Consider the following 60,948-nt stretch of genomic DNA (forward strand, 5'->3'; position numbering starts at 1 on the left):
TGAAGCTCTAAAATATATCGATACTTGCGTATTAACCCAACTATGCTAAATTTGGTGGTACTTCATATCACAATAGAGTATTATACATTTACAAGGTAGAAGATATATTGTATCAGGGGCGGATCTAGAGGGGGACCATGGGGGCCATGGCCCCTCCCAAAGTCTTGTGGTTGTAAGAATTTTTTTAAGGAAAAAAAAGGAAAAAAATATTATGAGAAGATAACAAAATTTAACACATATATTTTACTGAAAAAGAAGTATAGGCCTTAATTCGGAGATATCCCTATCCTCAAAACAAAATTTTTATTTCCAAAATTTTTCTCCATCTTTTACATCATTTCTTGATTCCAACTACAGACACTTGGACGATCTCTAAATGCTGCGGTTCTAAGAGTATACCTATTGTTCACAAGACCAAAGAGAGCCTAACTTTTCGTTTTTATGGCTTTGATTTCGAAACTAGGAGGAGAACCCCCTTTTCCCATGCCTTTTCACAAATGCCTTGAAACTTGAAATGTAGCAAAAAATTGCATTTTAAGTCGTTTATTTGGAAAAAATGTCAACGGAAACTAGCTTATCCAGCCCTTATCACTTAACTTGCTTAAAAGCAACTTAAATGAATTTTTTCGGGGACTTCAATTACAAACGAGTTTTGATAGGACCCCCTCCCTCCCTAGAGTATATGGTGATGAGCTTTAAAAGGAGGTTTTTTGAAGGAGCTCACTCATCTTCCATCCCGTTCTAAAATATGTATAAATATAGTTAAAAATCGAATTTTTAGAGCCTCAGAGGCAAAATATTTTCAGGAAGGAAGGATTCTAAGCACCTTCACACTTTCTTAAATTTAATCAAATATTACCTAAAGGAGCATTTTTAGGCTGGACAGCTGAAGAGCTAGAAGAGCACCCCTCCTCTTCTAACTTCTCAATGTATAATGACGGAATATTTTGGTTTCTAAGCTTTATTTTCAAAAAGTATTTTGGGGCCAGCGCCCGAAACCTGACTTTTCTCCGTACATCATCAAAAATAGACAAAATGCGTTTTTAGTTTCCTAATTTTCAAAAATTACTCGGAAATTTAAATCTTGAAACATTTTCGAGGGAGATTCCTAAATCCACCCCCTAACCTAATGTCTCGATACCCCGAAAATTGAGTTTTTAAAACTTCATTTTAATGAAATTTCTGGGGAGTTATCATGGCCCGATTTCTCAATAGGCAGAGTAGGCAGCTGCCTAGGGCGGCAAGCTTTTCAGGGACGGCAAATTCGCTATTATAATACACATTTTTTGAATTAAATTGTTATTCTTGATAGTAAAATATTAGCATTCTTTCATTTTCCACAGAGGCAATTTTTACTTGTAATTTAATAATGATTACTTTCACACATCTTTTATGAAAGTCAAATGTTTTTCAATCACGGTATTTGCCGAATCGTCAGCAAAATTTGCCGAATAAAATTTTTTTTGGGAGAACACTGTGATGATTTCATCGGGGCGCCTCAGAATGTGAAACGCCATCATTTCTTCATAAGTTAGACAGTTTGAATCTGGGGAATACTTTTTTACGTTTCTTTGAGTCAAGGATATTTTGCTTCTTTTAGGGGGGGGGGGGGGTTGGCATATTTCAAATTTGCCTAGGGGCGGCATGGAGCTAAATTCGGTCCTGGGGAGTTTGTTCAAAAATTTCGGATGGCCCCTCCCAAAACAATCGGCTGGATCCGCCACTATGATAGTTAAGATGTGATTAAACTTTTGCCCGTTGCATTAAATCGTAAATATCAAAGTTATCTATGATATAACTTTTAATAGTAAATACAGACTAAACTTGAAGTGGTTTTAGGATTTGTAAAGAGATCAAGTTTTTAAGGGGAATTTTATCAACAAATAAGAAGAGATTTTTTGCTTGTCTTAGCATTTGCACAAATATCAATGACATCATTGTACTCTAGCTTATAAGTGAAGTCATTATTTGTTTTTAACTATCATGATAAATTAAGGGGATTTTGGGCACCTCTGAAATCTAAGAGGAGGGGCCTTGCCCCTCATGCCCCTGTGGTAATCAGGCTCTGATAACTATACAAAAACAGTTGAAGCTTCTCCCAAAGAACAGTGAATGATCCTCTTTCAGACTCCGGCTGTTAAAAGGGTTTTGGAACTGGTTATTGAGTCGGTAGGTTATTTATTTTGTGGTGAGATTAATGTGAAAAACTTTATGCTCGCGATCGATGCAAAAATTGAGTCACAAGTCCAATTTCAAACGTCAAACCTTTATCAAAATACAAATACAAAAGCGACGATCAGCAACAGAGGCTCTGGGCCCAGCTAGACTGGTCCTAGTCAATTTACAATCCCCAGTGAAGATCAATGGCCCTCTTAAAACTATCTACTCCCTTGCTCATTACCACCTCTTCCGGTGGTTCCACTACCCTGCTATAATAATAATTTTTCCTAATATCCATCATGTTAGCCTGAGATTTAAATAGCTTAAAACAATGACCCCTTGTCCTGTTTTCTGTGCTTAACTTCAGCCCCGTAACATCTTTCGTTGAAACGTTGAAACTTGTTTGAAAAAAAATATCGTGAATGTAATTTTTTTCACAAATGTATAAGTTCTATAAATAACTAGTGAATAAATAAACAAGAGAGAGAGAGAGTAAGAAATAATCACGGTATTCTAAAAAAATCGGTTTTCCTTTCGGCTTTTAATTATTCCGTTAGATGGCGCCATACTTATCATCATAAGTACAAAATCAAGAACATAGCAACGGAAGCACATGGTTTAGTGGGTGCGGGTGGTAGGTTATTAATCCCCACTGTTGCTGAGGCTTGCAATAAATTCTCCTGACTGCGTTTTCGGCTTCATATGACCGCTTCGAGAGGTGTTTCCAATTCCGGTGGGAGATAGTCCATGAAGTTACTGAACAAAAGTGACGAATCATGGGCCCAAGGAATCAACTATGGAATTGTCCTTTTAGGCCCTGCCGCCGGAAAAGTAAGTCATTGTGTAAACACCTGCCATTTGCCCGCAGCCACTATTAAATCCCTTTGTACAGTTACTTTTTTTTAGCCATTGTCTGTTGTATTCCTTGTTTTAGTCTTGGCTTAGTTCAATTCTTTAAGTCCCAATGTTGGATAATTCATCTCTGGCTTTCGTGCCTTTGTTAAATAGGTCGGAATATTTATTTCAAAAAATTTTCAGTGTGACATTTTATTACTTGGAACATTTGTTGTGTTCCTTTTAAAAGTGGTATTAAACTTTGTGTTTCGTAATTGTGCTGGAAACCGTTTGTTGTTTCGCGCAAAACTATTAGTCCTTTTGACCTCTTTAAGTAACACTTTTGTTTACATCCTTAAAAAGAACTCGTATCTCGAAGTTTATTATTTGTTCGAAGTATTAGTTATAAGTTTTAAGCAAGAAATGAATCTTACCACTACAAATGAAATTTTCATGTGTATAATGCTTTATTTATCCAGTTAATATTGTGCTCAGAAATTGATTCATAGCATTCGTTTAAAAAAAAAAAATCGTGTTACTTGTGCATGTCAAATTTCTGGTCTGTCATTTTATTCATTCTGATTCTGTTATAACTTAGAACTTATACATTTTGACTGGGGAGGGGAGGGGGTCATTTTATACATACATATATATAGTCCACTATCAATAACTGGAAAGTCCCAAGGGAATAAAAAGCTTGGAGTAATCGGTAGTTTGAGTTATGGGAAATTCCTTTCCCAGGCTTCTCAAGAATAATTTATATTCAGGGCCTGATTAACGCACGGTCCGGCGGGTCCGCGGACCTGGGCACCACAAATTTAGGGGCACTAAAATAGCCTAAATTAACTTACTTACTTAGTTTTTCTTCTGTTCCAGTGAACGTTCCTTTTCAGCGTTGAAAAGAATTAAAAATCGTTTGAGAAGCTGCGTTTCTCAGGATAATTTAAAGGCGTTTTCCTTATTGACCATTAAAAATTCAGTGACATCAAAATTAGATTTCGATGATGTGATCGACACATTTGCCTCTGTTAAAGACAGAAAAAAGTCTCTTTAAAGCTTGATGTCCGAATTAGTTAGATTTTTTTTTCGCTATTTTTGCCTTTTTTAAATTGTTTTTTAACCCATTTTCACCTTAAGGTAAGGCAATTTTAACTATGTGACTATCAAGTATCCAAATCCCATATCCAATTCAAATCCCAGTTTTCAAATCCCAGTTTTCTGTAGTAATGTGTAGGTTTCTAGTATAAAACATTGACTTTAAAATTGGGCTGATTTTCTCATGGGGGGGGGGAGGAGGGGGGGCACCATCTTCTTTCCAGGACCTGGGCATCAGTTTGTCTTGATCGGGCCCTGTTTATATTTTCTTTTGTTCAGAAACTGTGCATAATAAATGTAGCATCTAAGTTAGGATAAAATTATTAGTGCTACATAAAAATACCTTAACAGAGAATAAATTTCATTAAGGAACTTCTAGAAAGGAAATAATTTTTGACCGCTTGCATCTTTTTTGTCTCAACTTAAAACGGCATTGAGTTCGTCAACACAATTGAACTGATTGATGTTTTCGGAATTTTCCCGGTACTGATGTAAAATATTTGCTATATCCGATGCTTGCCGATTAGTTGAACAAGGTAAGGGTTCTGAATCAGTCTCTGAACAAGCAGACTATCCACGAACAGCTTGCACAATCGCTTAGTAGAACAAGGATTCATACGTAGTTATTCTCCTTCAATATTTAAGTGATCTTTAATTTCTGCCCAGTCCACATCAACAACGATTTCAAAATAATTCTATATCAATTACTTAAAATTTGTTAGCATTGTTGTTCATGAAAGCAAAGCTCTCAAAGCAGTTTGTGTGGGGGTGGGGGCAATTAAAAACCACTCTCTTGTTATGCTTATGCTTGTCCCTCCTTAATAGGAATCCTCATTCGCTAGGGGGGCATTCCAAGCTATTTTTGACATTTATGTACAGTCCGTAACGTGACCTTTTTTGCCATAACTTTTTGATTTGCAAATTATTTTAACTTGAGCTGGTGTGTTGGTAGGAAAAGATCAAAATAAAATAATATGCTAATCAAACAGTAAATTAAAAAGGGAACAAATCTGATATACCCCCCTCTTGGCGACTTTTTCCTGTTGGCGCCAAAAAAGCGTCGCCAAGAAAATTATGTATGACGTCATATGTCATACATCGTTCTTAGCGATGCTTTTTTAGCGCCAACAGGAAAAATTCAAATTATGTCATTAATTATTTAATGAAATTAATGCATTAATTTTTTTCCGTTGTTTCTCCGGGATACGAGCCCTCGGTCTCATAGTACTTTCGTAATGAGACCCCTGCCTCGGTCTCATTACGAAAGTACTATGAGACCTCTGGCTCGCCAGTTATCCCTCCGACTGTTAATTTACATCACAGTCGGATATAAGTCACAGATCTCCTCCGTTCAGTATACAATAAAGTCACAGATTTTATGTGAAATTAACACCATTTTTGTGCTACAAAAATGCCAACCAGACCAAAATACAAACTACCAGAAACACACTAAAAACACAATAATTCAAAATATGTTCACTTACCTAACCTCTTTATTTTCAATTAGTTTAAATATAAAAAATCTATTTAGGACTCCGGTACGTCCAAACGTTGGACGACCTGACGAAAAAGAAAAAGAAGATTCATTCAAAAATTTCAATTGATTCATTTGGACAACATCACAAACCGAACTCATAATTAAAATAGAAAATTCAACTAAATTAACATTAAAAAACAACAAGAAAAAGAATACTCTAAAATAAAGTTTGAATTGAAACTTTATTTTAGAGTATTCAACTTAAAATCTCCCTAAGAGCGAAACATATGAGCACCTACCTCCTACCACACATACACGTGCAAAAAGAGACTTCGAGAAACTACTTTCCAGCGTTCAAGTTGCAAAACCAGGGTTGCCAAGTTATCGCCTTATTGGCGATTTTCGTATCGAGCGAAAAATTAAAATCTCGCCAAGAGGGGGGCATATCAGAGGAGAGCCTTAAAAAGTTATGGCAAAACAGGTCATGTTACCGACTCTACATAAATGTCAAAAATACCTTGGAATGCCCCTAGGGCCGCTACTTCGCGAGGCTACGCTCATTACAAAGGGGCTCCGAAAATGTGTTTGGCCTAGGACCCCTTGTATATCTTAAACAGGCCCTAGTTAAACAGAACCCCTTTTCAATGCAAAAGACGTTATGGGGGGGGGGGATCTTCCAACAAAAGGCCTATGCAGTTTTTATGCTAATTTGTTCCTTTATGAACGTTTTCTATTTTACAACTGTCAATGTTAGACAATCTAAATTATCTTGCTATTTAGAAGTTAGATATATTTGTTGGATTTGACTCTAGATGTGATTTTTTTTTTTTTTTTCAGTTAAAATATACCCTCTTGGATAAACAAGACATTGAGCTAATTCAAGAATATCAGTTTGAGGTAAGACATTAAACTTTGTATTTGAAAGAATTAATAATGTTCTTGTTGGTAGGGATATGTAAGAACATTTTTTTGTACAATTTAAAATTTCAGTTGTAAAGTAATTTCAATAAATTGATCTTGATATTTTTTACAAATGGTATGGAAATATAATTTTAAGAATTTTAGTTATTTGTCAGATGTTCTTTCATCCATAAGCTTGTGCTGCATTGTGGAAGAGATTCCTTAAAATCTTAAATTGTGTGCATGTAATATTTTGCAATTTTTACTCTTTAAACAATGATGAATTGCTTTATATCCGCGCATCGAGTGATGTTGGTTGGTTTTTTCAGATTACCATGATAATGGTTATTTTTAATATTGGTTAAAAGAGCAAAATATTCGTCGCCATAGTTAGAAATTGTCTACAAATAGATTTTATCCATATTTTTTTCAGAGCTTAACTGGATGCAGGCTTTAGGCTTTACTTTTAAAAAAGGTTTTTTGTGTGTAAAATTACGTTTTTTCAAGAAAAAACACCTGTATCTTTATCCGCATCCTGATCACCATTTATTTTTTTATGGATATGCCTCGTATTATCTACTCTAGGAAATAACTAGTCATAATGTGGCGGGTGCAGATTTCTTGGCCTTTTCCATTCCGTTTGTAAGAACAAGAAATCCAGTAAGTATAGGGTCCTTTTGCAATTCAAATTATGTTCTTTGCATTGCTGCAAGAAACATAATTTGAATTCAGGACCTTAAAATTCAAATGAATACGGGATGTTATTATTTTTATCAGTTTATTTTCAGTTCCAAAATAGTTTTCCTTTAGAAATCCCAAAAGATGAAATTTGCTTTTTGACACTAGATATTATTACTAATTTTCTTAATATTAAATGCAAATTTAGTGGGGATTCATCTCAGGCTGAAATATAGAACAGTTTGAAGCTCTGCGCTTGATTTTGAAGTAAATATTTTTGTTTTGAAAATGGTTACTTCTAATGGCAGAGTTACGGTAGGATGGTTGTGGCAAGTTCCCAAGTATTCCTGAATGCACTAGCCATTCAAAAAATGAAAATTCTGCCTTATGAATGGATTTGTCTACAAAAAAACTTTATATAAGCTTCAATAAAAATTTAAAGCACTTTGGAATAAATTAAAAGTACAGGGTGGCGACAGATCAGGGAAAAGTCAGGGAACTTTATTAATCAGGGAAATATCAGGGAGTTTTGAAAAAATAACAAAAAATCAGGGAAAATTGATTTTATGAAGAAAAAAAATTTTTTTTATTAAGTACTCCTATTCCCTACGCATTTTCCGCCAATTATCTGTTCAGAAAAAAGTAAAATTAATGAGGTGCGATTATACACTGTCGCATATTTGTGCATCTTTTTTCCTCAACGGCAAAGTATTGAATCTTGCTTATTAACCACAGGATGAACTTCCTAAGATTGCTTCTGTGTCTGTTAGGTTGTTTATTTTACCTTAGCTTGAAATTTCCTTTTACGCTTTCAATGCCACGTAAAATAAACAACCATACAGGCAAAGAGGAAGCCATCATTAATGTCTTAGCTCCGTTGCCTTTATTCCATTGTCTCGAAGTAATTAAGTTCTGTAATCACAATTTCAAGAAGAAATCTTTGGTTTTTGAATTAATACTATAAAAACTTAAAAATTATTACTTCTTTGGGTTTTTAATTTAATTGCTAAAATTGAGCTTTCAATAAAAAAAACTTGCCGTTGTTTTTTGCCGTTGTACTATTTGTTGTCACCGCAGATTACAAAGGTTTTCTTTTTTTCAGACTTAAGTATTTTTTAAATTTTATAACCAAGTTGTATTCTTTTATATATTTTGATATTAACTAATTGCTTTTTCCCCCTCTTGCATTCAAAGTTGTTTGTTACAAAAGCAATCTAAGATTTTTTTTTCGTTACATACTGAAATCATTTGAAATAGAGTTAACTTGTGAACTTGAGTAAATATCTTTATTTTTTTATTGTTAAAATGCTGTATTCATTCATTAAACCTATGTTCATGATTAGAGAAAAGCTCCCTACGAATGGATATCAAATGATTTCATATGTTTTGCATAAATATGTCAATTAGTTATATAAGAATAACTACATTACTTCTATTCTTTCACTATTACTTGTTATTCTTGCAACAATTATTATACTGTTTGAAAACTTAATTCTAAATAATTTCAATTACTTTTTAGTCCTATCATAAATACATATGTTTTTAAGAGTAATTTTAATAGTTTCTTAAAATTCTTATGTTAAGTGGTTTCTGGAAGTAAAGTATTTTTTTTTTTAATTTTCTATAATCTTTCCATGTATAAAAATTTAATGTACTGTTTTGTAGGTTTTTCTTTCCTTCCAAAAAATATTGTTACAAATTCTGTAAATAGTAATTATTGTAGGAACGTAACCTGTAAATAGTTTCCCGTAATGAATATACAACCCCTTTTTCATATGGCTAAAATATACGACCCCTATTCCCTCTTTGTTCATTGATAAAATTTGATAACGGTCAACGCATTTCGAGAAGCGTGTGGAATATTTGAGAAAATTCTTTTCGGTGTATTTAAGCCGTTAGCGATGGATAAACAGTTAGTTTCGATGGATATTTCGAACTGATAGCATTTTGCTCTGTTTATAGCGAGGCATTTCGCTGTGTTGTTTTCGTATTTGGAAGTAAATACGTGTGTAAACGTAGAGTTTACGGTGTTGTGTGATAATTGCTTAATTGCTGATGAATAATTTAGCAGTTGTTGAAGATCTTTCCTGTACATAGTGTAAATAAATTTCCTGTGTTTTTATCAAGAACTGTGTCTTCATTTCAAGAAAGTGGAAGTCGCACCGAATTCGTTACAATTTGGCGCCCAACGTGGGGCTACTTCAGGACTTTCTTGCAGTAAGTGTGACTTTGGACATTTTTTCATAAAGACTTTTTAAATTTGGACTTTATTTTTATGGTGATTACTCGCGCAATGGATGAACAATTAAAACAACTTCTTGATGCTAATCAAGAACAATTAAAAAATGATATGGCGGCTAATCAAGAACAATTAAAAAATGATATGGCGGCTAATCAAGAACAATTAAAAAGTGATCTGACTGCAAGTATGTTGGCAAATCAAGACCAGTTAAAAAGCGATTTAACGGTGCTGAAAAAGGACTTAGCGTCTAACCAAGAGGAAATTAAAAACGACCTTATTTCGGTAAAGACTGTGATGGAAAATAAATTTAATGACATAGAGCATCGAGTTGATGCTATTGAAGAAAAATTTGATACCGTTGAAAGCCGATTCAATGCTGTAGAAAATAAATTAGAAGAAGAAGATAGAAAATTTCATCAACTTAAAGAAAACATCTTTAAAGACCTGGAAAGGAGATTGGCGACCGCGGAAAGCAGCTCTGTACAGTTTGGCGCTCCCACATCGGTTGCTCGACCGTCCATTAAACTTGCCACATATGATGGGAAAACTTCGTGGCAGGTTTACAAAACTCAATTCATGATAGTGGCGGAAGCGAACGGATGGGACTCTGCTACCAAGGCCTGCCACCTTGCAGCATCCCTGAGAGGTGACGCAGCGGACATTCTTCAGACCCTTCCGGACAGCCAGCGCCTGGATTTCGCCGCCCTTACATCTGCGTTGGAGCTTCGCTTCGGTGAGAAGTGCCAGAAAGATTTCAGCCGACTCCAGTTGAAGTCCCGTTTCCAGAAAACCGGGGAAACCCTGCAAGAGCTAGCGGCGGACGTCGAGAGACTGTCTCATCTTGCTTTTTGCGACTGTCCTGCGGATGTTCGAGACAACCTGGCACTCAACTACTACATCGACGGGGTTCGAGATCCGGAAATCCAGAAAGCTCTACGGATGGCGGATGTCAAAGACCTGAGTTCTGCTGTTGTGTATGCGATGAAGTTGGAGGCCGCCCGGCAAGCAACCCGCAAGGATCGCCATTCAATCCGCGGCGTGAAAACTGATGAGCCTGATCCGGTTTCGTCACGCGTTGCTGAACTGGAAAAGCAAATAAAAGAAATTGCAGGAATCCTCAAAAGGACTTCGGCTCCCAAGTACCAAAATGGACAATCACTTAAGTGCTGGAAATGTGGCGGCGAGGGTCACTTACGAAGAAACTGTGAAGCTCGCCAAGAAACCAGAGGGAAGAGCACCTCTCCCTCCCAGGTCCAGGAAAACTAAGCCATGGCAATCTCGCGGGGCGGAGGTCGCCAAATTGGAATGAGCCCCATCTTAAAGTTTTCCAGATTTCATCGACGAGTGGCGGCAGTAATGGACTGTTTGTTTACGCATACGTAAACGGGTTTCCCTGCGAACTGATTATTGACACTGGAGCCAATGTTACTATCATTAGAACAGATGTGGCTCGTCAATTTGGACTCAACATTCTATGGACGCCGCCCTGCGTTACCCTCCAAACTGTGACAGGTGACAAGATCGAGATTGAAGGTAAAGTAAACTTAGAAATTGTGTTTGGAAATGCCACTTACCATCATACGGCATTCGTTGCTGCTATCACAGACCCCTTCATTCTCGGATTGGACTTTTTAAAGAAGTATGACTTCAACCTCGACTTCAAGACAAATGAGCTGCACTCGATGAGAGAAGACATAGCCGTTTTCCCCGCAGAAAGTGATGTAAAATCCGCTCATCAAATAATAGCCCAAACAGATTTATCGATTCCCTCAAGGTCAGAATCATTAATACCTGGCTCCATTGAAGAAAGCAATAGTTTTCGATTTGGACTCATTGAATCCCCCAACCTAAACAATAATCTAAAAGGAGTAATGTTAGCATCTACGCTTGTGGACCTTTCTAAAGATGTAATTCCTGTAAGAGTCGCCAACGTGAGTGAAAGGCCAAGGAATATCCGGAAAGGTGAAGTGTTAGCAACTTGTACTCCAGTAAACTGCATCATTAGAAGAATCAATTCCCCCGAGACTGTGTCTTCTGAGTCCTTGACATCGAAGTTACTTGGGAGTGCGCCATTATCGAAAGATCAAAGAACTGCTGCGGAACAATTGGTGGAGGACTTCAAGCATCTGTTTTCATCTACATCGGAGGATGTGGGCAGGACGAATTTAACGCAGCATAGGATCTACACTGGAGAACACCTCCCTATTAAACAGCATCCAAGACGACTACCGTTCGCCAAGAAGGAAGAGGTTGAGACCCTCCTGAAGGAGATGAAGGAGAACGATGTAATCGAACCGTCATCCAGTCCTTGGGCCTCTCCCATCGTCTTGGTCCGAAAGAAAGATGGCTCCACCAGATTTTGTGTCGATTACCGACGGCTGAATGAAATCACCAAGAAAGACAGCTACCCTCTTCCACGGATAGACGACACCTTGGACACTCTTTCCGGACACAAGTGGTTTTCGACCCTGGACTTGAAGAGCGGCTACTGGCAGGTTGAGATACACCCTGATGACCGAGAGAAGACAGCGTTTACAACTGGACAAGGCTTATGGCAGTTTAAAGTGATGCCCTTCGGCCTCTGCAATGCACCAGCTACGTTCGAGCGTCTTATGGAGACAGTGTTAAGAGGACTTTCCTACGAATCCTGTCTGGTCTATTTAGACGATATCATCATCGTGGGACGCAGTTTCGAAGAACATCTGGCAAATCTTAGGAAGGTGCTGCAAAAGCTTAAGGAAGCCAATCTGAAGTTAAGCCCGTCCAAATGTAATTTGTTCCGCTGGGAAGTGAACTACCTTGGTCACATCATCTCTTCTGAGGGTGTACAAACCGATCCAGAAAAGGTGTCTGCTGTCAAGAATTGGAGTCGTCCCGAAAACATCCATCAGTTGCGAAGTTTCCTGGGGCTCTGCACGTACTACAGGAAGTTTGTGAAGGGTTTTTCCAACATTGCACGCCCTTTGCATAAGCTGACGGAGAGCAAGCAAACGTTTGAATGGTCCAAAGAATGCGAAGATGCATTTCTACGACTGAAGGAGGCTTTAACATCAACGCCTATCCTCGCCTATCCTCAGCCTGAAAAATCCTTCATCCTAGACACTGATGCGAGCAACGAGGGCATCGGAGCTGTTTTATCCCAAGAAATTGACGGAAATGAACATGTCATCGCTTACTGGAGCAAATGCTTATCAAAGTCGGAGCGAAATTACTGCGTCACCAGAAAGGAGTTACTGGCTATAGTGAAAGCTGTAGAACACTTCCATCATTACCTCTACGGCCGAAAATTTCTGCTTCGGACAGATCATGCCTCATTAACTTGGCTTTTGAACTTCAAAAATCCGGAAGGCCAGATAGCCAGATGGATACAGCGGCTCCAGGAATATGACATGGAGATCAAGCATCGAAAAGGGTTATCTCACGGTAATGCTGACGCTTTATCAAGGAGACCCTGTCCTGAGAACTGCCACTATTGTTCCCGAATCGAGAAACAGTATGGAACGACTAGCCCTACCGCCTATCAGGTGACAGTGACTCCAACATCATCAGAACCTGATCTATGGAGTGATGACCAAGTTCGAAAAGATCAACTTGCAGACCCCGACATAAAACCAATTTTAGAGTTCATGGAAAGTGACAGTCGACGCCCTAGCTGGCAGGACGTTTCCATCTTCAGTCCTGCAACAAAAAGATACTGGGCTTTATGGAACTCACTCCATTTACGGAACGGCGTGCTACACCGGAAATGGGAATCTGACGACGGCAAGACATCTAGGTGGCAGTTACTACTTCCTCGATCCAGGATTTCAGATGTTCTGAAAGAAATACATAGTAGTGCGACTGGAGGACATTTTGGTGTGTTGAAAACCCTCAATAAAGTTCGGGAGCGCTTCTTCTGGAGCAAGGCGAAGGATGACGTGGAGAAGTGGTGCCATTCTTGTGACGCCTGTGCTGCTCGTAAAGGACCAAAGAAGAGAAGCAGAGGGAAGCTACATCTGTACAACGTTGGAGCTCCTTTCGAACGAATTGGGATCGACATCCTGGGTCCTCTACCAAGAACTGCTGATGGGAACAAATACATTCTTGTTTCCATCGACTACTTCACCAAATGGCCGGAAGCATATCCCATTCCAGATCAAGAGGCTACCACCGTAGCAGAGACTCTAGTTCAACATTGGATCTCGAGATATGGAACACCTTTGCAGATTCATTCCGATCAAGGGAGGAATTTCATCTCTGCTGTGTTTAAGGACCTATGTCAAATTTTCGGAATTGAGAAAACTAGGACAACACCACTACACCCACAATCGGACGGCATGGTGGAGAGATTTAACCGCACAATCCTGAACAATCTCTCGCTTATGGTATCCAGAAATCAACAGGATTGGGACAAGAAGCTGCCTTTGTTCCTGCTGGCCTACCGCAGTGCTGTCCACGAGACTACCGGATATGCCCCATCTCAGATGCTCTTCGGACGAGAGCTTCGGCTACCTTGTGATCTCGTCTTCGGTCGTCCTCCGGATGCGCCTCCATCGCCTGAGGAGTACATCCAGGATCTCCAGGCCCGATTGGAAGACGTTCATAACTTCGCACGAGAGCGAATCAACATCGCGGCGGAGAAGACGAAGACCCGATACGACACAAGGTCTACTGGACATGAATTCAACGAAGGCGACAAGGTTTGGTTATGGAATCCCATCCGACGGAAAGGTCTTTCACCCAAATTGCAGTCGCATTGGGATGGACCCTACAAAGTCGTTAACCGACTAAATGACGTCGTAGTGAGGATCCAAAAATCACCTAATGCAAAACCTAGGGTTGTACATTATGATCGGTTAGCCCCATACTATGGCCATAGTTCATGAGTATTACGTAAACAACCATGGTTGATAACATAAAAGTTGTAGATAATTTTTGCTTTTAATGTTTAGTAATATTTCTTGTTATTATTGTGTTTTCTGTATCTGTTAGTTGTTAATTAATGTGTATATTTGTAAACTTGTGATAGAAGTTTGGCACCCTTTCTGGGGATTGTACTGCCCGGGACGTGCAGTCCTTAGGAAGGGGGCAATGTTACAAATTCTGTAAATAGTAATTATTGTAGGAACGTAACCTGTAAATAGTTTCCCGTAATGAATATACAACCCCTTTTTCATATGGCTAAAATATACGACCCCTATTCCCTCTTTGTTCATTGATAAAATTTGATAACGGTCAACGCATTTCGAGAAGCGTGTGGAATATTTGAGAAAATTCTTTTCGGTGTATTTAAGCCGTTAGCGATGGATAAACAGTTAGTTTCGATGGATATTTCGAACTGATAGCATTTTGCTCTGTTTATAGCGAGGCATTTCGCTGTGTTGTTTTCGTATTTGGAAGTAAATACGTGTGTAAACGTAGAGTTTACGGTGTTGTGTGATAATTGCTTAATTGCTGATGAATAATTTAGCAGTTGTTGAAGATCTTTCCTGTACATAGTGTAAATAAATTTCCTGTGTTTTTATCAAGAACTGTGTCTTCATTTCAAGAAAGTGGAAGTCGCACCGAATTCGTTACAATATTGTCTTTTTTTTTTTAAACCATTTTATTAAAAAGGTAGCATCTTTTTAAAATATATCTTTAGTTCAAAACTTTACACAACTTAAAACGTTTAAAATACTGCATTTAATACAAACATACAATGGATTTTAAGTAGAGCAAAGAAAGAAAACCATTGTCATTGGTAACGTACATCAGGGAAATTTGGTGAACTTAATCAGGGAAAAGTCAGGGAACTTTTTTTTCACAGTTCCTGTCGCCACCCTGAAGTAGTTGAATAACAACAAAATGTACAATAATTCACACCAACTCTTTTTCCCTAATCTTGCTAAGTAACCTCATTACCATACCCACTCTCCTCCCTCTTCTTCATGTCTGTCATTTTCTCTAAGACTTGATAGCAGTGGCCGCACACAAGGGGAGGGTCCGGACCCCTCCCTTTGCCATTGAGAATTTTTGATTGACTATAATCCTAAGTATGTAAAGATTTAATAGAGATTTAAAATAACAATAATTTCAGATTTAATAAATGAAAAAGTAAACTTTATCTACTCTCTTTCTTCTGCTAAATTGAATTGTATACGAACGTAAATTGTTCCATACACTTGATGCCCAATGATGATTTGGCTTCACTGTTTTTCTTTCTAATTATGAGAAAAGTAAATGCATTCATTCTTGTGCTTTTTGATATTTGAATTAAGTATTTGATATTAATAAATTTATTTTGTTAACCAATGCTAGAACTAATTATTCAATATTTTTTTAAGTGTGTTTTGTTCCCAACAATTGATAAAACTAAATGAATGTTTGGATGTGTGTTGGAGTACGATATTAGAATGGTGGACCTTCAACCATGGAAAAATTCCTGTGTGCGCCACTGCTTGATAGCAATAGGGCCATTCTACGAAAACAGTAATTTTGTCCCGCACGTCACGCTTCATATATTTCATAAAAAATAATTTAAAAGGATGACGAACAAAATTTTGTTGTTTAAGAAATCAACAAACGCATGTGTGACTTCTTAAATAAAAACTTTCTTCAAAAATTATTTCTCTTTTATGAAATATAGGAACCGTCACATGTGGGACAAAATGATCATTTTCAATGGAATGAGCATATACATATTTTTTTTCAATGCTTTAAATTAATTTTTAAAATAGTGAGATATGTTTCCTTTACGTTGGAACCATAGCTTTCGTAATCTACAATTTGTTTCGTCATTGCTGTATTAATAGAGCAAAAATATCAGCTTATTCATAAGCAAACTGCCAGAGGTTGACTTTGGTTGTCCCGCACGTGACGCATGTAAATAAATTTTATTTTAAATAACAAAATTGTTTAATAAAGATATAATTGTGTCAGGAGTATCTTTGCATCAAATGTAAAGATTAAAAAAATTGCTTACTCCTGTTTAACTAAAATATTAAGAGATATGATGAAATGTTAGTGAAATTTAAGCGTATTTTTGTCTCGCACGTGACGTTGGAATGGCCCTATACTCTTTTTTGAGGGTTTCTGTGAAATTCGCCAACGACCAGTTACAGACAAGTTGATCTGAATTAGACAGGAAAGGGAAATTTTGATGCTCCTATTTTATTCATTTCAATGTGACTGTTTACTACCAAACGGCACGAACTTGAGGGTCACAGATTTGGATGAAATCCTGGATTTAGGTCAGTTTCCACTAGTTATGAACCCATGTAATGCGGTTTGACTGCATAGGCCTTGGTTCGACTGAAAAGGGGGTCCAAAGTTGCTATTTGAGTCCAGAAAAGCAATGGTTTTCCTTTGAAATTAAACCTTTTTTTACGCTTCTCTTGCATTCGCATTGCAGAAAGAGCCAATTAAATGCATTCACAACATAGAATAAGTCTCTCCCCCCCCCCCTTTGTTGTATTGACAAGAGACTCCAAATGTCTTGAGGGGGTAGATATTGTCCCAAAGTTTCAAATTCCAATGGAAACGCCATTACAATTCTGGAAGCTTGCAAATCAGTGTGGTTCAAACAGCAAAAACTTGAGAGTCGCGAATCTGGATAAACTTCTGGATATAGGTCAATTCATACTAGATATCACCCCAGGTAAAATAGTTTGAGCGCATAGGCTTTAGTTCGGCTGCAATTAGGTTCTAAATTTACTTGTTTGGCCCCGGAACTGCAACAGCGTTTTCTTTGGAATTTGAAACTTTCGCACAATATTTGCTCTCCTTACATCTGTCGCGACTCTTGTTAGTACAACATAGGGATGGTGGAATTTGCTCTATACTGTGAATGCATTCAGTTGGGTGATACTGCAATGAAATATCAAGAAAAGAGTTAAAAAAAGGTAAATTTCTAAGGAAAACCATTGCTTTTCTGGAGCCAAACTAGAAACTTCGAACCCCCATTACGGCCGAACTAGAGCCTATGCAGTCAAACCGCTTTACATGGTCTCATATCTAGTGAGAATTGACTTATATCCAGAATTTCGTCCAGATCCGTGAACCTCAAGTTCGTACCGTTTGGTAGTTAGTTTAGAGGTTAATACACATCTGCAAAAACGGACATCCCGGAAACTAGTAAATGCGTTCATTTCCGCCTGCACACCGAATGTTTGACTTCCTATCTCATTGGTGGTCAAACAGTATTCTGTTCTGTTGTAGTTATGGGTTTTTTTTTCTTTTTGAACAATCACGATCAGGGTTGGCAAAAACACGGGTTTTTAAAAAAAAGCCCATGGACCCAGGGTTTTTTGGGTTTTTTTAAATAAAACCCAACTAAAGCTGGGTTTTTTAAAAGAAATGTGGGTTTTTTTTGTCTTTTTTTAGGGGAAAGGTATGGTACTTGTAGCATATTGTAGCATAAGTATATGGACAAAGCACAAAAATTGTCTTGATAAAAAAAGCTGGAAAATACAGCGTTTTCTGAAGAAAGGTATAAAAGACGACGAAACCCAAGAATGGTGAAGTTTCAGATTTTTTAGTTCCCATGATTACTAACAGTTTAGGTAAAGTTACTTCTTGAGTGATAAAACCTATTGTTTATTTGTTCGTTTTTAATTTCGACATCTTTTTTTTTTTTTTTGTATTTTACTTTATTGTATTTCATTTTGTTATGCAAACCTACTGTAGAACCTCAAGTAGTTTAAATCCCTTTTTACTGAATTCCAGCTTAATCAAGACATTTCTTTGAATTTTATGTTGCCTGTTTTTCTATTTCTGTGTACGGAGTAAGAAATATTAAACTTTTTCATAAGATAATGAAAATACTGTACATGCTATTCGGTTTTCTGTCCGACCATTTGTAAAACCTGTTAATTTCTAAAAAATATACCTTGTTTATTCGAGTTTTGTGACATGTTGGTTTGCAGAAAATAATTCACGTAAGAGCCTTTTAGCTAAAGTAGTATCCTTTGTACAATCTGCAAATATTGAGAAAATCTGACGTGACAGGACTTAGTCAAGATAATTTGAGTTCCTTATTGACCAGTTGAAGGAATAAAGTTAAATATATTTATTTAAAATCTTTGAAGCATTTTTTAATGCCCTTAAGAGTTAAGAAATACTATTAAAGTTCAAAATTCATTTTTTATGTCCATTGCCTATTGTGAAGAAGAAATAAAAAAGTTTAAATTGTAAAAGTATTTAAATTATTTTTTAAAAAAAAGTTCTCAGAAAGTTCTTAAAAACCCAAAAGTGGGCTAAATAATGGGTTTTTTAAATGGGTTTTTTCAAAAAAACCCATTGGGTCCAACCCAATTAGGACCAATCCGGCCAACCCTGATCACGATTGCTTATTGTTCTCATTTGACTGTCTTTGGTGTCCGTGCCTTTTCAGCCCCCATCGTCACCTGCAGGTGTGACTCCGTCCTCCGGTAGCCGCTCCTAGTCGGTGATGTCCTACACACATACACAATCATACACATACGCACTCACACACATATACAGACACGCCTACGTGCATACACAGTCTACGCACACACAAAAGCCTACACATATACAACTAATACACACGTCTCCGTTCAAGAGAAGAGGTAAGACTTGAAGCAGGGGCAAATCCAGGATTTTTTTCTCACTACCTATTTTTGTGAAAGTACTGTATCAATAATCTATTTTTGTGAAAGTTTTTTTTTTATTAGCATTGTGTTTGGGATCTTTCAAAGGCACATTCTACTTTTTGTTAAGAAAATTAGAGCAATTTAAATGGTAGTTAGAAAGGTTCAAATGTCATTTACTATTATTTCTAACTTTTTTTTCTTTGGGGGGGGAGGGGGGGCTAAGAGGTAGGGAAATTACCATTGTACATCAGCTCAATAGGCTTTGTACTGTGTACAATTCAGGAAATTATCATCCCCCAAAACTGATGCTACGTTGCGTAAATGCAATTTAGCGAAAAACAGCTAAAAATGAGTTTATTACTATGAAAAAGTTGTTACCTAAGCGATTCCTCATATAAATTATCTTTGCATTTCGTTTTATAAGTAAACTGTGTTTTAAACAGAAAAACAAGTTTTCTATTTTAGAATACAGATTTTTGTAAAATTTTCGATTTTTTAATATTGTTTCTAGAACGTGCCGATTTTCAAAGTTAGTTTTGTGAAGCTGCTGATTTTATAACTTGATTTTTGTGAAAGTACCGATTTTAAAATAAGATTTTTGTGAAGGTACCGAAAAACGGTAGTAAAATCAGCCTGTATTGGGCCCTGCTTGAAGGGACAGGAGCCGTGTCTAGAAACAAGTGAGTAGGGTAGTAACCAATGGGTAGGGTCCTGTCGCAACTCGTGATTGTGAGAAACATAGATTGAATTCAAAATTTCAGAATTCAAATTAATTTTTCTTTTTTCTTTTTTTTTTTGCTACTTTATAGCTCCAGAATTTTTAATTACATTTTCTGATTTAAAACTAAATGTTTCAAAACTGATTCAAAAAAAAAATAACAATATGAATTTTTGTGTATCTGTGCTGTAAAAGTTTGTTTTAACCAAGGCAATTTTGTGTCTTTGCTTGGCTTATCAACATATTACATTAATCGCAAAAAAAAAAAAAAAAAAAAAAAAAAAAACACATCTTTACTCACATTCAGAAATTTATCAGTGATTTTAGGCTGGTATGACTGCCTTCTTTAATTTTAGGTTTTGTCAAGCAGTAAATTATTTCCAAATCAACCAGAGAAATCTATACTTTATAGAGTTTGAAACTAATTATTCTTCTCCAAGGTTTCTGTTTTTATTTTAGTTTACTTTATCAATTCAATTAAATTAATTAAAATTAAGCTCTAAAATGAAGGTAACCAAATCTTATTCAATATCAAATTAACCAGAAAGCTCATGGAAAGTCTTTGTTTCTTACCTGTCCTTTTTCTCAGAAAATATTTTAAAATTAAAAAAAAAAAAGAAAATCCAAGCAATTTTGTTTTTTTTTTTAAAAATTGTCCACAGGCCAATTTTAAAGTTGGCTCATGGGCCGTATGCTGTGCATTCCTGACTTTCATGTTGTGCTTTACTGCAGCCATATATCAATATGTTTTTATTTTCTATCCTCTTATCAATTCAATTTTAGATATTTCAAAATTTTCATTTTGTAGATTTATTTGATTGGACGTGTCCCTAAAACTAACCATTCACATAATCACTCAAAAATAAATGCTTTACCTGTGTACTTAAAGGTGCATAAAAAAAAATGTGTAGGAAACATGCATGTAAATGTGATTCAAGTGAATAATTTTGATATGTCTATTTTTAGACATATTGATATGTATCATTAAATTTTCTAAAAAAATTTGTTAACTCTGTACAAATCCTATTCAGTTAAGTCTGATATTCCTCTGTCACTCATAGGAAAATAAGTATTTTCGAAATTAAATAATTTTTTCTGTTATAATTCTGTGTTAATATTTATAATTTCTTTATAGGCATTTGTTGAAATCGATAAAAATGGTGAAGGAGCTTGTGTGTATGCCTTTGTCTATGATGCCAACAAAGGAAGGAAATCAGGAAGATGCCTACACAATGTGTTGTGGTTAGTATTTATGGTTTCAAAGCCTTAAATGTTTTGTTTCATTCAATGTGTGCACAAAAAAACTAGAAATTATGTTAAATTCTATTACTAGCCTTTTCAACATGTATTCTCTGTGGGGGAAAACAAAAGCTGGTTTACTGAATGTTTTATCTACTCATTATTTGATATTATGTTCAGTGTTTCTAAGTAAAAAGATTATAGAAAACCTTGGATTATTTGATTATTTCCAATTTAAAAAAAAATTCAGTTGAAATATTTTCAGTTTGTTCACAGCTATTTTTTTAAATTTTTTTTAATGTTTTTACATTTTCTCTTTAGTGTGATTGGACTTGATGAGTTTTTTCAGAAAATAAATAAAATAAATTTAAAAAACAAAAAACCTTGTATTTTTTAATTTTAAGAACTAGTAAATAAAATGAATTAAATACTTTTACAATTTGAACTTATTTATTTGTTCTGCACATCAGACAGTTAACATCAAAAGTTGTATGTATTTTGAATTTTAATAGCCTATACAGATGCATTGTTCTTTACTTTAGTTCAATTGAGGCAGTGAGAAGCAAAGGGATGTAAGTGGACTTTTTCAAGTTTTGAATTGATTAACCAAAAAATAAATTAAGAACAAATACTCATGTAATAATATGATATATTTTCTGCCAACGACGGGCGAGAAAAAAGACATTCACATTCCATCAAAGCATTTCCCCTATTTTATCTAATTCAGGGTGGCGACAGATCAGGGAGATCAGGGAAAAGTCGGGAAACTTTATTAATCAGGGAAAAGTCAGGGAAATATCAGGGAATTTTGAAAAAATGACAAATCAGGGAAATTTGATTTTATGAAGAAATTTTTTTTTTTGCTTTACAAAATTAAGTACTCTAATTCCCTACGCATTTTCCGTCAATTATCTGTTCAAAAGAAAAAGTAAAATGAGATGCGATTATACACTGCCGCATATTTGTGCATCTTTTTCCCTCAACGTCAAAGTATTGAATCTTACTTATTAACCACAGGATGAACTTCCTAAGATTGCTTCTGTGTCTGTTAGGTTGTTTATTTTACTTAGCTTGAAATTTCCTTTTACGCTTTCACTGCTACATAAAATAAACAATCATACAGGCAAAGAGGAAACCTTCATTAATACCTTAGCTCCCTGGCCTTTATTCCATTGTCTGGAAGTAATTAGCGTACTGTAATCACGATTTCAAGAAGAAATCTTTGGTTTTTGAATTAATACTATAAAAGCTTAAAAGTTATTACTTCTTCGCATTTTTAATTTAATTGCTAAAATTGAACTTTCAATTAAAAAAAACTTTGTTTTTTTGCCGTTATACTATTTGTTGTCGCCGCAGATTATAAGGGTTTTCTTTTCTTCAGACTTAAGTGATTCTTTAATTTTATAACTAAGTTGTATTCTTCTTTTATATATTTTGAAATTAACTAATTGTTTTTTTTTCTTTTTTTTTTCTTGCATTTCAAAGTTGTTTGTTACAAGAGTAATCTAATATTTTTTTTTCGTTACATACTGAAATCATTTGAAATGGAATTAACTTGTGTACTTAAGTAAATATCTTTATTTTTTATTGTTAAAATGCTGTATTCATTCATTAAAACCTATGTTCTTGATTAGAGAAAAGATGAATGGATGTTAAATGGTTTCATCTGTTTTTCATCAATATGTCGATTAGTTATATAAGAATGACTACATTACTTCTATTCTTTCACTATTACTCGTAATTCTTGCAATAATTATTATACTGTTTGAAAACTTAGTTCAAAATAATTTCAATTACTTTTTAGTTCTATCTTAAATACACATATGTTTTTAAGAGTAATTTTAATAGTTTCTTAAAATTCTTATGCTAAATGGTTTCTGGAAGTAAAGTTTTTTTTCTTAATTTTCTATAATCTTTCCATCTAGAAAAAATTAATATATTGTTTTGTAGGTTTTTTTTCCTCCAAAAAAATTGACTTGATATGTTTTTTTTAACCATTTTATTAAAAAAGTAGCATCTTTTTAAAATATATCTTTAGTTTAGCAACTTTACACAGCTTAAAACTTTTAAAATACTGCATTTTATACAAACATACAATGGATTTCAAGTAGAGTAAAGAAAGAAAACCATTATCATTGGTAGCGTAAATCAGGGAAATTTGGTGAACTTAATCAGGGAAAAGTCAGGGAACTTTTTTCAGAGTTCCTGTCGCCACCCTGTAATTGCTTTTGTTGTTTCTAATGCAAAAGGCAATAAATTGCAGTATCAGTAATTAAGTTAAACAACACAAGGAAATGTAAGTATTACAGATAAGACAAAACATGACAAATAAAAATTGAAAAAAGTTAGGAAAATATTCTCAAAAGACCTTCAGCAAGCAATTCAATACTACATTATTTTTCATAAAATAATGTAATCGAAATGGGTGCAAAAACGAAGATTTTATAACTCAAGTTTAAGTTACCTTTTTATAACTTTCATGGGTATACCTGTAATATTTAATGAATGTACTATTTTGTTGTTTACTTTGCTTATTTCAAAGACGTTTTACCAATAACATTAATCACTTCAATATAGCTATTGATTTATTATTATTACATTTTGAGAAAAGTGTGTTTAATTTGAAAAACTTTTCCCCACGTAATCAAATACACTGCTTTATCGAATTATATGTCTCGGAACTGACGATATTCGTTTAAGCAGGGCTGACAGTATATTTGATTGCTATTGGGTTACTATATGTGTACTTGTATACTATTTCAGGGAGCGTCATTTTGGTGGAGTCGCACCTCAGTACAAAGTCATCCATAAGAATGGTATAACTGTAGATAACCGCCTAGAAAACTTGGCATTGCACCCCATCAGTAACAAGTATACGAATACGGTGAATGACAATAACATTGAAGATTCCATATACTGGTCTGCCGTTGTTAGAATGCCTCATGAAGTAAGGATTTCCAAAGCCTAATTTTACATGCTATACTAAGTTTTATGCACTTTTTTGAACAGTTAGGGTTGTTTAATTCTTTCACTTTATTGCAGCTGATGTTTTCCCTTTTTTAAGCACTTTTATTATACTTGGCATGTATGGAAAAATCAGAGGTCTGCTTTTGCTTATATCTTGGCAACTAGACCACTTAGAGACTTCAGGATTTCACTAAATGAATTGCTTAATCATAAGGTACTTATTGCTGAAAAATTAATTCTAAAATAAAATTATTTCTGTTAGGATGCAAAACAGCAAATTTAATGTAATTTCCCCATTAAATGATTAAATATAAAACTCAATGTTACAAATGTTAGTTGCCTTACAACAGCAATATTAATAGTAATCGTAATGAAAATTTTGAATGATGGCTTCTCTGGAGCAAGCATGAAATACTCTTATTTTCTATCATTGCTCTCATCTATGCCAGTAATCGATAACACTCCTAATTAACGAGACATATCGTCGCCTCAGAACAACAGTAAGATATCTAATCTCAGAAATAACACTAAGATATGTCACTCTTGCTTTGAAGCGACGATATGAGGCTCTTTATCACAAATAACTTGTATGGTTTGAAATATAAATTAGTTTAGGAAACCTTTGATATTTAAATGGTTTTAATTAAATTAGCAAACAAATCCTAGAGACGAACAATGATTAATTTTTAGTACTAACAGCTTAAAGTTTTGGACACTTATATATATATATATTTTTTCCTTTTAGTATGGAGCATTTATATGAAATAATAAGGTGAAGTTTCATGATGGTACATTATTCTATTTCTGAAATACATTTACACTAAAAAGAATAAAATTACAGAATTAAAAAAAAAAAAAAAAAAAAAACTAAGCTCTTTTCATAATGCATTCAAAAGCACAAAATAACGTTTCTGAGTCAGAAAGTACAATTTAAGTATTCCTGTAGTTTTCAAAAATTCAAAGAAAATGACACCACAAACAAAGAAAAGTATGTTTCCATTCACTTCCAACCAAACACTCCCAGTAAGAAAAACTGCATGTTTCAGCACTCAAAGTTAAGATTGAAAGCTAGATAATGATAATTCTCTTCATGACTTGAGCCACACTTTTCTTCCTTTTTGAAATCATTTTCTTGGAATAATTGAAAACTACAGGAATACACTTAAATTGCTCTTTTGAGTGCATTATGAAAAGTGAAAAGCATTTTTTTTTTATAATTCTGTTATTCTTGCTGTGTGATTAGTAGATAGCCAGTCGCACAATCCATTGCCATTGCTTGTAAAGTTTTTTGAAATTGAATTTTCTTTTTTGAATTTCTTCCATGTTGGATATTCTTTGTACCCAATATTATTTCTGTATTGATTTGAAGCATTATTTAACTTCACATGTTAATAGTTCGATCAGTGAGTGTTCAGGGTGTAAAGTGCATGGAATATGCAAGTGTTTTTGACTTCTGAATATTGTTGGGGATAGTTAGTAAACATACTATAAAAGTTCTGCCCCAGGAGGTGACCTAAAAGGGAGAGGGAGGAATTGAATATTTGGATTTTTCAAGTAAACCTCTGAAACTATAGAAAAAATAGGTTCAAAATATAAATTCAAGCTAATTAAACTTCCTAAAATTTTGTTTCTACACATGTTTGTAGCATTTCCAATGGCTTTATATACTATATATATGTTATAGAAAGATAAAAAATTTCTAAGAGCTAATGACTGCCATGCCATCAGGGTCGAATCTATCAATTTGGGGTCCCCTGCAAAAATCAGCAAGGCCCTCTAACTTTCTAAGTGTCCCATGTGTTACAGAATTAAAATTTTGATAAAGATCACCTGCGTACCTGCAGGGCCCTCCATGGAGAGACTGAGGCATCTAGATATTGGAAGGCAAGCATTATGGAGCGATCATCTCAAATTACCATTTGAACTTTTTGGTGCCTTTACCCTTTTGGTGTTTTTGTTGTTTATGTCTTTTGTTATTCTGTATGCGGTACTACTGCATCCATTGGGAAAAAAAGCTTTTATGTTAAGCCCATCAGAGGTGGCGGTTGGGGGCTAAAAGGGCGGTGGGGGCAAATAAAAAAAAACAATTAAAAGCCATAGGACTTCTAGCGGCAGCGAAAAAATGTAAAAAGGGGGGGGGGGGTGCAAAATTTTGCTAGGGCTGGTTTTGAGAGTATATAGGTGGTAATTGATGGAAATCTAACAACTTAACTCACATTTTTATTCAGTTTTATTGACTTTTGTACACAGTAACTTTCCCCGAAGAAACACTTAAACATAAATTAGACTTACATTATTTACCCCCAAGGTATTTTGAGATGTCACGAACACTTGGTAATAATTTCATTGATCAAGTATGGCTTGTTTAAGTAAAGCAATTGATTTACTAATATATAAACAATGAATACATAAATTAAGTTACTGCTTGTGCTAAATAATGTTTCATAAACAAATAATGTTCTGAAAATTTTGACACTTCTGCTTTTTTTAAATATAATTTCTAGTTTTGGTTCCTAAATTGGAAACGAAATAAATGAACCATAAAAAGTGCAGGTGCGGTTGCCCCCCCCCCCCCCGAATCGCTGCCACTGGAGCCCATTAATGAAACTAATCAATTAATGGAGCTAATTTTTAATCAGTTTGAAAAAGTAAAATTATATAATTTTTATCTAATAGATAGTTCCAGCTCAAGTGAAGTTGTTTGGCAGTCAGGAGGAAGCTTTGTTAATGGGTTAGTATATGTTTTATTTTTTTAATTTTATTTATTTTTTTTTATTTTTTAAACTTTTAAATATGTTTTGAATGATTTTTTTTTCTTTTGATTAAAATCTTGTGAATTTGATTATGAATTTTTTTGTGGGTTGTAATATATTTGATTACTTTGTGCTTCAATAACGTTGTGGTTACTATTTATAATTTAGCATGAAGGTTTTGTTTTTATTCTTGTATTTAGTTTCTATTATTTTTAACGATATCATTTCTCTCCTTTTTATTGCATAATGAATAAGCAATCAGGACTGACATTTGTTATGCTATTTATATATTTGAATTAGAGGTGCACTGAATACCACGAATATTGAGTTAAAATTCAAATTTTTTACGCTAATTTAAAATGGCAAATATTTATTTTGAGAAATTTAAAGGCGTTTCCATTTAACATCTTACATTTATCTTCATTAAGTATAATTTTAAAATAAACCATTCCAAAAGCAAAAACAAATTAATATAGTGACTTTGGTTTACATTTATCTGCAATTCTGCACAAATTAATACATAATTGATTTCCTGATATATTATTTGATAACTGACAACCATGGTTACATGTTACGCCATAAATGAAGAATCTTGCATTTACCTTATATACAAATACAAATCAAAGTTTCTCAATATTTCAAATTACTATTTATTCAAGTGATTTTTTGATACGTTAATCTCTTTGAAAACTGATAAATGTAGGTTTTTCCATCGAGACGTAAAATTCAATCATTGCCAGATATTTTTCAGTAAACTTATTTCAATTTTACTTTTAAAAAACTTGTAGACTTATTTCATTGATATTTTGAAAACTAAATCATGAAATGACATGATTAGAAGTATTGGAAAGAGGCATTTCGATTTTTTTTTTTTTTTTTTTTTTATGCTGTCAGTTTTTTTTTTTTTTTTTTTTTTTTTTTTTTTTTTTTTTTTAAATGAACAATCAGATAATGAGACACCTTTTTTTTAAATCCATCATTAAATTTTGGACATCAATCTTTTTTAGAAAAAGGTTGAATGAATAAATTTTTGCAGCAAACAATTATAAGCAAAACCAAGTGTTGCCACTAAGGAAATTACAGCTAAAATACAATATAAATTGATTTTAAACTATAGTAGAACCTCTGAAGGGACAATAAGGGGAACGGAAATTTTGTCCCTTAAATTGAGGTGTCCCTTCTTTGGACATATATGAAATGGTGCGTGTAGAAAATTAACTCAGCATAATTTCGTACTAAACATAGCATTTAAGATAAAATGCTAAAAATGATTTAGAAACTGAATGAAATTCAAATGTTAAATAATTCAAATGCTATTACTATAATAATTAAAATTTAATAAAAAATTTGATAATGCTATAATTTTGTAACATATGGGAATTATTTTGAAGTAATTCCATGACTGAACATGAATTTATATGAACTTGTTCAGTTTCATGGAATTTAAAATGTAATATAAAATAAATTTCAATCAGTGTCCACATTTCAAGTTTTTTTACACGAAGCTATTCATGGCCGTTGATTATCCTTTGGCTGCTAGCCTGCTTGAAAAAATACCAAGTGGAGAAAACATGCATGCAAATTTTAGCAAGAATTTTACAACAGTCATATTTGCACACGTTAATTTCAAAATTTCATCAGTTGAATTTGAGCTTCTTAAATTCCAGTAAATTCAATACTTTGTGTGATGCTTTTATACATAAATTGTTGCAAGTTTTCTATGTAACTGTCCCTTAAATAGAGTTTTCATTATTCAGAGGCCAATACATGGAGGTCCCAATTCAGAGGGACTGGGACCAGAAAAAATGTCCCTTAAATAGCGGCATCCCTTATTTGGAGGTGTCCCTTAAAGGAGGTTCTACTGTCACGGCCGGATTTGAAAGTGTGGAGGCCCCCTGATCAGGGTTAGAAAAGATATTTTCAAAAATATCCGATACTTTAATACATCTCTGAATATTTTGATATACAGTAGAACCTCTCGATAAGGGACACTAAGGGGACCAGAAAAATTGTCCCTTAAATGGAGGTGTCCCTTCTTCGGAAGTTTATGAAATGATGTATGCAGTATTTTAACTCTGTAATTTCGTAAAAAAACAAATGCTATTAACGTTCAATATAAAATGCTAAAAATGATTAAAGTATACTGAATACAAATCAAATTTATTCAAATTTTAAAATTTATCCTTTTAGTAATTAAACTTGAATCAAAAATTTGACAATGGTAAAGTTTTGTAGCATACATGAATTATTTGAAGTAATTCCTTACATGGACTTGTTTGATTTCAGGTAATTTAAAATTCAGTGCAATACAAATTTCAAAGAGTGCTCACATATGAAGTGTTATTTACACAAAAATATTCATGGGTCGTTGACTATCCATTGGCTGTTAGCCGACTTGAATAAGTTTCTGAGAGGAAAAAACATGCATGAAAATTTTAGCAAAAATTTTACAATACTTCATAATTACTACACGTAAAAATTTCACTACTAGATGAATTTGAGATACTTAAATTCCTGTAAATTCAATACTTCGTATATATTTACACATTAATTTTTGTAAGTACTCTCTGCAACTGTCCCTTAAATAGTGTCCCTTATTCAGAGGCAAATGCATGGAGGTCCTAATTCAAAGGGACTGGGAAAAGAAAAAATGTCCTTTAAATAGAGGTGTCCCTTATTCGGAGGTGTCCTTTAAAGGAGTTTTTACTGTATATGTATATATCCGATATTTTCGACCCGCGAAAGTTATGATATTTTGTAAAAATTTTACTGTGGGGACCCCTTTATTGTGGAGGCCCCGGGGCAGTAGCCCTGCCTGCTCTCCCTTAAATAAGGCCCTGACTACTGTATCTAAGCTTCAGAAAATAAATATTAGTTGGTTCCTCCCAAGTTATTCTCATGGAATGTGACTCGTATCCTTTTTTAGATGACGAACGATACTTCGAGTGCCACTACCCACCCTGCACGAACATAGAGAAGAGGCCCCTTGAATTCAGCATCTGTGGGCTGTGCCATGTGACCCGCTACTGTGGTCCCACCTGCCAAACCAGGGACTGGCCCTTCCACAAGCCCACCTGTTCTCAGAAACTACGGCCGGTGCGTCTTCAGAGATTTCCGGACAGATGACCGATCTCGATGAGCCTCTGGGCGAAGCCAATGATCGATCCTTTGTGCCTGTAGTCATTTTTTTTCGGAACAAAGGAGACTAATCTCGAGATTTTTACACGGATGAGAATTTTATACCTAACACGATGCTTGATATTTTAATACACCTTAACAAGTGATTCCTTTTAAGGCCACTTTCGCATATCGTGGGATTTGAGAAAATGGATCGTGCAGGCAGGTTTTGCACGGTAATTCGGCATCGGAGCAAAACAATTACTGCGCAGGGTGTCTTAAAGTTCTTGACACATTTTAAAAATTCATGGAAAAGCAACATATTGTCGCATCAAATGTGTGTATCCATAGTACTTCACTGACTCGAGAATATTTTATGACATTGTAAAAACAAAAAATTATAACTAAAGTAGTTTACATTGACGGCTGTACTGTCAAAGTAAGAATTTGTTTTTCTTACTGTGACGATAGAGCCGTCATTGTAAATTTTTTTATTACACTTTTCATTTTTTTTGGTTCTCTCCAATGTTATACTTCATAGGTTCAAGATTTATTTATGGTACAAATCGGATATCAAAACAACAATTAATTGCTTTTCTATGCAGTTTTAATTTTTCTATGCAGTGTGTCAAAAAAATTTGATACCTCATATTTCAATATTTATATTGTTGATACTTGAAATAAATGATACATGAAATCAAAGAAATATACCAAGATTTTTTTATTTTTTAAGCTACAAATGTTCACTATGTGAACCTTTTACATAACAAACATCTAGTCTGTAACCTAGTTCATTCGCCACATTTTGTGGTATCATTTTTCGGATGCTTCGTAATGTTGTGCATATGTGTGCTTGAAGTTCTTGTGAATTCTGAAAAACTTGTTATACAAGTGCTTGAAAAACACATTTGTTCAGCAGGTACCTACCACTGATAAAGTATTCCTACAAGATGTGTGGGATGAACTTGGATACAGATTAGATATTTGTTAAGTAACAAAACGTTCATACACTGACCATTTACTTGTAATTAAAAAAAGAAAAGAAAGAAATTTTTTTTCCTTAATTTCATGCATTAATTACTTTATATGAGTTATAGTTTTAATGACATGAATTCTTAAAATTCTGCCACTCTTGCGTGCTAACCTTGTGTAACAAATAATAATCCACAAGTAAATTTAAATCATTGCAAATAGCTGTTTTGGGATACAATGGGCCTCTGAGAGTGCAAAAAACGACAGTTAGAATTCTTTGAGTTTGAAACTCAACCAGCGGGGCTTTCTGTTAAGTAAATGTTACTTAGTAGTGACACTCAGCATATGATTTAATATTTTGGTAAACAGCTCTTGAAATAGCCATTTGCCATCATAGAAATTTATTTGTGTGCATTATTGTAGAAAAAACTTGTTTTATGGTTCTCTCAGCTGCATGATCTTTTAAATGGCTCAAATAATTTGTCCAAGTATTTTTCACTTCACTATAAATTTTGCTGTATTGCATTATTTACAAATGTATTTAATATTTATAGAACACATGTCCATTGTGATATTAAATTGTGCACCGTGTGCATAGGATGAACTAGTGTTGCATGCAAAGCAAAACTGTGGTGACCTTTGAGCTTCTGTGAATGTTTGGCACCATTTTGTGTTACTAATTCATATTCCAAAGAAAAATATGTATAGGTGTAAATTTGTTGTTTGTAATTTGTTATTTATTAAGGTGCTTATGTGTACCCACAAGCATGCTTCTTCAAGAAATATGTAGGATAGTTTTCATGCACAGGGGTCATTCTGTTCTGAAAATACTGACAACTTGTGGCTGTCTATTCAGGAAAATTTGAAAAGTTGATCATTAATTCCAAACTGCAAAAAGGAAACAAAATCAGGACATAACTTTTTTTTTTCAAAGATATTTATTGTGAATTTAAAATCTCTCAAAATATTCTCTGGAAGGATATTTTGAATAAATGTGTATATTTATATGCCCTTACATAAAAATTGTCAAGTCCACTTTTTATTTTGTATAGAACCACCCCTGCTTTTGCATTGTTCGAATAAAAAAAAGTAATATGCACACTCACGTTTTCTTGCACGAGCATGTTTCAATGTATGTAAGCACCTTTATAAATATAAATTCTCCAGTTGACTTATTTTTTCCAACTTTATGCGAGAAGTTTTGGCCTTAAGAGTATTTTCCAGTATTAATTGGGGTTGAGGATTTTGGAATGCATCCTCTGTTCCTAACTCTCTCACCAAAGTTTTTGTGATTATTTTTAATGATTTCGGTGTTTTTAACACATTTGCCTAGAGCATTTCAGTATTTGTATGCGTTATCAGTTTACGAGAACGTGTTCATTTTATATTTCATTGTTAATATATTTTTATGTATGTATTCTTAACCCACTTACATTGTTCATAATTTATATATTTTTCTTAAAACTGACATTAGATGTATGTCTGTATAAATTCCAGATTGAAATAAAGATTTTGCTTGTATAATTGTCATTGGTTGTGGTTGAGATTTAATGTGTGCTGCATTCATGAAAAGTGTCATCTTCTGGTTTTGAAGGGGTCCACCTTTTGAAATTGGGGCGTCATAAATGTCTCTGCAAGTCTTCTAAATAATATCTAAAATGGGACCTCGGAAAGCAATTTGGAATGACATAAATATACAAATTTGCAAAAAATTAATCCCCGACAACACCCAAACAATGGAATATCATTAAAAAATTTCCTTTAGAGTCATTAGAGCAAAAGTCCCAACCTTTGTATGCACCAGACAAAAATTTTTATGCTCTCCTATAAAGTAGTGATAGTGTGACTTACGTTAGTCTGGCATGCAGGATTATCAAATAATTCATAGCGAAATTAAAGACCCCTTTCAACGTTTTCTTAAATCGTAAATCATTATTCAGGGTTCGTACGCTCCTTCAAAACTCCTCCAATACTCCTTCATTTAGGAAAAATTTTTGAAGGGCCCTTCGAACTCCTTCTTTTTGGTTATAACTCCTTCAAAACTCCTTTTTTAGTTCAAGACCGTTGTGATTTGCAAATTGATCATAGTTATGTCATATTATTAGATGACTAAGACATTTCATAAGTTAAGTAAAACATGCTTAAATAGTGCTTGGCTATTTTTCAAGTTTTATGATTATTGTTTTCCCCTCCACCACAGCAGCAAAAGTCAGGTTGTCTAGTTATTATTTAAATATTTAAAAATACACAAATACTATATTAAGTTGATTGTGTCAAAAAACAATTGCTTAGTAAATCGCAGTTGTGATACTATAGTAAAAAGGGTCATCCACAAGTAATGTCATGCCTTGAGGAGGAGACTGGTTCATGACATTGTGACAAGGAGAAGAGAGAGGGTTACAAAAAGCGACATCACACAGTTATTGTAACGATATGTTTATAAAAAAACATGACATGAGACAAGAGGAGGAGTTAGGTGGAATGTGACATTTTGTGATAAAGGGGGAAGGGGGTCAAATGTTTTAAAAAAGTGCGACATCATTTAATGACAGCCCGTTAGTACTCCTTCAAAATCTTATTTTACTCCTCCGAAACTTTATTTCTGAAATTGAGTACGAACTCTGTTATTGTCCAGTCTTTGATGGAGGATTGAACTTATATTTTCTTTAAGCTATCTTTTTCTTCCTTTCCCACTTCAGTTAAAGATTTTTCCATATTTCAGTTGGCAATCCCTGATTAAAATAGCTTGATTTTCATTTTCTCGCTTGGGGCCTCTGCGACTTTGTGGTAGAAGCTTCGTCTTCTAAGTCGGAGATCGTGGGTTCATTCTCGCCACTGCCCTGGTTGTTATTTCCTTCTCTTGTGTTGTAAATCTTTCCTGTGCATGCCTGGAGGCAATTGCACTTTTTACGCAGTGCTCTATGTGTGAAGCTGTTTAGCTCCTGTATAGATGAATTTTTTCTTCTATTCATAGCTTTTGTGAGTAATGTAGAGAAATTATAACACTTTGCTCTTACTTATTCTATCTTTTCCATTACTGGGCTGCAACCAGACTTTTATTTTGGGGAGTTTTACCAAACACATTTTTTGTAAAATGTACATGATAAATTTTATTTTATACATATATTGAATTTTGTTACAATTTTAAGCCAGTGTAAAATGATATATTTAATGATGGGAGAAAAATTGATTAACAGAACTTAAAAAGTAATGAAAACAAATGTAAATTTTTGACTTTTTTTCCCCCTTTTCACTTACTTTTATAATTAACAATTATAATTTTAATAAGGAGAATAGCCGGTGATCGAGTAACCCACGTTTCAACAATGAAACTCTGGCCATGGTATGATGATTTGGCAGGGGCGTAGCTAAGGGGGGGGTTTTGGGGACAAAACCCCCCCCGAAACGTTAGTCTCAAAAAAAAAAGAGAAAAAGAAGAGAGAAGAGAAAGAAAAAAAAAGAAGAAAAGGAAAAAATTCCAAGCGATCATATATATATATATATATATATATATATATATATATATATATATATATATATATATATATATATATATATATATATATATATATATATATATATATATATGTAAAAGAAGTAACCCCCCCCGAAAGTCGGGTCTAGCTACGCCACTGTGATTTGGTATGTTTTGGTAATGTTAGGCATGCAGGGGAAGGCTTTATTGTAGCAAGACTGAACTCGATCCAATCACTTAACTGTTTTACGGGTAAGACTCATTTCAGGGGAGTGAAGAAATGAAAAAATGGTCAACAATGAACGCTATCCACTCTGGAGTTGAGGGTTAAATTTTCAAATATTATCAAAATATTACCAAATAGGCAATTGCTTTGTGCAAATGTAGAAGCAATTTTCACCTGTCGTACCTTGACCGGCGACTTTCTAGTTAGGGAAATAAATGGCACAAGAAGAAAATACGTGCCTACATTAAAATAAAAACAATTATATTTTAGATTGTTCATAAGAGTTAAAACAATGACGCCACTATGAAAAATATAAAACGTTGTAAAATGATCTACAAAAATCCCCAATGCAACAAGAATTTATTTCATAATAATTCAAAATTCTCTCATTACACTATTCAAAAATTAATATTAATAACACACTATAAGGAAAATCGGCAGAAATATAAATGAAGAAATACGTTTTACTCAACAGCATAACATTTCCTAGCACATTTCCTGAAAGTAAAGATGATAATGAATAAAAGACATATATTTGCTAAACTTGTTGGGACGTGTTTCTTGTTACAAGGAACCCCTTTTTCCTTTCAGAAAAGATATGGGCTTGTGGATTTCAAAACTCCTCTTCAGTTGATTGTCTCTGCTCACATCTTTTGTACAATAAAAGGAAAGAGTTCCTCTTGACTCCAAAACAAGTGTCCGTGAGTTTTTGTAAATATATACTTAAAAAAAACTTATTGGTACATTAGTCCTTATTTTACACTAAACTGATAGTAAGCTCAGTGTAAATGAAAATAATGTCGCAGCATCAAAAATAAATAACAAATAATAACACACTGAAAAGAAAAAAAAAATGCCTGAAATGTTATTAAACAAGTAAGTTTTACTAAAAAGCATAACTTTTAGTAATGTAAATATCATGAAAAATAAAAAGCTTGAAAGTTTTCCTTGAAGTAAAAATGAAAATAAATCAACATAAAAATTGCTAAAACACGTAAACACGAGTTTCGGGGTTGCAATGAAACCCCTTTTCCTTTCAAAAAAGATGTGTACTTGTGAATTTAAGAACTCCACCTCGATCGATTGTCTTTGCAAAAACGGGCTCACATCTTTTCTGCACTGAAGAAAGAGCTCCATGTGACGCCGAAACACGTGTCAGCGAGTTTTTGCAAATTTATGTTGGGGGGGGGGGACTTCTGTTCGGTACTTATTTGTTTTCTTATATTTCAGGTATTTTTTTCTTTTTATAGTGTGTTGTCACATACTTCTGTTTATTTTCGATACAGGAAGCATTATTTTCGTTTATTTTCAGTTTACTAGTAGTTTAGTGGAAAATAAAGACTAATATGTACCAATAAAATTAAAGTTTTTTTTTTCCAAGTATAAACTTAACAACTATATTTTATGTCATACTTTTTACATTTATTTTGTAATGACTTATAAAATCTCGAACATATACAGCTAATAAATTTTATTGATTTAAACAGAATTTTTTTTAACCTTTCGTTGAAAAAAAAGAAAAACTTTCTGCCTTAATTGACCACTAACTTATTCGAAAAATAGTTTTAGCAAAATTTCAGTCAATATTTTTTTTTTTTTTTGTTAATTTTGCGATCAACTATAATAAAATAGAAGTTAACTTGTAAATCTATCCCTAGATGGCAGCACGAATGAATTTTTCGAGCTTCGATTTTTGGCTAGCTTCTTATTTTGCCGCTAGGGAAAGAGAGGCTGGGATCGAGTTAGGCCTTGTTCGGTTAAAAGGGAAATACTAGCGCCATCTATAAACTGACAGCTGAGTCAAAATTTTGTTTACAGTTTCGTCATGTGAGAGAAGAGTGAGGAGATAATGTGATTTTTTTCTTCGTAGGTTATGAAAATAAAGAAAATATTTCATTGTTCTTTTTTTGATTAAAATGCATAAACTGCTAATATTTGCTCTTGTGTTTCTCTTTCATTTCGGTTTTTCTTCACAGGTATGATCTTACTAATATTTAAAATGTTTGTTTAACAACATAAGTGGATTTCAGACACTTGATGTTATCATGTGCAAACTTTTCAGAATGAAGAATGTCCCCTTCACTTGAACTGTAACAGCACAATCGTGCCTGAACGCAATGACAGCTATGTCGAAAATTATTGTTTGAAAAATGAGGGTAACATGTCTGGAAGATGCTGTATTTTAAACAACATCATTGTTGGGTGATTCAATTTTTTAATATTCGTGTTTTTTTCAACGAAATGTTTTCCATTGTGATTCAAAAGTTTTCATTTGTGGCACATGAAATTCAATCTCTGATAATGAGAATTATTTTCAGGCTCGATTTGCGCGAATGTCAAATCAAGAGGTTGAGTATATCCAACACAGACTTTGAAAACTTAACTGTTTTGTAAGTACAAAGAATTTTAAGTTCTTTCATTTATTAAACTTATTTCTAGTGAAAGTGGAATTTTTTTGTGTAACTTAGCACATGGCTATTTCATAAACTGTGTTAAACTTTTAAAACTTAATTTTTATCCACTCAATTTTTATTATTTCCTTTCATTTTTTAAATTTTATTACTGTGTGCCATTGTTTTGTTATATTTTACTAAGGTGCTGTCAGAAAATGTCACTTTTTTTTCAACATTTTGCACCCCACCCTCTTGCCACAACTTCACCTTGCTCCCACCCTTATCATGCTATTTTTCAGTAACAAATTTTACTAAAGAAAGTGACATGTCAAAATTCTTACTTTCTCCCTCCCCCCAGTTTGTGTAGAAATGCAAACTCACACTTTCTGCACTTCTCTTCAAAGCATAACATTATTTGTGGATGGCCTCTAATTGTATTTTACACTATTTGACTATTATTAAGTGTTTGTTTTTCCTTAAATTTTCAGTCATTAAGTGAGTTTTAAATTTTGGATACAAGTCTTTACTAGAACAATTTAATTTTCCTTAGCTCATGTTAAAGGACAATTAATTACTGCTTAAGCTAGCAGAAATTAACTGCCAATAGATCTCTTCCTTTGTTAGTGCGTAGCAAAAAAATTTCATGGGGGAGGGGATAATATGAAATTTTTTGAAATTTGAGGATGAAAAGTGCATTTTAAGCCCTTGCGCATGTGTTCATACACATAATTTTGTTCCTTCATATGTGTTTAGGAGGAGGGATTATGGCCTGTCCTTTCCTTGGCTTTGCTATTATCCTTGGGGTCATTCTGAAGAAAGTTGTGGGGGTATGTTTTTCACATTTGACCTCCAACACTCAAAAGTGAAATATAAAGTTTTGCCCCAGCCTTACTGAAATAGTCAGTTGAATTAAAGGCGGGTGCTGAAGAATTCCTTCCAAAATAAATTAAATACTATAATTTAAATTTAATCATTGTGAATAAGGATTTTAATATTTCAAATTTACAAAGATATATTATAATACTTAACTTTAGCCTCTCTTAAAATAAATTCCGATATATGGTCCTAGTAAAATGTGCAGAAATGCCATATTACACATTTTAAGAACTATTTTCTGTGACTTCCTTATGCTGTCATGTAACTTATTGTACCGGAGGGAGGGGGGGTGTAATAAATTCTAAACGAAATCATTCTTAGAAAATAATGTGGTTTTAAAGAAAGTTAAAAACTGGCCTGACTTTAATTATACTACTACAGTTTGCATTATGAAGCTTAGTCTTTTACTGAACAATTTCTGCTTTAAAATGAGTCAATTAATTTATCTATCCAAAGTGACTGTTTTAAGCCTTTGACTAAGTACTAAATAATGTTTTTCTGACACCATTAATTTCTTTAATTTACAGTGATTTGAGAGAGAATGAGCTTGATAAAATTGTTTCTGAAGATCTTTTGGGACTTACACTCCTGGAAGACCTGTAAGTATTCCTCGACGCAATAAAGGATTATTTCAGACACTGTGTCTTAGAAGAATGTTGTATGTTTTGTAGTAGTAAATCATTTTTAAACTAGGTTACTCCCCACCTAACCGACAATAAGAGAACTTTGCCTATCACTCAGGATAAATGCTACCAAGGCCTTACTTTTTAATGATGTTCATTTGTTGGATTTAGGGGGGGGGGCGATACCCCCCCCCCTCCCCCATTTTTTCTTAGGATTTTACATTGTAACAAAATGCCTTCGAAAAATTATGTTTTGTTTTTCCTTTTTTGAGCAAATAGTTCAGAAGTGAAAATGTAGAGAATAATGAATGTCCATTTCTTACAGGAGACAGGAAAAAAAAGAAGTATATTAAATACAAATAGCAAAGCTGTCACTGGGGGGCTGAAAATATGTCTAAAAAGACTATTTTGGAACGAAACCCATTAGGGCAAATTACAGTCAATTCGCAATAACTCAAATCTTAAGGGACCAACGCAAACCTTTGACTTATCGGAAGTTTGATTTACCGCTAATTTCAGCTTTCAACATTTTAATATTAAAAACCATCGAATATTTTAATATGTGCATACAATAGACAAAATTATGGAACTTAAATGTTTTTAAGCACACTATGCACAGTTTAATTAACACAGTATAAAAACAACGCTGTCGAGCCATAAAACCACACTGAGGAAGTTTCAAGTATAGTTTTTAAACCCTCTTTCCTAGCTTTAATTGAAAAAAAAAACTTTTCTGTAGTTCATGTGAAGTCCAATGAGAATGGAAACAATGCCAGAAGAAAGGCAAGGCTACTCCATGAAAATTTCAAAAAAATCAAGTGTTTACCAAATATTTGGGTTCATTTAGCATAATGGGCTCGCCTTATTAGATGTGTTTACTTCCCCCATGGGGAAATGAAAAGGGATATGTGTTAGTAAGTATCCGATAAAAGGTTATACATTTAATTATTGCGCATTAAGTTAAAGTTAGATTTCAGTCATCCTTTTTGATACTACAATTTGGGTTGGGGGGGGGGGGAGCGCTTCAAACCTCTCCCCCCTACCATTACCAAAGATAATGAGAATGCATCTTTAAGCCAGAAAATTAGAAAAATTAATTGGTACAGACCCTCGAATTTCTAATCCACGTATCATCACGAAAAGATGGTATTAAACTGCGTTTTTGGCTCTACAATAGCAAAAAAAAATCTTCCGGAGAACACTGAATCTCCCTTTTTTTAACATTATTGAGGATAATGTTCAGGGTTCGTACGCTCCGGGAATTCCGGGAAAACCGGGAATTGTCAGGGAAAATGACACTGTCAAAAATGTCAGGGAAAAGTCAGGGAGATTTCAAATTTTGTCCTCCAAAATTTTTTTTTCCCAAGGAATTAAGTACCATGTGGTCTAGTCTTCGTTTTTATTGTGATTTCACGAAAAAAATTGTAAATTTTTATCTAAACCGACTGGCACTTAAAAACTGCAATCGAAAAATGAACGTTTTTTTCACAACGAAAAATGCGCCAAAAGAGCGAAGATTTTCTTGCATGGAGTCAGTGAGGGGAACGCATTTCTTTCTACTGCCTAAAGTTATAGATGGGTTGAAACAACATTCTATTCGGTTCAGGGTTCGTACGCTTCGGGAAAACTTAAAATTATCATTTAAAATGACATAGTCAAAAATGTCAGGGAATTTTCCAAATGTGTCCCCAAAATTTTTCTTTTCCCAATTTTTCCCCAGGGAATTTGGTTTTATGAGATCTAATCTTCATTTTTATCGATGTATTTAAAAAAAATTGTAACAATTTTATAGCAATGAAAAAAGTGGCGACCCAAAAAATCTTCAGCAGCCGCCATTTTTGGCTCTCAGTAGTTCCCAAGGGAAAAAAAAAATCAGGTGAACAGCAATTATGCATAAACTCAAAAGGAGAGAAGTCAATTTACTGCTTCGGAAGCACAACCTGTAGATGGGAGGGTCGATCGGGGAAAATCGTTTTTTTTTTTTTTTTTTTTTTTTTTTGATCGAAAATCATTTCAGCTACGTGTGAAACGTAGTCGCCATCTTTGGTCATTCACAAGATAGAAGTAGATACGACCCTAAAATGCCTAAGTTTCTAAAAACAAAGCAGAATTGGATGTTTTCTTTAATTGAAAACTGATGAAAATAACAAAAAATGGTCCACAAATTGTTTTTCTATAGTTATTTAAAATAATTTTCTTGAGAAATGAAAAATTTTGTTCTTAAAACTTAATCTTATCCTCACTGCCTCGGACGCAAATGTGATAAAAACTTTTCAATGAATTGTAGTTTCATGAAGATTTATTATTTTTTAATTGTCTTCATGCGACAAATTAAAAAAGCTATTTCTTATTTTTGGGCATAGCCGCCATATTTGGTCATTCCCAAGATGGAAGTACACAAGACTTTTTAAGTGCCTAAGTTCCCGAAAACGGCATTGGATGTTAATTGCAATGCAAACGAAAACAACACAAATTGTGCCTTTTTTTTCCGGATAATTTGTAATCATTTTCTGGAAAAATGCAAAATTTAATCTTCATAACATTTTTTGTTTTAATTGATTTAGACTCTTATGTGCTAAATACTGACTATTTTGCTTTTATTGTAGCTTTTTAAGGATTATTAATTATTTATTACTACTTTTATACTACAAATCCAAAAATCTACTTATTATTTTAAATTTTTCACTTTGTCGCCATATTTGATCGTTTGCACAATGGAAGTAGACTTAAACTTCCAGAAACAGAATTGGATGTTTATATCAATGAATAACATTGAAAATAACATTAAATGTGCAAAAAGTTATGAATTTTTGAAAATTAACTATTACTTTCTGGAAAAGAAAATTTGAAATTTTAATGTAAGCGTCCTTTAATATGTGAAAAAAAAAAAAAAAGATTATTGGCATTGGCCTATGATCGGCGGATGTTGATTTTTGTTACTATGCGTTACGTGGTATGCCGATTGATGCAACAAGTTAACCATATTTATACTGAAATTTAGCTTTGCATTTTGCTCAATATGTTTTGTGTAACCTACTTATAAGAAAATAAAAAGTATTGTAAACCAAAAGCGGATGCTAAAAGGTTGCTGCAGGACTACAGCAAAACGCTATAATATTACGCGTGACATCAAAGAAACGCTAAAATAAGTTGAAAGTACTCTGTTTTCAACAAATAGTAAACAAAACAATTTTGAACAAAATGTTTAAAGAAAACTTAAAATTTTGACAGAGAAAACAAAGGAAAAAAATCCTTTTTTTTTTTTTAATCTAAGGGGAGAAGTTTCAGTTTTTCTGCATTGCTACTTTAAACAATTTTAATTATTTTGAAAATATTACTATTTAAACTTAAATTTTGAATGAAGCGAGTAATCTGGAATTTTCTAAAAAACAACCTGGAAAACCTGGAAAAGTCAGGGAACTTTTTTTAACCAAAAGTGTATGAACCCTGATGTTTGCGTTTTTAAGGTTTCAATTTCAAAAAATGGGCGGGAGGGGGGGGGGGCGTCGCACCCGAGCCCTTAATATTACAAAAGACAGTTAAAATGCATTTCTAAGATTACAAATCAGAAAAATTTTCTTAGATGGACCCTCAAATCTCTCCTCCCTCTTACATCATCAAAGATTGTTTAAAACTGCATTCTTAGAGCTACTATTTCGAAAAATAGAGAGGGGAGCGCCACCAAACCTATTCTCCCCTAACATTACCAAAGATCGTCTAAAATGTGTTTTTAAGACTACAAATTCGAAAATTTTCCGGGGGAGAAATCACCGGGCCCCCTTTTCTTGGGAGTTAATATTGTTCTTACAGTTGGTTCATATTGACTTCCTCTTAAACCAGAAAGTCCTGTACAGTTGCCTCAGAACACAGTACTGATTACAGAGTACCACTTTGAGGCAACGATATATGCATGGCACACGTTTGTTAAGAAAAGAGGAAAATTCTTGGAAAGATTACAGCCTTTATGTATAACTTGCGTCGCCTAGTGAAAATTCCTTAAAAAATGCTCTAGTTAAAGGTAGGTTATATTAATATTTGGAAAATTCAAAAATTTTCTAAGGTATCCTGTCTTTCCAAATGGCCCCCTCCGAGAATTCTGTCTGGATCCACCCCTGAAACAATGAAACAGGATTATAAAACAATTTGCTTACATTTTAATGGGAAAACTGAAACCGATCTACCTTCTTTACAAGGGCAGGAATGTCAACATCGATGTTTGTCGTTGCCAGCCGAAGAAGGTCTAACAATGAATTTTTGAAGAGAGAATCTGTGACGATTCTAAATAAAGTTCATTGCAACAAAAGCACTTTTGCATAAATATATGCCCCCAAACATGGAAGTTATTGGAATTTTAAATCAACAAATACCGTAGAGTCAGTGAAGGAGGGACTTGATTTTTAACCTATTGCAGGCAGGTTTTGCTTATCTGAAATGTTTCTCTCTTCCCTGTCTCCCCCTCGAACGCGAGACAATACTATTTCTAGGTTTTCGTTGGAACACCAGCGTGCAGGGTAAGATTGCTTGACCTTGACCTGTAGATGTCCTGTACCTTTTTCTCCAAATACAATGAAATGAGTGAAAAAACAATCAAAAGGAAATCTCGGAGACCAGATTGGTGGTTTCGGATGCTTCTAGATACCATAAAATGTCGAAAAAAAGAAATATGCTGAAAAAAAGGTGGCGGGCCGCCAGTTGGACAGCCCTGCTTTAGACCATCTTGGGGTTCGGGGACCCCTTTCCCCGAAAAATATTCAAAGCTGAAGTATTCAGAACTCAGCTTTAGATAATCTTTGGAGGGCTTAAGAGTAGGGAATTCGAAGGCTTTCTCTCAGTAAATTTTAGAACTTAAATTCTTAAAACTTTGGCGATGAAAAGGGGTAACCGCAAATTTAAGTCAAATTTAAGGAACTTAGGGGAAGGAGTTCGGGGGGGGGGGGGGGGGGCTCTCTCCATCGAAAAATTTTTCATGCTGAGTTATTAAAATGCTATTTTGGCTATTTTTGAGTGAGTTAATAGTTACAGAATTCGAGGGTCTTTCTTAACACATTTTCAAAATTGAAGTCTTAAAACTTTCGTTTGTCTTTGGCGATGTGGAGAGGGGAGTTGCTCTTTCAATAGAAAAATAAATCCTAAACACAAACTTACAGTGCCTTTAATACACAAAAAGGAGGGGGGGGGGTATTCCGCCGCCCAGCCCGAAATATTTCCGTTTCTGAAATTTTAAGAGCTCTGTTTTGGGTTATCTTTGGATGACTTAAGAGGGAAGGGAGTAGGAAGCTTCTTTCAAAAGTTTCCGAAATTAAAGTATTAAAACTTTTAGGCGGTCATAAGTCATGTATGTAGGTAAGGAGGGTACTGTTTCTAGAAAAAAAAATTAGAAACTGAAGACTTAAAACTCAAATTTAGAATATTTGTGATGAATTCAGAAGAAGGGGTTCGGGTGTTCTCTTCCGATAATTTTTCGATGCTGAAATATTTAAAATGCCACTTTAGGCTACGCTATATTTGAGTGCCTTAAGAGGGATGTGATTCGGGGCCCTCCCTGGGGTGAGCATTCAGTTCCCCTGTTGCTTTTTTTTAAATTAATGAATATTGGAAAGTGTACCTTGTTTAAAAAATGTATCTACTTCACTGAAATGGTTTTTTTATGGCTAATTTCACCACCTGCTATCTTATAAAGAATTCTTTTTCAAATGAAGACTGTGTGGGGGAATGGTGCCAGTTTATTATAATTAGTTGCCCATATCCTCCCCCCCCCCCCTTCCTTCTTTTCTGGTTTGCTGGCGCTACCTTGGGTTAGACTTTCCGATCATAACTGATTTATGTAGCAAAAGTGAAAATCTTATGTCCCAAGCGATTTTATTGTTGCAATAAATGTGTTTATGATCGGCAAAAAACTAATGGCGGGGATACCTGAGCGCTTTTACAACTAACATTATCCAACAACGTCTAAAATTGCGTTTTTAGAACTTCAGTTTCGAAATATTGCCGAAAAAGAGTTCCTGAACTCTATCCCTTCAATAATGCAGTCGAAAAGCGTATAAACATTATGGAAGATGTAGTACAATTTCATTTTTAAAGCTTTAATTTCGAGGAGAGTCCAGAGCGTCTCCCCTCCCACCTCTTTCTCTAATATGTTTGAAGATCACCCAATATTGTGACTTTGGGACTATCAGTTTGAAAAAATTGATCTAAGAGAGTCCTTGAACCCCTCCTTTTCCTGAACTTTACCAAAATGACCTACCATTGCATTTTTTGGACTTCAATATAAAACAAAATCTGGGGGAGAACCCCCAGACCCCCCATTATTGGCGGTTTTTAGGTTTTTGGAATTACGATATCAAAACGCTTAAATATTACAATTTAAACTAAGTTCATGTTGTAACAAAAGTCAAAAGCTTAATGTTGAAATCAGATTCCAAAACTGGCGTAGTTAAAATGTCCAACATTTATACACATAAATTTTTCCTTAAGCACACATGAGGGGGGGGGGGGGGGGGGGGGCTGGAAATATTTTTCGTCTTGAACACATCACCAAACTTGCACCCATGCTTTAATCTTATCAATCTGTCTCTTAGAAACTTATCAGCAAATGATCAAACTAAAAAATGAAGGGAAATGCATCTTAATTTAGGTCAGCCTTTGAATAGAGGTACAAACAGTTGACGTGACAACTTCACAGATTAAACGCAAATTCGTAGTCCAGTAACATGTTAAAGTGTAAACTGTGCAATACAACTAAAGAAAACAGGCTAACTTATTTCTGCATGTGTAACTTCTTTATCGCTCATTGACTCAACAGGTGCTCTTCTTGCTTTAGAGGTCTATTGTGCATTAATTGCAAGCAAAGGTAAATTAATTTTTCTCTCGTAGTTTTTTTTTTTTCATTCTTTCCAAATAAGTTTTGAGTCATCTTTGAAAAAACTTCAAGTTAAAGGAAGTTAACTTCGAGATATTGGGAATACTTATCATGGACTTAAGGCCAAAGGGGTCGGAACTTGATAAAAACTTCCAGTTATAGTAATATTTGAGTTATTGGACTTCAAGTTATTGTGAATTCACTGTTTATAAATGAAAATATAAAATATGTTAATGGAGTGGAGGAAACAGGTCAAAATATGTCAAATGCAGCTCATTGCTATATCCCAGGGTTGGCAAAAACCCGGGGTTTTTTTAAAAAAGCCCATGGACCCAGGGTTTTTTTAAAATAAAACCCAAAAAAAAAAACCCAACTAAAGCTGGGTTTTTTTAAAAGAAATGTGGTTTTTTTGTCTTATTTTAGGGAAAGTGTGGGGTGCTTGTAGCATATTGTAGCGTAAGTATATAGACAAAGCACAAAAAATTGTCTTGGGGTAAAAAAAGTTGGAAAGTTCAGCATTTTCTGAAGAAAAGTAAAGAAAGGCAACGAAACCCAAGAATGGTGAAGTTTCAGATTTTTTAGTTTACATGATTACCAACAGTTAGGGCAAAGTTACTTCTCGAGTGATAAAATCTATTGTTCGTTTTTAATTACTACTTTTTTTCTGCATTTTACTTTATTGTATTTCATTTTGTCATGCAAAACTAGAACATTAAGTAGTTTAAATCCCTTTTTACTGAATTCCAGCGTAATCAAGACATTTCTTTGAATTTTATGTTGCCTGTTTTTCTATTTCTGTGTACAGAGTAAGAAATATTAAACTTTTTCGTAAGATAATGAAAATACTGTACATCCTATTCTGTTTTCTGTCTGACCGTTTGTAAAACCTGTTAATTTCTAAAAAAAATACCTTGTTTATTCGAGATTTGTGACGTGTTGGTTTGCAGAAAATAATTTACATGAAAGCCTTTTAGCTAGAGTAGTTTCCTCTGTACACTCTACAAGTATTGAGAATGTCAGACGTGACATGACTTAGTCAAGATAATTTGAGTTATTTATTGAGACCAGTTAAAGAAAAAAGTTAAACATATTTATTTAAAATCTTTGAAGTATTTCTTTAATGCCGTTAAGAGTTAAGAAATCCTATTAAAGTTTCAAATTCATTTTTTATGTCCGTTGTCTGTGGTAAGAACAAATAGAAAAGAAGTTTAAATTGTAAAAGTATTTAAATTAATAATTTTTTAAAAAACCTCTACGAAAATTTAAAAAAACCCCAAAAGTGAGCTAAATAATGGGTTTTTTTTTCAAAAAAAAACCATTGGATCCAACTCAGTTGGGTCTAATCCGGCCAACCCTGCTATATCCTGTATCAAAAATGTGAAAATCATGGCTCTCACATTTCTGTGACACATTAATTTAGATACATTTTTGTGTTTTATATGTTTCATATCTTGCTATTTATTTAATCTCAAATGCAGTATTTTGGAAGTTCTTTTGTATTGCTTGCTTTTATCTTACTTCTACTGCATCTGTTTAGCCCGAAAAAAAAAATTTTCATTACTCTTATATATATTTTTTGTTTTCTGCACTACCTGCAATTGAAAAAAAGTTGTTGTAAAGAGAAATCTACAGTTCATTTTTTCTTTTAAACTTAAAATAGCTATTTCTTACAAAGTTAGAACAATACTGTAAAACTGCAATCTAGTACTAAATTTCAGAAACTGGAAAGTGTAAATAAGGCGTCTTAAATAATTTTAACTGTTCTAGAATCCTTGAAAAGAATTAGATAAGTTTTTGAAACTCTCAAGCAAATTCATTTTTTTCTGATCAAGTGTATAAATTATGAAATATCCAAATGGGTAGTATGTCACCTCTCTTGTCACTTATTTTTCTAAATCTGTACACAATTTCGTAAAAAGCATTTTTAAATATTAACCATTTTATATTTAATTCATTGCTGTATTTCTGTACCTCAGATCCAGTCTAACATAAACTCAAAAATGACGATTTTCATGGTATTGCTGCTTTTTATGTAAAATATTTTTCCACATCAAGTCATCACAATGTAATTCTATAAAAAACATTCCCTTATAATTATTTACCTGCATAAAAAAGTGTGAGCCCCATCCTTTGTATGCACCAGAGGAAAGTTTTTTCGCTCTCCTGCAAAGTAACAGTAATGTTTCTTACGTTAGCCTGGCAGGAGCTCACAGGAGCTGAGCTCCTGCACTTCTTAATTGTATGCAAATTTGAGCATTTTAGGTGAACTTCAAGCTGTTTAGCAGAAAATGTAAGTTGTGGGGACTATAGGGTTTCTGTACTTCTATTGGTTGGAATTAAGCCCTTGGCAAAATACAGTAAAACCTGTGAAGTTGACCACCCTTGTAAGTTGATCACCTGTCTAAGTTGACCGCTTTTTTCTGGCATGGAATTAGCCCTTATCATATAAATCAACCTTTGTAAGTTGACCACCTATTTAAGTTGACCACAAGTGGTCAACTTACACAGGTTTCACTGTATATAGTATCCGGAATAGGTCAGATACAACGCTTCTGGTTTACTGATTCCATATTGTAATTGATACAAAATGCTGTATAGAAGCTAAGCACATCGAACTGTATAAACTTTTAACCACTTATCTTCTTGTAGCTTCTGACTTCTTTTTTTTCACTCATTGTTTGCTGTAAATTTCAGGTATCTACCGTCCCACATACATAGATGTCCTGGCGGGAGGCATGCCTGGGAATCTGAGTCACATGGCAATAACATGACACACTGCTTTCATGAAGAAGACCCATGTGTTTATCTGAATGGTGAGTTAAAACAATCTCTGTGGAACCTACTTTTCTATGGCAATGTTGTTCGCTAGTGTGTTATGCTGGGTTGTTGAATGACCTCTGTGGTTTGTCCTGTTCCTTGTTTTTGGACCTGTCTTGGTCCACTTCTGGTTTTGGGTAAAAAGGGGGGGGGGGTAGATCTCAAAGTGCAATATTCAGGCACAGAAGGGGTCTCGGACATTTTTTTTTTTCAAAATACAAAGCCGCAAAATGCAGTTTTACACTATATTTAGTTGTTTGTAAATGGTGATGACATCTGTGACCCCCCCCCCCCCCCCACGCTCTGACTTTGGATCCCAGCTTGCTTCCATAGGCGGCTTGTGCAAGGGTGGGGGGGTGGGGGATGCGAGGCAACCAACTGCCTCCTAACTTCTAAATGTAAAGGTCCCCTAACATTTTTTAAAGTGAAAATTTAGTAATGGATTGAAAAGTGATTCATTTACTGAGTGGATTGAAAAAAGACTAAAAATTACAAATAAATGAAATTTTCTCGTTTTAGTTCATAAGAATGGAATTGGAAAAGGGAAGTTTACATTTTCCATCCATCATAATTTTTGGGGCCATGTTATATTTTTTAAGAGGTCTTATAATCAGCAATGCTAAAATCAAAAATTGTAGTTCATTTTTACAAAAATAAATAAATAAAACAAAAATAACAAGCTTCAGGGGTGCTGCTGTTACCCCTTTCACTTTTTTGGTGCACCAGTGGCTTATGTTTGGCACTGTGTCGTTGAAGACTCATTGATAAAAGTATAATAGGGGTACACTCAAGGAACAAGGCTCGTTACAAATGTAAAACAACCTGTCAAAACTACCTTAGTTAGCATCAGTGGCGCCGACTCCATAGGGCTTGAGGGGGCCCGAGCCCCCTCAATAGTTTGTTTTAGGGGGCAGAGCCCCCTCAATAATTTAAGAACATTATTTGTCATATTATGGTCTCTAAAAATACAAAATTATATTGGTATTTTTTACTTTCCTTGTTCGAAGATGGTTACATTGTAAAATACATTCAGTAATGAATTAAAACAAATAACTATTGCTCTAATAACCAGGTTAATTGAAAACAAGTGGTGTGAATAATGATAGCGTTAGGATGCTGAGAGCACTCATAGAATTTGTCCCAGTGCGCTAACCTTCGGGTGAAGTCTGTCATCGGCGGCGCTCTCGTCTAAGTGTTGCTGATCTGGAACAAATATATCAGGGTTTGATTTGTATATTAAATAGAAGGCGTGATAGTTTTCTTCAATTATTAGAGTTAATAAAGTAATCTGTATTAACATTTTTAACTCTATTAAAGCATTAATTTTGAGACATTATTTTTATTTAATGAACTCTGAGCCTTATCCAAAGCGAGCTTGAAGTAGTTATTTCACTTATAGTAATCAAAGTGTGACAGCAATCTTTTATGCTTTATTCTTTTAATGATAGTTTAGGTTTACTTAAATATCATTTCAATCTTTTCAGAGCTATACATCAACTGCTTTGTAATAGACTAAAAGCATAATTATTACTGTAAAATAAATTAGCTTTTTACGAAAATACCATGCATTTTTTTTTCAAAGCCCAAAAAATGTGTCGGCTTGCCGAGTTTCTCAGAGTGTCCATTTACCGAGAGTCGAGTTTTTGGGGTTCTAATGTTGATCATATGACTCTAAAATGCTTAAAAAACTTTAAAACTCACTATTTTTTATCTCAAATTTAGAAAATTTCCCCTGGCAAGGTCCCCGTTATGGCATCCTCCCCCCCAATAGTTGCTATAAATCCATACCACTGGGAGTTCCTTTCCATGCAAGTCAAGTGCGCTACCTTGTATAGTGCCGTAGCCTAGCTATGGCACTTAAACGGCTCCCCACGAGATGGAACTGTAAAATTGTCCCTCACTTAAGGCAAGTGACATGATCTAATTGAAGCAGAAAATTTGTGTACCAATTTTTAGATTGTTTTACTTTCAAAACGCCATGTCACCTATTGTTTGTTTATATAAATTATACACACCAGAAAAGATGTAAGTTGGCATTTTCAAGGCACAAAAAATCTGAATTTTTTTCTGGCGGGGGGGGGGGGGGGCTTCGTGCTTTAACATACTCCCTAGACCCCGGTGACATCCAGCCGTCGGCGCCCTTGTTTAGCGTCTATCTTCCCGAGCTACCACACAAGGGTAGGGTAAAATAAGTTTTAGACTAGAGTGCGGTGGAAAAATTCTAACTCTTCAAAGAGCAGCACGAACCGAAAAAGTTTTGGAACCCCTGAGGCAAAATATTAAAAATTTGTTTAACATTCTGATTTTTAAAAATCCCGCGGCTGATTGGAATGTTTCTTACCCAGGTTACGTAGGATCCCAATCGATTGGGAACTAAAAAAAATTCTGCAATAACTAGAAACAATAGTTTTTTCTGAATTTAAGTTGCATTATTCTGATACAGTCGGAACTCCATATAGGGTCATTCCATAGATTCAACGGATGAGTTCGCTGGACCATATTTAATTTTTTTGAAACTCATATCCCAAAATGATGCATATAAATGATGTTTAAAACCACTTTTATTTTTTCTCTAACCTTAACCCTTGATTTTTTAGGGGTCATCAAAAGTGATTTTTGCAGTCAAAAATGGGACTTTTAGGACTTTTCATTTTGGCCAAAATCTATTTGAATTACATTTATGGCAGTTAATTTTATGCTTTGATGTTAAAGTGCATAAGATGATAGTCTCACATGCTGAGTTACGTGGGTGTAACTTAATAATTAAAATAATGGCAACAGATTAAAGTTCAAGGTCAAATGTAAAATTTTTGCTCATTTCCAAGGGTCATAACTCGCTTAGGGGACGAAAACACAAAATGAAATATGGCCAAAAACTAATCACTGGAGTCACACTAATGAGAAAAATATAGCTGTAATTGTGTGTTTGTTTACCCTTTGCAAATTACAGCCCCTCAAAGATCAGAAAATTGAGAAAAATGACATTTTTAGACCCCTGTAAACCAAAAGGGAATGGAATTTAAAATGAAATTTCTTGGCCAATTGAATATTCCATTCAAGTACTATACATTTTATATATATATTGTTTTGTGTATTTGGTTTGTAAAAAAGATACAGGTCTTTGAAATTGAGCAATTTTGCTAGTTAATTTACACACTAAAACATAAATAAAAAGTGTGAAAACTTCATTGCACTTTCTTAAATGGCCTATATAATATATTATACTGAAAAAAACATATTTTAAGTATAAAAAAAAACTATTTTAATTTGATAATTTAGAAATATTTGGACATGAATGAGTAGTCCATACTGGATTGACAGCTTAAGTAGTTAATTTATAGACTATCTACACACACATATTTTCAATACACACAATTATATGCTCTGTACATTAACAGGGGTCTGTCCAGGATTTTTCACAGGGTCCGTTTTTTTTGTGAAAAATCAAATAATTTTGTGAAAAAATGAATTAATTTTGTGAAAAATCAAAAAATTTCGCAAAAAAAAATTTTTTTTTTTTTGTTAAAACGAAATTTTAGAATTTAGAGATGGCACAAACGGCATCAATTAAACTTAAAGTTGAGTGTTTTCCTCTTCTACGTCGAGAAAATCATTCTCGATTTTTTTTCTTCTGGATATTTGGTGGGGGCATCGCTGTTTCAAGTATCAATATTTATCTACCATTCTACATTATGTTAAATTATACTAGACATATTTTTGTACAGTACTTAAAATAATTGTAACAAAAACATGAATAAATAAAATAAAATTCAGAATAGGGTTCAGCATTCAACTTTTTGACCCAAGACACTCTTAAAAAGCACAGAATTTTGTTTAAAACTTATAAATTCTGTGATTTTAACAAAAATAAAAAGATATTTCAATTGTTTACCTCTTAACAAAGCGTAATTATCATCAAAATTTCGTGACATCGGATTCCCATAGCGGATGCAAAGAAATCGCAATTCTCAAAGTGAAGGCATCAAAAGTATAAAAACGGCTTGTAAAAGAAATGTTTTTGATAAAATTATTTTAAAATTGCATTTTAGAGTCCTATGATAAACATATCATTAATATCTGTGGACACAGTTGACCCAAAAAATAAAATAAAATAAACCATCTATTCAGCATTTTAATTTTTGACTCATAACAGAAAATGGAATTTTGCTTTAAAAACTTGAAATGAGAGTTCTAACAGAAATAAAGAGACTTTTCATTTATTTGAATCCTAATAAAGCGAAGTTAGCTTGAAAAAGGAACAAAATATAATTCTCATATCGGATGTTAAAAGATTGCATTTTTCAAAATGTAGACATCTAAAGAAAAAAAAATGGTAATTAAAAGAGTTTATTTAAAGTTAATCATCCTTGTTAGCATCGAAAAATCAAAACCCATATAATTTTCTCCCAAAATAACAATTAAACATCTCACTGCACCGTAAAAACGCAAATATTGACAAGCTGGCAAAATGATGAGAATATTTTCTAATCAAGTCATTTTAAAGGTTCAACGCCAGACGCTAAGTGGTGATAATTTTGAAGTTGGTAACTCTATCTGAAGCGATCATATTTTTTCCTCATCCTTACTATTCCTTTGCAGTTCTAAGTTCATTTCGCAGATATATATTATTATTGTTTATTAAATCATGAGGGGAGAAAAGTGCTTATATATTATTATTGTTTATTAAATCATGAGTGGAGAAAAGTGCTTACCAATGCCTTTTCAGAAAAGTTTACAACACCGCCGCCCGCTAATTAGCTGTGATAAAACAAACAACCATTGTATTTATTTGGCAGCAGCATCGCAGATCTTGTTTATCAGAATTTTGTGAAGGGTCCGTTTTGTTTGATCGGGATTTTGTGAAAGGTCCGTTTTGTTTGATCGGGATTTTGTGAAAGGTCTGTTTTGGTTGATCGGATTTTTGTGAAGGGTCCGTTAACGGACCCAAATATCCTCTGGCCAGACCCCTGATTAACATATCTAAATTGCCTTAAACATACGCAAAAACATTATATATACAAAATTTAAATTTTAAAAAGATCGTTTTTTATTTCTTGTTTGAGTAGTTTTGAAAAAATGAACTCACCTAGTAGTCCTATAGTTGTAATGGTGACTCAAGTATATGGCGTTTTAAAATGCTTTACCAAGGCACATTCATAATTTGATAGATTGAAAATGTACTAGGAGCAAGATAATGACAGGGGTTCTAAATTTAGTGATCAACACAAGCTATGTAATAACTTTTTTGACAATAATGGGCATTTTCCTTTGCTAGTCTTTTTAGTAACACACTATTCTTCATACCTATTGCTAGGTGACAATAATTTTACAGTGATAATATTTAAATACGGTGGCATAAAGCAGTGATTAAATGTTGTATTGGGAATTTTATTTGCAGAGTCAAACCTTTCTTGCAGCATTTTTTCATCTAGTTTAATGTACTGAATGCTCACAAGGATACATGCAATGGTTAGTAGCAAAAATGCAGAAGGTATACATTTATGTAGGAATTAAAATGTGACTTCTAGTAGTTCTTTGCAAGCTAGTCTTAGTAGTATCAATTCTTTTTACGGTTCTTTTGATTCTGTTACAATGTCCACTACCGTGTGATATTGCATAGAAATGCCATTCAGCTCTCAAGTTGACATCTGTTTCGTGATTACATAAATTAAGAAAATTCTTTCTATTTTTGTTGTGTATTTGAGTAAAGTATTTCAGTATGCCACATGCTGTGTCACCACCAGAACTATAGTACTACTGTGTGAGTTCATTTTCTTAAAACTACACTGAAGCAAGAAATGAAAAACTCACCTTTTTTTTTCCTTTCTGTAGATAATGCTTTTGCACGTGTTTAGGCAAGTTACATAAGTTAATGTACAGAGCGTATGTTTGTATGTATTGAAAATTTGTGTATGTAGATAGTCAATAAATTAACTACTTAAGCTGTCAATCATGTATGAACTACTCATTTATGTCCAAATATTTCTAAGTTATCAAATTAAAATAGTTTTTTTTTATACTTAAAATATGTTTTTTCAGTATAATATATTATATAGGCCATTTAAGAAAGTGCAATGAAGTTTTCACACTTTTTATTTCTGTTTTAGTGTGTAAATTACCTAGCAAAATTGCTCAATTTCAAAGACCTGTATCTTTTTTACAAACGAAATACACAAAACAATATATATATAAAATGTATAGTACTTGAATGGAATATTCAATTGGCCAAGAAATTTCATTTTTAATTCCACCCCCTTTTGGTTTACAGGGGTCTAAAAATGTCATTTTTCTCAATTTTCTGATCTTTGAGGGGCTGTAATTTGTAAAGGGGTAAACAAACACACAATTACAGCTATATTTTTCTCATTAGTGTGACTCCAGTGATTAGTTTTTTGCCATATTTCATTTTGTGTTTTCGTCCCCTAAGCGATTTATGACCCTTTGAAATGAGCAAAAATTTTACATTTGACCTTGAACTTTAACCTGTTGCCATTATTTTAATTATTAAGTTACACCCACGTAACTCAGCATGTGACACTATCATCTTATGCACTTTAACATCAAAGCGTAAAATTAACTGCCATAAATGTAATTCAAATAGATTTTGGCCAAAATGCAAAGGTCTAAAAGTCCCATTTTTGACTGCGAAAATCACTTTTGATGACCCCTAAAAAATCAAGGGTTAAGGTTAGAGAAAAAATAAAAGTGGTTTTTAAACATCATTCATATGCATCTTTTTGGGATATGAGTTTCAAAAAAATTAAAAATGGTCGAGCAAACTCATCTGTTGAATCTGTATGGAATGACCCTATATCAAAGTAGCCAAATTCCTGGAAAAAAATTCGATGGTATAAAAGTTTCGATGTATAGAAAACAATCTTATTTTATCATAAAAATCTCCTAAAACATTAAAATTAAAGCTCATTTTCGTGTATGAAACCAAATTTCTAATTTATATGAGCATCGTATTAAATGAAAGTTAATAATTTAAAAGTTACAGAAATTATATTTTTGCGCCTTCTTACATCTTCATTCTTCGGTAATTCAACTATATCCGCAACATTAGGGAATTTTTGTTTTGACAATATAATCAAGAGAAAAGTAAAAAATCAATCTACTTAACTTGAATGGTTTTTACTGAATCTAAAAAGAGGAATGATAATCAACAGACAAAAGGGATAACTTGAAACTGATTTTACAGTGTTACTGGTTACAACCAAGATTTGAAATAAATGTTTTGGAATTTAAGAACTACAGAACAGAACAGCGACCTATCTGCACACCCCTCAACCCCAGATTACTTACGAGTTTCGTAGCAACCTTTAGTGAACATAATTTTTCTTCCCTAACCTTCAATTTTTCATGAGTAAAAACAGTTTAAAATCTAAAAAAAAAATCTAAGAACGTCTCGAATTTTTTTTCGATATATAGAGATTTTTTCGATATATAGAAACAATTTTTCTATCTAATGAACATAGAAATTTGCTGGCATTTCGATATATAGAAAATTTCGATATGTGGAAGTTCGATATATGGAGGTTCGACTGTATTTGTGTTTTGTTTATGTAGTCATTTTCTTTCCCCAGTATCTTGTACTGATTTTGCCAATTGCTTGCACACTGGACCAGGAACAGCAAGATGTGTCTGCCACCCGGGTCGACATGGATACAAATGCTTGAACCAGGTAACTTTTTCAACGTTTAATTCAATCACTTATCCAACGAAAACGCATTGTGAAGAAGAGGGTTCCATTGTTGCACTCCCCTATTTCAGCCAGAATTTTCTGCAGGGACTGGCCATGCATTATATACAAGGATTGGCAATAGGGGTTTCAAACCATGATTCTGGAGGGTTAACCGTTAAATACCCGCCTTAATATGTACCTTTCACACTGGATTACAGTCTTAAACCACTAATAATCTGGTTTTAATATTGTTTTAAAACTAGGAACTTCTTGATGAGATCAGTTAATAAAAAGCCACTGTTTAAAATGAAAAATATGTTAGTAAAGTTTGATTTGCTGTTTAATTGTGCTAAAAATTTCAAGTGGAAATAATGTGCATTAAAATACAAATTTTGGCTAAGCCAAACCAAAATTTCTGAACTCTTCAATGATTTATTACAATTAAATACCAGAACTTTTTTTAGAGATTATTCATCTTGTAGAAAGCTGTTATCGGTGTGGAAAATTTTCCTGTGGGCATTTACAGTTTGTTTATATCTATCTTACCTTGAATAAACAGATTAAAGGGGATGAGGATCAGCCTAGCTAGGATCAGAACCAACCTGTTGATAGTTATTACTTACACAGTTGTATTTGTACATAACGTCACCACTTTTGAATTTGTATTTGCTTCAGATGAATTTCATGTAAAAACTTAAAAATGTAATGCATGTATTTTATAAAGTTATGAGTAATGAATCATTTTTCTTTCCAGTTAGTATTCAGTTGTTTTGTTTATGCATTTTATTTGTTTACAAATTACTACATCGAGGAGTATTTTTACAGTAAATCTCCCTATTTATCTGTGCTCTTTCACTTACAAAAAAAAAAAAAAAACTTGGTGACGGAATAAAGAAATACTTTTGCGCTGAGAAGTAATTGGAGAAAACCATCATATTTACAGCACAAGTGTACAAATTACTGCATACATATATTTCATGGTTTCAAGAAACCCCTTTCTGAGTGCTCACAACTTTTGCATTGAAAAAGGGACTCCTTGAAACCCTAAAACATTTGTATGCAGTAATTAATCTGTTTATTTGTGCTTTATAATTACATTATACAGTTAACCCTCGTTCATCCCAGTTAATTCGTACCAGACTTCAGCGCGATAACTGAATTTCCGGGAAGTAGGATTCTGTATTTATAAACCGAATATTTTCCTAATTAGAGGGCATAAAACTTACTGGCGACAATTAGGTTTTTAACATAGTTAGAGCCCCTTAGACATGAAACAGCACCCCTTATCCAACATTACATTTGTATTACTAAATATATTGCACGAAATATGAGAAAACGAGATATATTAGACGGAATCGACATCACATTAATTATTGGGAAATAAAATACACACAAATGCAGGTTCTTACACACTACTACTAAGCTATGAAAATAGTTCAACTTCAACTTGTTCAATGATGAATTAATTTCCAGTTAGTGACCGTATGTGCCTCTTTCTTCCTCTATCCTCATCAAAGGTATTACGCATACAGTGTAAAAAGCTAGTAGTACGTTGTTGTTAAACACCAATAGAGATGTATTTATCCCCCCCCCCCCCCCCCCCCCGTAATAATACAGTGATTTTTTCTTTGCAGTTAGCGTTTAAGATTAAATTGAGATAAATTTTCTTCGATGATTTTAAACCTCCACTCCCTCAACTAGTACAACTACAGTCCCTAAAAAGAGCTTTACATTACTTAAAAGACATAATTTGTAATTATCTTGTAAGAAAAAGTTTACACGGAGAACATAAGGCTCACTGCTATAATTGAAGAAAAAAAAAAAAAACGGAAAAAACCGCGAAAGTCGAAGCACAAAGTAGTGAGGGACGACTGTAGTCCCAATTTAACAATTCTCAAGGGACTGAAAAAAGATATCATTAAATCGAGGAGCATAGATATTCAATGCAGTCGAATTCGGACCAGTGAAATGTATCATTAAATTGAGGAAATCGTTAAATCAAAGTTATACTGTTCATTGGTTTTCTGCAGCTACTTGGTGATGATTACCTGAATGTTGATAAACGAACCCATTTCAACTTAATAAGTGCAAAATCTATATTACATATTGTTTCTGTTTTATTTCTTTCTCTTCTCTTCCAATCACATTAAACCTTCCAGGATCACAGAAACCTGACCAGTTCAAATGTGATTTTTAGATCAGCACTACTTAGGGCCATTCATTAATTACGTAAGGGTCCCGAGGGGGAGGGGGGTTGGGAAAATCTCTACATACCCTTATTAGGAGGGGGGTCAGACCCATTCTTTCGTAATATTTTCCTAGTCGATATTTTATATTAGAAATCGCGCAGTCAAGTGCTTTGGCACAGATCCTATTTTTTCTGCTTCTGGAAATTAAAAAACGTAGTAGGATGAGCTGTTTTTTCCTTGTTTTACAAAGAATGAATAGTGTAAAATATAATAAAAGAATCACACTGCGTATGGCATGTCTTAGTTTTAATTAGTATCGCATCACATACAAAAAATATTTGTCAAAAAAACATTCAGTCTAGATTCCTTTTAGTAAATATTTCTTTGCTCAAAAATGTTTAAAATTTTTTTTATAATGAATTTAACAACGATTCCAGTGATGTAAGATACGTTATTTTTTTATTTCGAAAAACGAAATGGTATCTTACAGGGGGGGGGGATCTTACTTCCCCTTACATAGGAGAGGGGGGGATCAAAAATTGCCAAAATCATCCTTATGTAATTAATGAATGGCCCCTTATGTACTTAAATGAGTGACTTGACTAGTTTTGTTTGAAAAAATACCCTTTCTCTATAAGTTTTCGGTTTTACCTGTTCGGTTTTAGGTTTGTCTCAGTTTCGATGCTTGCACTATTCGCTGGCATCTGTGAAAACTGTTTGCAATAATGAGCGATGCATTTGCAACTTTTACATTACACTGTTGTTGATTTTAGCTACCATTTTAATGTATGTGACTGTTGTTTGAACCTACTGCACCAGTATTGTTTTTTAAAATTTATATTGCACATTATTCTTGAAATTTGTTATTGTGCCACCCTATTATGCGGATGAGTATGCAGGTATTTTATATGTAATTTTAAATTTCTATATTAAAAAATATGTATGGAGTTTTAAGCAACTAAAATGAGATTCTCCGTATTGAGACACTTCCTTATTTTTTAAATTGTAATTGTAATTATTTTCTTATTTGCAGGGAGAGTTTCCTTCGACTGCCTTTGCCTTTTCGGTTGTCATTCCTGCTGTTGTGCTGAGTGTTGTAGTGTGGTTTGTGCAAGGGAGAGACGTTTACAAGACCAACACTTTATGATTTCGTAAAATGTAAAGGGGCATTTTATTTGTTTTGACTTCATACTGAATAGGTATTGTGAAAGATATTGTTTGTTATAAAATGTTCCGAGTGAATTCTTTGCTTCACTTTTATTTAATACTTTTTTTGTTCAGCAGCTTTTTTTTCTTTTCTTTTTTGTAATGGATGATTTTTTACGTTTTTTTTTAAATTTATTTTATTTTTTACAATTTTTCTAGCTATTAGAATTGTGTACATTAATATGAAAGGTTGAAATTTTTTATGATTGGTGCATAGTTTGGCTCTGATCTCTTGCACTTGCATGGGTGAAGGGATTAAATAATTTCATTTGTCAAAATAGGGGTGAGGATATATGGTTTGCTTCACAGATAGCATCCTGAGATGGTTATTGGCTTGTCTATCTATGCTATTAAAACTTGTGTCTGTCTGTTTGAACGCTACCTCCTTCAGACTGCCAATGTCTATCAGGTCAATACTGGTATCATTGGATACAGGACATCCAGGGAAAGCTTCTTCGACTTGTCTCACCCCTCTAAACCTTAAGGGGTCGGACATCCAGTCCTGAGCAAGGGCAGATATAGACTTCCATTTTAGGGGGGGGGTCCATGCTGAAGTATATCAGGGTGGCGACAGATCAGGGAAATTAGGGAGATCAGGGAAAAGTCAGGGAACTTTATTAATCAGGGAAAAGTCAGGGAAATATCAGGGAATTTTCAAAAAATAACAAAAAAATCAGGAAAAATTGATTTTGTGAAGAATTTTTTTTTTTTTTAATTTTCTATAATCTTTCCATGTAGAAAAATTTAATATACTGTTTTGTAAAGGTTTTTTTCCTAAAAAAATAACTTGATAGTTTTTTTTAAAAACCATTTTATTAAAAAAGCAGCAACTTTTTAAAATATATCTTTATTTTAACAACTTTACACAACTTAAAACGTTTAAAATACTGCATTTTATACAAACATACAATGGATTTCAAGTAGAGCAAAGAAAGAAAACCATTATCATTGGTAACGTAAATCAGGGAAATTTGGTGAACTTAATCAGGGAAATCAGGGAAAAGTCAGGGAACTTTTTTTCACCGTTCTTGTCGCCACCCTGTATATAGAGTTTTGGATCCATAAAGTTCTGAAAATGTTTGGGTGTCAATAAAAAGCACCAAATCGGAAGGGAATAAGGAACCTAATAGGGCATAAAAGTTATTAATTATTTTCATAAGCAATGAAAGGAAGTTGTATTTCAAATGCTTACATTTAAAAATAATTAATGAATTATAAAGATTACTTCAATTATTTACATTTTATTCGTGAACTATTAGAACAAACATAATATGGATGGATAAAATTGTCGGCAGTTGGGGGGGGGGGGAGGTCATGACCCCATGAGCCTCCTATCATATCTTCTCCTGGTCCTGAGGACATCCAGAGGCAAAAGCATTAAAATCATCAATTGTCACTCTCCGCAGACTGCATACAGCCACCGCAGGGGCAGAAACCCACAGTATTATAAGAATTTCTTCTCTTTGACCCCCCCAAACAGAAATGAACTCTCTCTAATTTGGGTCTTGTCATCAGAGCCATTTATCAAAAGCACTTTTATGGGTTTCCAGAAGTTGATTGATTGTATACATTATATGAACAAATTAAAAATTCATTGTGCTGTTCTGTGAATAAAATGAGTAATTATAAAATAAGGGACTCATTTTAAAAGTTTTAACTATTCTTTGTTTTTGCTGAGTTGAAAGAACTCCATTATAGCCCTAAAATAGCTATTTGTTTTATTTTTTAACAATTATTCTTTGTTGTAGATTTTAATGTTTATGTAAACCAGTGATTGTTGTTCCTGTGTTATACAGCATATTGCGTCAAGAAGTGATTTTTTACCAAACAGAAATTAAGTTTCGTTTCGACCTTATTGATTGCCGAACTTTGCACA

The 60,948-nt window shown here is 33.8% G+C and overlaps 2 protein-coding genes across 2 annotated transcripts; both read left to right on the plus strand.

The window, feature by feature from the left end:
* Nucleotides 1–2,771: 2,771 nt before the first annotated feature.
* LOC129233316 (zinc finger MYND domain-containing protein 19-like) lies at nucleotides 2,772–32,249 on the plus strand. Its single transcript, XM_054867367.1, has 6 exons — nucleotides 2,772–2,991; nucleotides 6,404–6,463; nucleotides 20,812–20,918; nucleotides 23,679–23,862; nucleotides 26,559–26,613; nucleotides 29,562–32,249. The coding sequence occupies exons 1-6, from the start codon at nucleotides 2,908–2,910 to the stop codon at nucleotides 29,759–29,761; spliced, it is 690 nt and encodes a 229-aa protein (XP_054723342.1). The 5' UTR covers nucleotides 2,772–2,907; the 3' UTR covers nucleotides 29,762–32,249.
* Nucleotides 32,250–36,264: 4,015 nt separating this feature from the next.
* Nucleotides 36,265–60,128, plus strand: LOC129233317 (all-trans retinoic acid-induced differentiation factor-like). The gene is made up of 7 exons (XM_054867368.1): nucleotides 36,265–36,401; nucleotides 36,488–36,627; nucleotides 36,744–36,815; nucleotides 38,222–38,293; nucleotides 47,871–47,989; nucleotides 55,580–55,677; nucleotides 58,900–60,128. The coding sequence occupies exons 1-7, from the start codon at nucleotides 36,342–36,344 to the stop codon at nucleotides 59,011–59,013; spliced, it is 675 nt and encodes a 224-aa protein (XP_054723343.1). The 5' UTR covers nucleotides 36,265–36,341; the 3' UTR covers nucleotides 59,014–60,128.
* The last annotated feature ends 820 nt before the right edge of the window (nucleotides 60,129–60,948 follow it).

Source organism: Uloborus diversus, unplaced genomic scaffold, assembly GCF_026930045.1.
Source record: "Uloborus diversus isolate 005 unplaced genomic scaffold, Udiv.v.3.1 scaffold_331, whole genome shotgun sequence".
Lineage (NCBI taxonomy): Eukaryota > Metazoa > Arthropoda > Arachnida > Araneae > Uloboridae > Uloborus > Uloborus diversus.

Excerpts from the sequence above, each read along its gene's own strand:
- LOC129233316 (XM_054867367.1), top strand. The coding sequence starts at position 2,908 with ATGAAGTTACTGAACAAAAGTGACGAATCATGGGCCCAAGGAATCAAC. Across the intron at positions 6,464-20,811 it reads TTCAAGAATATCAGTTTGAG|GCATTTGTTGAAATCGATAA; the intron begins GTAAGACATTAA and ends ATTTCTTTATAG. Across the intron at positions 26,614-29,561 it reads GGAGGAAGCTTTGTTAATGG|ATGACGAACGATACTTCGAG; the intron begins GTTAGTATATGT and ends ATCCTTTTTTAG.
- LOC129233317 (XM_054867368.1), top strand. The coding sequence starts at position 36,342 with ATGCATAAACTGCTAATATTTGCTCTTGTGTTTCTCTTTCATTTCGGT. Across the intron at positions 38,294-47,870 it reads CTTACACTCCTGGAAGACCT|GTATCTACCGTCCCACATAC; the intron begins GTAAGTATTCCT and ends TGTAAATTTCAG. Across the intron at positions 55,678-58,899 it reads GATACAAATGCTTGAACCAG|GGAGAGTTTCCTTCGACTGC; the intron begins GTAACTTTTTCA and ends TCTTATTTGCAG.